General features: G+C 54.5%; 2 protein-coding genes across 2 annotated transcripts; both read right to left on the bottom strand.

The window, feature by feature from the left end:
• Nucleotides 1-4927: 4927 nt before the first annotated feature.
• SLC6A7 (solute carrier family 6 member 7) lies at nt 4928-24691 on the bottom strand. The gene is made up of 14 exons (XM_010991171.3): nt 24447-24691; nt 19633-19816; nt 17980-18111; nt 17584-17818; nt 15765-15903; nt 14263-14397; nt 13269-13372; nt 13042-13166; nt 12239-12351; nt 11793-11924; nt 11211-11310; nt 10918-11018; nt 10173-10340; nt 4928-6807 (listed from the first exon to the last, which is right to left on the bottom strand). Exons 1-14 carry the CDS (start codon nt 24477-24479, stop codon nt 6598-6600), a joined length of 1911 nt encoding a protein of 636 aa, XP_010989473.1. The 5' UTR covers nt 24480-24691; the 3' UTR covers nt 4928-6597.
• A 6041-nt stretch (nt 24692-30732) lies between these two features.
• Nucleotides 30733-46094, bottom strand: CDX1 (caudal type homeobox 1). Its single transcript, XM_031441172.2, has 3 exons — nt 45650-46094; nt 31667-31812; nt 30733-30951 (listed from the first exon to the last, which is right to left on the bottom strand). Exons 1-3 carry the CDS (start codon nt 46092-46094, stop codon nt 30733-30735), a joined length of 810 nt encoding a protein of 269 aa, XP_031297032.2.
• Nucleotides 46095-55365: the final 9271 nt, after the last annotated feature.

Raw genomic sequence — 55365 nt, 5'->3', positions numbered from 1 at the left:
GCACTCAGGGCAGGCTAGGGTGAGGGCTGCACCTGAAGGTGCAAAGGTTGCCCTGGAGCCAGAAGAAGCAGCAGGAAGGGCGTGGCAGCAACTGGGAGTTCTGGGGAGGATTTGTGTGGATGCTCAACAGGTTGAGGTGGGGGGCGGGAGAGTGCACGCCAGAGCTGGGCTGAGAGCCCAGAACTGTGAGTCAGGTGGGGGTGGGGGAGAAGAGGCCAGAAGTGTTGGAAGCCAGAGAGTGCCCCAAATCCACCGTGCTGGAGGCATGCTTTTCCAGGATACATGTGGGTCCCAGCAATGCCAGTGGCTTTCCCCAGACCCAGGCCATAGTAAGTCTTCTAGGGAACATCCCCCAGCAGGTGCAGGGAGTGTTTGAATAGGGCAAGGTGGGGCAGGTCCAGACCTGTGGGAATGGCCCCCTCTCCTCGTCCTTCCTCCTAGGATAAGCCCCACCCTCCCTTCTCCACCTGGGCCTGCCAAGGTCTCAGAGGCCACTTCCCTCTGGGCAGGCATCCCTTCCAGGGCCCTGGGCCACAGCGGGGGTAGATGGAGTTATCTACAAGTGGACTATCCCTTCCCCCCCAAAAAGGGGTGGAAGATTATCATCATTCTCGCCCATTGTTACCTTGGGTGAGTTACTTTCCCTCTCTTGACCTCAGTTTCCTCATATTACAACAGGGGTGAACCTGTGGTCCCCAAATACGGGAACTGGGCCCGCTGCTCAGAATCACCCAGGGAGTTTGCTAAAAATACAGATGTTTCAGGCTGCACCCTCAGGGAATAGGAAACATTAGGGCTGGGCAAGGCTCCAGGCAGCCATAGTTTTAGAAAGGACCCAGTTTGGGAATTTGAGCACCCCCCTTCCCTGGTTCCCACAGTCACGCTGGGAGCTAGAGGATCCAGTTATCAGCAGGCCCCACCCCAGGCTTCCCGCTTCCCCATCCTGCTCCCCTGACTCAGCTAGATCAATATTGACCATCGGCCCCTCCCCTGCCCCTGACTCCCGCCACCCCAAGCCCCAAAACTCTCTGAGACACTGACCCTGGGTCAGCAGAGTCAAGGTCAGAGAAAGGCTTGAGGTCCAGAGGATTTCATTCCTGTCCCCTTCCCCTCTCCCCCACCCCACATCCCCCACCTCCTACTGGTTTGGCAGGGCATCCCAGCTCACTGGAGAAACCACCCTGGCTCCTACTCATGAACTCCATCCAGCAAGAGGAGATAATCCCTGAACATGGCTCCAAAGAGGCGGTGCTCCCGTGATGCTCTCCATGGCATGGTCCCCAGGAAAAGGCTTCATTGGGCAGGTGGGGACACAGGGCTCCCTCTGCTCACAGCTCTTCCCCAAGGCACAAGCTTCCTTCCCGACCCATTCATCTTACTGACGAGGACGCTGGTCTAGCCTCCAAGGCACCTTGCCATGAAGCTGGAAGGTGCCAGCAAGCCAAGGGCCTCTGCCTTGGCCTGTCTCTGGCTCCAAGCACACCACCCTCCTTCTCCCTAGCTTGGTTGGAAGCAGGAGCTGGGCCCCTTTCTTTATCTGTACAAGGGACAGCAGGCTCATGAGAACCATCCCACCTGGAGAATTTCTACCTGCCACCACGTTTTATGCTAAGAACTCTGATCACTTTTTTTTAAATATGCATCAAGCAGCTATATTATTTCATTTAATCCCCTGCCAGGGGAGAGTTATTCTTCCCCTTTTACATCAGAGGACACCTGGGTTTAGAGAGGGGAAGTAGATTCAGCTGCTCACACAGCCAGTGAGCAATGGAGCAGAGATTAGGCTCTGACCAGCGGATTACCTGGGCTCCTACCCGCTACGACACTCCAGGGATGCAGCTCACGGATGCCGTGGACTTTAGTGAGAAAAGGCTTTATTCCCCCCCAATAAAAAGTGGTCCTGGGTGGGGGTACTGGGAGGCGGCCTCCGTGTGGCCAGAGAGAGCGGGCTGCTCCGTCCTGGGGGAGAAGGTCAGGCAGCAGGAAGTGAGGCGGGTGGAGAGAGAGCAGGGGTGCTCCGAGGCAGGAGGCGGCCCTGGACGCCCTTCCAGGGCAGGACCCGCGTCAGCGAGGCCTCGGGCCCCAGAGGGAGTGGTCTGGAGTTCAAGGAGCCAAACTTTCCATGAGCCACCAGCAAAAAATGAGTCGGGAGAGCAGTGTCCACCGCAGACGCAGACAGGGAGGCTCAGCAACGAAGGGTCACGTGGAATTTGGAGGGGCTGGGACTCTTAACCCTTCGCTGGCTGTCCTCAGAACAACCAACAAACTGCTTTCAGATTGATGCTGCATCCTGCAAAGCTGTGAACTGGCACTGTGGGTCTCCAAGGCCACACAGCCAGGAGGGGCAGAGCTGGGAATGAACCCAGGTCGGTGAGGCTGAGCAGTGCCGCCCGGCCCCGCCCCACCCCGCCCCGCCCATGGTGCCTGCTGCTGCCCCAAGCACTCTGGGGTCCAAGGAGTGTGGTATAAGGGTCTTAACTGCATGGGAAGGAAGTGGGTTGTTTGAGAAGACCGTGAGTGCCCTGTGGAGGCTGGGCTGCGCTCACAGCTCAGCAGATGTAGGGCTGAGCCAGCCCCCCGAAGACCCTAGGAGTCCACACCTGTGGGGGCTGGAGAGTGTATGGAGGTGGACCCTAAAAGGATGGGCAGAATTCCAACGAGTGGATGGGGAAGACACTGGGTCAGAGAGCCTGGACCTGCTCAGGGAACCAGGCAGAGATGAACTTGGCTGGGGTGGTGGAGGGAAACAGAAGCGGCAGGGCTTAATGAGGACCAAGCACCAAGGTAACCTGTGTGACCCCCCGTGTTGTCTGTTGACCCTCACTTGACCTTGGGAATATGGCTGGCCCCAATAGTGTAGCCAGGAGTCTCTCCTCTGCTCCACCCCTACCCCCATTTGCTCTCATTGATCGTAGGCTGGAAGTCACTGCAAATGGTCCAGGACACCGTCTCAGTGCCTCACAGCATCGCCCAAGAGAACATCTTTTCTAGTAGGTCTCAGAACAGGAATGGAGGGCCCCAGGGCACCCCTCCACCACACCCCAGCCAGGCACATACCCTGTCTCCCAGAAACCCAACCAGCCTCCCAGGGTCAGGGGTCCATAGACACAGAAATCAGCTGAGACAGGAAGCAGAGCCCTGAGAGGGGGTGGGGAGCCCTGGGCCTGGCTTCAGCTCTAGCACAATCGCATCGTGGAACCCTAGGCAAGCCCTGCCTCTCTGACTGCTAAGCCCCTATGTCTGCTGAGCAGTTGGCCTGCACAGAAAGACAGACAGGAGGCCCTAACTGAGCCATGATGTTTTACGTCTTCTGAATGAGTTGCCCACATTTAAAAATGGGAAATGTCTCATAAAAATCCTCTTAAAAAGCCAGGATATCTGGCAACATGGGCCCACACTTCTGAGGGGTCACACCCCTTAAGAGAGGCTCCCTCCCCCAGCTCACCACAGTCCCCGCCGTTCCCTCTCGGCCCTCCAGCCCTCACAAAGGCTCAGTTGCCACTTACTCTCCCACTCACACCAACAGCTTTGCTCGCCCGGGGTCCCTGCCCGGCCCTGTAGATGCTTGAGTTTGGCACCCACTGGGACATTCTAGGGTTCTACTCCAGACAGGACTGACATCTCTGTCAGGGATTCCTCCAGCTGCAGGTCCCTGGTCCCCAGTCAGCTCCCACTGCAGTTGGGACCAGGCTGGGGTCTGGCATGAGCAGGGAGATCTGGCATCAATACGGGGCCCAGGACGGAAGTAGCCGGGAGATGGCGCAGGCAGCAGGAGGAGTGGTGTGGTGTGGCAGGGAAGGCTGTCGGGAACAGCGGAAATGGGAAATGGGAAAAGCAGGACAGACTGGAAGACTGGGCCAGGGCGGGCAGTCCGGGAACCACAGGGCGGCGAGCAGGAGAAGCGGAGGCAGGAGGAAACAAGGCAGGGGAGCTGAGGCTGGTGGTCCGTAGACGCCTAGAAGCCTCCTATCGGAGTGGAGACTCAGAATCTGGGGGGAGAGAGGCATAGACTCCTAGGATCCTCCATTCCTGATTTTCAGGACACCCAGCTGCAGCCATGAGGCTGGGTGAGGGGTCCTCACAAGGCCAGATCCCTGGCCTGGGCTCTGTCCTAGAGCAGGCCCAAAGAGCACCTCCTCCCAGGCCAGAGGTGGCTCTGAGAAGGCTGAGGGGGCTGGGCACCCAGGGCTCTGTGAGCAAGGCTGGAGCCTGTGCCTGCGGTGTGAGAAGAAGCACCCTGAATTGTGAAGTCCATTCCTGCATCCTCTGCAAATTAGCAAACCCATCTCTCTTCCCCTACCTAGAGCCCCAAACAAAGGTGGGGCAGGAGAGGGCCCTGGTCCTTTGTTAGGGGAAATTTATTAATATCCGAAATATGCAGTGGCCCTTCCTCTCCACCCCCAATCAAAGGCCTTGCAAACACCTGGGCCTCGCATTTGAAAGGCCCCGGGCCCTTTTATATTGGCAAGGTCCCGCCAGGAGGGAGTGGGAAGAACCAGGAAATTCTTCCAGCCTGGGAAACTCTTGGCTCCTCCCAATCCTGCTCTTGGAGCTCCCGCTGCAGCCGCAGGTAAGGCTGGGGAAGGGCTGGAGAGGGAAGGAGGGCAGCCGGCCAGGGGAAGGAGACTGCTGGAGGGCCAGGGTTGCCACCGCTGGGTGACCTTGAGCAAATCTCTTCCCCTCCCTGGGCCTCGGTTTGCCCATATGTGTAAGTGACCAGGCGGTCTTTAAGGGCCTTCTTCATCTTCTTCATCATCCATCCTCAGCCCCACACACCCACCACTGCCACAGAGAAATGGCAGAGCATGCGTCACAAGGCAGGAGAGTCAGGAAAGGAGGCAGCTGAGCCTCAGTTTCCTGATCTGTCCAATGGGAGCCAGAAAGCTCCATTGCCTACCTCGTGGCTCGCAGCAGCGAGGAGACAGGGTAAGGAAGATGACCTCATTGGCGTTTATTAACAATAAACCAACAGAACATGGACGAGTTGGGGAGACACCAGGAGAGACAGATCGCAGAGGCTGTCACAGCTGGACCAGGCCGCCCACACCACCCCCACCTGCCCCCCAGCAGGCCGCTCAGGCATTTTCCCACCCCACCCTCATCTCTCAGGGAAGGAGGGTCCCCAGGGCAGCCCCTCCTTTGCCTGGGGGTTGAGATGCCAAGGTCTCTGGTCATAGGCCTGGGGGGTCAGTTGCCCTCTGCTGTCTGCCTCCACCCTCATGTCCATGCCCAGGGCCCCGCGCTGGAGTAGAGGGGGCAGCACTGGGACCAGACAGCCATGTGTGTGGACCATCTTCGAGTCTCTTAGTTGCCTGATCGTCCACAGCCAAGGTCACTTCCTCCTGCAGCTGGAGGAGACAGCGATGGCCGCCAGGACATGGGAGAAGGGGAGAGAGGGGCCCTGGGTTCCGACTGTGACCGCTCATTCCCACCACCACAGTGCAGGGCAGGCCTCCCTCCCCTCTGAATCACGCCCTGGGCTCCCTCCCCTGGAAAGCATGGGGTCCAGAGAGGGAAGCTGTGGGCTTCTTCTTTCCCCAGCCCCACCCGTTAACGCCCAAGCTTGGGCACTGGCCCCTCTGCAGGCCTCCCACCTCCACCACGTCCCCTCTGTTCCACCCCGTACACTGACCCAGGACGTTCTACCTACAGCACAACCAGATCATGCAAATCCCCTGCCCAGTACCCCCCCACCCCCCACCCCTGTCCCCGGCTCCCCCCAACCCACCATCAATCTTCATTCCCACTTGAATCCTATTGTAACCTGGTAACACCTGTTTCTCCCGCCACTCCCCCTGCTCACATGCCCTTGGTCTCTCCCCAGGGTGCCTCCTGGCCCCAGGGGAAGAGAAGGGGGCTACATTCTGACCTTCACACCTGGGTTGGGTCAGTGCCTTGGCCAGAGGCCCTCTCCATACTGCCCTCCTCTCTCTCTCTCCAAACTTGCCCATCCTCCAGGTCCTTCAGGTCCCACGTCTTTCAGAAAACCTGGCACTTGTGCACATACATATGAACCCACAAGGATCTTTCTCCCACTCGACTTGCTAACCTTCAATGCCTGGGGCCCCAATGGCCTCATGACATCCTGAGCATCCCCGCCTGGCTTAAGATTCTGGCTGCGTTGAATTGTATGGGGCAGGCTCCCCGAGAAAAGGGAGGGGGCTGAGCCCTGAACAGAGATGAGAGGGAGGTGCCAGCTGCCACAGGAGAAAGGGAGCTGGCTGGTCAGGAGGCCTGGGGTCCAGTCCCCTCTGCCATGTGACCTTGGGCAAGTCCCTCCTCCCTGGCTTCAGTTAGTCCGAGAAGGGCTGTGCTGTCTCATTCTCAGGTGTGTGTGTGTGTGTGTGTGTGTGTGTGTGTGTGTGTGTGTGTGTGTGTGTGTGTGTGTGTGTGTGTGTGTGTGTGTGTGTGTGTGTGTGTGTGTGTGTGTCGGGGGTAGACAGAGGTTTCAAGAGAGGCAGAGGCCACAAAGAGGAACTTGCTTCGAGAACTGGCATCACCATGGTAACCTCGCACAGCCTCAGGCCTCTCAGAACCCCAGAGGGCACACAGCTATGCTTGGGGACGGCAGGGCCTCTGGTCTGCCTGCTTTCTGTCTCACATCATGGATTCCTCCTCCTCTGCAATCTCGCGGTCCACCTCGATGGCTGTGTTCTCGAAGCTGGTGATGCCCCCGTACTTGCGCATGTGCACCATCAGTGGCTTGGGCGACTGGCTCCCGGCCAGCGTGGCCACGTACATGCCCGTCCGGTTCTCCTCCAGCGACGGGCCCCAGTCCATGGTTGGCCGGCTGGCCTGCTGGAGCCGCTGCAGCAGAGCAACCACAGCGATGAGACCCAGAGCTCACGGAGTGCTTCCCCGGCCTGGGGCGGGCAGTACCCTTACCGCGTCACCCAGCTCAGTCTTTGCAACAACCCGGGGTAAAGGAAGGGGCACTACTTCCCCAAGGGAGGGAGTCACATCCCTGGAGAGAATCCCGCCCTGCCAGTCACAAGTTGGGTGCCTCTGGGCACGGAATTTAAGCTCTGTTTCTGCATCTATAACTTGGGAATCATGATGCTGTTAAAAGGTGGTTAGTGAGGCCCTAAAATGAAGTGCTTGGCAGGGTGCTGGGAACAAGCTAAGGCCCAGTAAACAGTGGCTCTTGTTATGATTACGTGGCAGTCAGTCCAGGAGTCCACTCTGGGTCCCCTCCCCTAAGTGCTGAGTCCTGAGCTTTGAGGAGGGAGCTGTGCACGGGGAGGACTGAGGCAGAGCGTCCCCGACCTCCAGGTCTCTGACATTCTGCCTCAGTCTGACTCTGATGCTAACCTTTCCCTCTCCGAGCCCCAGTCTCCACCGAAGGAGGGAGCTGCCTAAGATGATGACTAAGCGTGGACATTCGAGGGCCATCTTCAAACCACATTGCCAAAGCCCTCTGCCTGCCCTGCCAGGGAGAAAAGCCCCAGACTCTTCAGTGAAGGGAGACAACCAACATGGAGTAGAGCCTGCTGAGTGTAGATTCCACGGGAGATACTGTGAGCAGTACCCTAGTCCAGGGCGTAGCACAGCCTCATACTCAGAGCACAGTGATACCCACTAAAATGCATTGAGAGTATGTTACCCCACTGCTCAGAAGCCTATCAAAGTCTTCTCATCTCATTTGAAATCCAAAATACTCCTGCCCCTGTCTATCTTCATGATCTTGGCTCTGGTCACTCCTTCTCCACCCTCTCTGATCCAGTCTCACTGACCTCCTTGCTGGCCTTAAAACCTCCTTGCTGGCCAGCCCTTCCTGCCTCAGGGCCTTTGCACTGACTGTCCTTCTGCCTGGAATGCTCTCCCCTTAGACATCTAAACCAATCATCCTGGCGATTTAGTCAGGTCTCTGACACCTCCTCAGAGAGGTCTCCCCACGTCGGCCTGGCGGGAACACCATCTTCCATCAGTCTCTGTTCCTATACTCTGGTTTTGTCATATTTTGTTTGCTTTTAAGTACTGCACTTACTACTGCCTTCATGTGTTTATTTGTTTATTGTCTGTCTCTTGCATGAGAGCAAGGGCTTAAAGATTTGTTTCCTGCTGAACACTGGTGCCTCCTAAGGTTTCTCGATCTGAGAGCACTGCTGACACTTTGACCTGGAGGGCTCCCCGCTGTGGGAGCTGCTCTGTACCATGAAGGGTGTTTAGTGGGATCCCTGAACTCTAGATGCCAGTAACATTCCCCCTCCAACCCTATCCCCTTGTGACAAACAAAACTGTCTTTAGACAGTGCCAAATGTCCTCTGAGGGCAAAATCACCCCCTGATTTTGAAGTGAGAACCCGTGGCCTAAAACCGAGCACTTACCACGTCCCAGCTCTGTGCCAAGTATGGGCTCATTTAATCCTTACAGCATTTTTATGAGAGGGATGTTATTACTTTTATTATTATTACCTCCACCCCTATGGATATTATCTGAAAGTAAGATTCAGAGACATTAAGTTGGCCAAGGTCACACAGGTGGGAAGTGGTGGCGCCAGCATTTGAATCCAGGCTGCCTGACCCCATTCTGAAAATTCAAAAATACTCTGCTTTTCTGCCTCTCACAGTACTATGTTGATGAGTTTTTCTTCTCACAGCAACCCTATGGGCAGGTATCACTGTCCTCGCTTTAAGGACAAGAGAAAGCAAGGTTCAGAGAGGGACATTCACTTGCTTAGGGTCACAGAGCTAGCAAGTGGCAGACCCAGGATTCCGATCCTAGTATGTCCATGCCGGAAACCCTGGTTTCTGAAGGTGGCACTCCTGAGCTGGGCAATGACTCCTCTGACAGGCTCACCAGTCCCCCCAAAACCTGCCCCCTCAGCCTGGCTGTGGGCAGTGGTGACAGGAGGGTAGGAGGGAGGCAAAGCAAGGCTTGGGAACCATGAGCTTCCTGGGGGCTGGAGCCTCCACCCTGAGCAACATCCCTCCCTTCTTCCTTTCTCAGACACCGTGGCTCTCATGCAAGGAGACAAGTTTCCTTTAGTAGCACAGTTGGGGCTCTTAAGGTTCAGAGAAGGCAAGGGGTTTGCCTCAAGTCGCACAGCACTTGGAGGCAGAGCAGTGGCTGGACTCCAGGATTCCCCTGTGGTCTGTGCTGTGTGAACACAGCCCATTTCTGCCAAGGAAGGGCTCTGAGCCCCTCTCCAGAAGCTGAAGGACAGCTGAGGAACTGTGGGGTATATGAGGAGTGGGGGCAGTAGTGTGCTGGTGAGCAGGCTGGGGAGGAGGGTGAAGGGGCACAGGAGGCCTGACGTCAATTTCAAGCCAACAATGGTTTAACAGCTGGCTCAGAACATTCCTGAATGTTTAACAATGAGCTCTGATGAAGCAGTACTAGTGGTTCCATACACCTCTGAAGGAGAGTGTGTGTGTGTGTGTGTGTGTGTGTGTGTGTGTGTGTGTCCGTCCCAAGGCTGTCTTTGGGCCCCTAGCAGGCTTGCTCAGCTCCGCTCACTATGATAGCCTCTTGTCACCAGAGGACTCCACACCCAGGGCCTCAGAAGTGGACGGCTCAGTGTGCAGAGGGCACTTGAGGCTCAGAGAGCGATGGGATCTCCAGTGGCCACGCAGTATCACAGCATATCCACGGGCCCACAGAAGGTCCCTCCTTCCCTCTTCCGAGCCTGCAGATCCCCATGCCAAACAGCTTGCATGCTCGATGCTTTCTGGATCTCTCCACAAAGCCCTGGCCGTGGGGCAGGGCTCCTGCTCACAGGAGGAGAGTGACAGCCCACCCTTTGGGGTCCCTCAATATTGTCTCTGACCCTGAGTTCCACAGGGAAGCCAGGGACCCGAGTTCAAGTCCTGAGCCCTGCCCAACTCATGGGGCATTGGATAAGCCCCTTGGCCTTTCAGGTTCCCCCGAGACATGTGGGCATCGGCCAACATCAGTGGTCTTTGGATTGTGCAACCCGCCCCCCTGCAGGCCCTGAAGGTTGTAAGGGGCCACAGGGCAGGACTCTAGCCCCCAGGGCTGCCACAGTCCAAGCAGATCTGAATTGATTCATAGTTCAGGCTACTTGTTAGAAAAAATGCTTTTTGGGTTAAAAGAACGCTGCAGTTTCTGGAAAAGGTGTTGGTGCAGATGTTTTGTGTTATAGGGGGTGCGCCCAGGGCAGGGCCACAGGCCGGGGAGGCTGAGGGCAGGCAGGGGTCGGGCAGACTCACCTCCCAGAGCGAGCCCTCCTCTCGCAGCACAGCCACCAGCATGCCGGCCGGGATCATGAGGCAGGACAGCAGGCCCATCAGGATGCCCAGCAGCTCTGCCCAGGCTGGGAAGCGGTAGCTGCCATACTCTGAGGGCTGGTACTTGACGATGCTATACACCAGCAGGGCCTGCGGGTGGGGGGCTCCCAGCATCACAGTGGGCCTCGGGCAGGCCCCGGGGCTTGGGCTAGCCCAGGTCTCAGCTAACTCAGGCTGCCTCGAGCTGCCAGAGATAGCTCGGCCCGGGGCCATCCCAAGGCCTGAGAGAGCCCAGTCCAGGGCCACCCCGTCTCAGAGGTAGGCCAGTCCCAAGCTGTAGCAGAACCTGAGCTGGTCCCGAGACAGCCCTGCCCCAGGCTGACCCACTGCCAAGGCCTGAGACAGCCCAGCTCTGGAACACCCTAATTCCTAAGATGGCCTATCCCTGAGCTGCTCCAACCCTAAGGCCGAGAAGCATAGCCTCAAGGCCCCTGCCCTGAGGCCCGAGAAAGGCCCAGTCATTTTGCCAACCAAACGCAGGGGCAGGGCCGGGCCCAGCACAACTGCAGAAGCCAGAGGCCTCAAGGAGGAGGGGAGCAGACCTGGGTCCTGGTGCCCAACCCACCCCTCTGCCCCCACAGAGGTCCTACCAGACTGAATGCCCAGAGAGGCCCTGCTCTCAGCCCCGAGCCCCCAGCCAGCAGCCCTCCCTCCCACCCCCAGTTACCAGGAGCGTGGCTGGGGACAGGAACAGCCAGCAGGCCCTGAAGTAGAGGCCCGGCTTGAAGCCCAGCATCATGTGGATGTCCCGGCAGAACCTCTGGATGCCTGCACAGGGAAGGGAGGAGAATGGCCACACCCACAGGCCCCACAAGCACCAGCAGCACCCCCTCCACCCCAGTTGCCCCCGCCAGAAACCCTGGCCCTTGGGGCCAGGGACCCAGCACAGGGGGAATCCAGGGTAGACGCCCATTCTCCCACTGTGGGGAGCCTGACTCTGCCTCCCACAGCCCCTCTCACCATACACCCGGGTGACGGCGAGGCATGTGGTGATCACCACCACCATTAGTCCGAAGCTGGCACTGTAGTCGTCCAGAAGGACCAGCCAGTACATGCCGCCCTGGAATACAAGTCACAGCTCTGGGGTCCCCTCATCTCAGCCTCACTCCCCAATGCAACCCCTTCTCCAGGTAGAAAGCGAACAGGAAGCAGCCAGGCTGGCGGGGAGGGCAAGATGATGACAGTGTGACCGCTGTCTTCCCGCCAAGCCCCTTATCATCTGACTTGAGTCTCAAAAACAGCCTAGACATAGACCCCATTTTATCAGTGGGAAAACAGGTTTAGAGAGGTGAAGCCACTTGTCCTGAGGTCACTCAGCAAGTGCAGGATCGAGGCTTGAACCTAGGTCTTTTAGAATCCAAAGCCAAGATTCTGGGTCATAGGCCAAGCTGCCCCCTGGGAGAGAGGGCCTGGGGTGGACTAGGTTCCTCCAAAGAGGAAGAAGCAGGTAGTCTGGGGAGCGCACAGCCTGGCCACAGACAGTGCTGCAGGCGCCTGCCCCAGCCGTCCCCGCTGGCTGCCCCATCCTGCAGCACCACTCACGTCGGTGGTGAGGACCAGCCCCATCAGGTACATGGCCACGCAGATGAGCCCCGAAAACACAGCCTTCTTGGGCCGCAGGTAGTACGGGAACTCGTCTGCCACAGCTGTCACAATGGTCTCCAGGAAGGCAAACTGGGGGGAGGAGGGGAGGAGGGTCAGAGTTCTGCCTCCAGCGCACACATACACACACAGAGAACACCACACAGACACAGAGACACATACGCGTCACACATACGTGTCTCACACACACACACACACACACACACACAGATACACATTACCCACATATCATCCACACAGATACATCACACGTAGACACACACAGATAGACGGTCATACATCTCACGCACAGACACATCACACACAGATACACACAGAGAGACACAGACACACATACATCACAGACACACACCACGAGGCGCACCCATTGGCGGAGACAAGCTCACCTGGCTGTCCAAGCCGAGGGTCAGCAACATGAAGAAGAAGAGGAAGGACCAGAAGGGTGAGAGGGGCAGCATGGTCATGGCCTGTGGGTAGACGACAAAGGCCAGGCCGGGGCCTGGGCCCAGGGCACACGGGGTCAGCAGCCTGGGGAACTCGGGGGCCCCACACTCATACGCAAATGCACACAGACAGTTATACCCACTTGGGCACGCTAGTTTGGCCAAATGCAGAAATGTACGCTCACTGCATAGTTCCAACACTCACTCAAGACAGGCCAGCACACTGTCGGTGATCTACAAACACAGGCTGATAAATTAAATGAATTAATAAGCAATGAGTAAACAGAAAATCAAATATAAAGCCTCATTTGACTATGCTTACGTACACAATCACTTGCACAAACAATTCCATGAACACACGTACTCAGGCACTTCCACTGACAAAAGACACTGACTCACAACACCATTCAAACCCTCAATTCACTAGCAAAGGCATCTCCACACAGGATGTGACTCATTCGGACAATTAGGGCAAGCTTCTAAGGCTTGACAAAACAGAAGACCACCTCCTACAGAGAGTCGCTTATCTCCAGACACAGATAGACACATACTCATTCGCACCCCCATCCCGTTGCACTTGGACGCCCAGACAGCAGCTAAGACACATTCATTCGTGTGTGCACACACCCACATGCACACTCAACACACCCACCCACAACCTTGCTGGCCCACACATACACTCACTTGCCCAGCCCATCTGGGCTCGACATACACCCTCACCCGCCAAGGCCGAGCAGCCTGCCCACCTGCTTTGGCTACTTGGTCCACAGGCACACCCAGCTCCTGAGACATGTAGCCCAGCACGGAGAAGATGGCAAAGCCAGCCAGGATGCTGGTGATGGCGTTGCCCAGAGTAACAATGAAGGTGTCTCTGCCGGGGAAGTCCAGACACAGGCCAGGGTGAGCGGGCCCCACCCTCACCCTGCAAGGGCCTCCCCACTACAGGTCTGCAGGTCTGGGAGGCAGCACTGACCTATAGATGTTCTGGTGAAATGTGTTGTAGGAAGCAAAGGTGAGGAGCCCTCCAAAGCCCACACCCAGGGAGTAGAAGATCTGAAGAGCAGCTTCGATCCACACCTGTGGCAGGGAGGGGTGCAGATGGAGGGCAGAGAAAAGGGGCTGGCACACCGTGGTGTCCCGAGGAGGAAGGAGATGGGGCACAAGCCAGTTGACAGGTCCAGGGATGCTGCGGTGAAGAGCCTGGCTCACAAGTGACACGGGCCCTGCTCCACCACTTGGGTAAGTCCCTTCCCCTCTCTGAGCCTCATTTCCCCATCCAGGGTGTAGAAGATGCTTTCTAAGCTTGATCCAGTTCTGAAGGAAGCAGTGCCTTGTGTAAATTTTCAGTAGATGCACACTGACAATAAGCCCACATAACCCCTTTACTTTCCTGGAGTTGGAGGGGCCTGGCTTCGACTCCCAGCTCCACCACTTTCTAGCTGTGTAGCCTAGGGAAGCCACATCGCCTCTCTGGGCCTCTGGACCTTCATCTGTACTGAGGGGATAGGAACAGTACCTCCCTCAGAGGGCAGTGGTAAGGATTACGTGACTTACCGATATGCCAAGTGCTAGAGCAGGCTCAGGCACAGTCATCCGTTAGTAAATAAGAAACGTTAGCTGTCAGTACCACTGTTGTTTCTATTATGCCCTCCTTGGGGTTTGGAGTCAGACAGATCTCAGTGGGAATCCCAACTCTGCCACTCCCTAGCCATGTGACCTTAAGCTTATCACTAACGCTTTAGGGCCTCGGTTTCTTCATCTGTAAAATGGGAGAATAAAGTCTACTTCATAGGATTGTGAATAATAATGAAGGAAAAAGACACAGTGCCAAGCACAGTGCCTGGTACAGGGGGCTCACCATGTGGAGGATTCCTCCCCCCCACCCCTCTTTTCCCCAGGAAGCTCTCTTTCCACCCCCTAGCTCAGGCCTGACCCCTCCCTCCGCATGCCGGCTTCGAGGGCCTCACCTTGGAAGACAACAGGTGGTGGAACTGAGGGGTGAGATAGAACTGGATGCCCTTCCAGGCCCCTGGGAGGGTGACTCCGCGGACCAGTAACATGAGCAGAATGAGGTAGGGGAACGTGGCCGTGAAATACACCACCTGAGAGACAGCAAGTGGGGATGGAAGGGGGTGACCCTCTCTCTTCCCTGCTCCTCTCAGAAATTCCCATCTCACTAACGTGCCTCCTCAACCTTCAGGGAGCCCAAGCTGGGGACAGCCATCATCCGGGATGCTCTCTTTCCATCTTCCTTCCCTCCCTCCACACATCATCCCATCAGCAAGGTCCCAACACTGCTTCCCAAGGCTGTCCCTATCCATCCACTCTCTAGCTCCACTGCACCCTGGTTCACGCCCCCCTTCAAGCCCAGCCCACATGGTCATCAGACAATGGACATGCCCAGACTCCTCCCGGCCCCATCTTCATCTGATCCCAAACCTCCAGCCCCTCCCTCAGCAAACACTACCAAGTGTCAGGCTCCTCACTGCCTTCGCTTGCACCCCGCTTACTCTCCTATCTTTCTAAATGGTTCCTATACTGTCTTTCTAGCCTTTCTTTTAGTGGTTCTCTTCCTCCAGGACAACATCTCTCAGCACTTTGCAGAGGGACACGTTCTAATATATAAATGATTGAGTAAACCACTCAGAGGGTTTCCAAGTCCCTCTGAAACAGCTTTATGGCCCTTCCTAACCCAAAGCGGGCATCCGCGGCTTTGTCTCCCCAGCATCCAGTTGGCCTTCTGCAGGTAACAGTAGCCTGACTTCCCCACCTGGGGCTGACTCCATTCCCAGCTCCAGGGGTGGGCATGTGACCCCGGCCCAGCCACGGAGAGGACCACCCTCCTGCCCACAGTGACTGGTTCAGGGATGGGAATAAGAGCCATCTATCCAGTGAGGCTTAATTCTAGGATTTCTGAAAACTGGGGCAAGAGAGACCCCATCACTAAGCAGGTAAGATGGAAGCCTAGATCTGCTAGGGGCAACCCCACAAAGAATGAAGCCTAAAGAGGAAGCCAATCTAGAGGAAAGCATTGTTGAGAGACCAAGAGAATGACAGTCCTGATAACTCCAACTGAGCCCCTAGATCCAGCCATGCCTGAAGTAGACACTTTGGACTTTCCAACTGAACGTGAAGGAACCTTGACTCATACCCACCCTCCAAGCATTCAACAAACACTTGCTGAGCTTCTTCAAAGTGCCAAGCACTGAACTGGGATATAAACTTGAATAACAGATAAGTTCTGTCCTTGGCAAGTTTCTAGTCTAGTGAGGGAGCCTAGCCACCATCCAGCCTCACCTCCACATCTTTCTTCAGACAATGCCTGCCTCCCCCAGTCTCAACATCCTCTCCTGTCCCCTCTTCCCAGTTAAAGTCCATTCAACCTCTTAGGCTCAGTCCACACCCTGCCTCCTCCAGGAAGCCCTCACCCTTCCCAGTCCCTCAGGCCTCCAAGGCCTCCCAGCTTCACCTTGCCCGAGGACTTCACACCCTTGAGGATACAGAGGAACACGATGAGCCAGGCAAGTAGCAGGCAGAGGCAGAGGTTCCAGCGGATCTGCCCGGGACTTCCGATGCCCCGGCTGCCTTGGATGTGGAGAACGTAGCGGCTGTGGGAGAGAAGGTCTGAGTGTCCTCTGGTCACCCTGCCATGCTCCATAGACGTGGAGTAAAGTTGAGGCCAGCTGGCAAGGCTCTCCTGCCTATTGTCTATTTGACTCCTCTCTGTCCTTCGCTGCCCAGCTCTGCACCCAGGAGGTGGGCCTCTGCAGACCTCATCATCCAGGCTGCCTTCCTCTTCAGTTTCTATTTGGGTCTAGCTAATGGGAAGGAACAGCAGGAGACTGGGTGATGGGTTGAGGTATTTGCACACACATCGACACACACACACACACACTCACACGCGTGCACAGGCGCATGCCACCAAAGGGTCTGACTGCGACTGCTGTCTCCTTTAGCACAGCTCTTGTTGGGCAGCCTTTCCTCCGAGGCTTCAAGTCTCCCCTGGTTCTGGTGACACTAGTCCCTCCACTCACCTCCTTGGCTCAGGGGTGGCTGTCCCTCCTGCTGGTCCCCAGTGCCTGATCTTTCCACGTGGGTTCCCTCACCTCTGAAGTCCCTCCACTAAACTCCCTTCAGCGAAGCCCTGTGAGATTGCCATCTGCTTGCTGCCCGCTCCCCAACTGATGCAGTGGGGCTGGCGTTTCCATGGAGACCCCTGGCAGCTGCCAGTGACCACGTCATGTTCTTTGGCTTTTAGCTGCAGACCCAAGCCTGTCTTTACCCACCAGTCAGCAGGTGCAGACACTTTGGATGGCCTTTAAATGGACAAATGAATGAACTGTGTAATAAATGCAGATTGGAGACCAAAACATTTGAAGACATGGGACTCATTTAGGGGAAAATTTCTAAGAGCAGCCCTTTGCAGGGAAACTGTTGGAAGTGTACGATCTGTGTTCTCTGGTCAGCCAAGGCTCCCTACCTAGGGACCAGGCTACTCTGGAAAGTTCCAGAACAGGATCAGGGATCAGGATTCCTTGGTGCCAGTGCTGCCTCTGCCAGTAAGTCCTGAGCAAGCCCCTGAGCCTTGTTTTCTCAACCATAAACTGGGGCTTTGGGACAGGCCAATGGGCAGCGGTGCCCTCCTGACACCCACCATTCACAGGGGCTCGCAGCATGCCTGGCACCATGGTCAGGGTTTTACCTGCATTACCTGTGCAATTCTCCCAGCAACCCCTTCCTCTACTGTAGTCTCCCGTCCTGTTACACTAACCTGAGATGATCCCTGCTATGTATGATCGTGGCCTCTGCTAAGTGCTTTACCTACTGATCTAGTCGGTGCTCAGTAAAATCTGACTGAAAGAATGAATGAATGAGTCACTGGCTGATAACATCCTATGAAGCAGAGATTATTATTACCCCCTTGTACAGAGGAGGAAACTGAGGCTCCAAAAGATGACTATTACTGTCATCATCAGCATCATTATTACCAGCTAGCCTTTATTGAGCGCCCACTACCTACCAGGCTGGATGGCACACTTTATATGCCTTCTTTCCTTTAATTCTCACAGTAACCTTCAAATACTATTAACATATACCCACTTCGAAGATAAAGCATCAGCAGCCAAATAAATTGTTCAAAGTCACACAGCTGGTCAGGTGAAGAGCTGGGATTAGAACCTAGAGTCCACCTAACACTGGCACTTGAACTAGGCCTTTGAGGTGCACGCTGAGCCCCCTGGGGACTCATTCCTGCCCTCTGTCCCTCCCTGGCCACTGCGGGGCCTGACCTCCAGTACTCCTCGCTGGGGCTGACGGTGCTGGTGAGGTTGAGGGGCAGGGCCCCATTGCCATTCTTGGAGCCTCTGTGCTCAAGGCAGAGGTCTGTGTTCCACCAGTTGCCGCAGTGCTCCCAGGGCAGGTCGCTGGTGAGGGAGGCGAAGAGGTAGAAGAGGACGTAGGCGATGATCATGTTGTAGTAGATGGCCACCAGGCCCACGATGAGCAGCATGGCGGCGCCGGCACCTGGGCGGGGCGGGGGGGGGGGGCAGGGGGCAGCCCTCAGGCCAAGGAAGCTACCCTCTTTCTGGGTTCCCCTTCCCTCTCTGCCCAGAGGTTTCCAGCTGGGGGGCAACCTCTATGCCTCCCACAGGCTCAAAACACCCCGGGGACCACTGAGGCCTCACCTTTGAAGAGGGGGCTGATTTTCCAGACGGCCAGGGGTCCCAGGCTAGAAAACTGGCCCAGAGAGAGCTCGAGGAAGAAGAGGGGGATGCCACAGATGGCCAGCATCAGGAAGTAGGGCACGAGGAAGGCGCCTGCGAGAAGGGGGGAAGGCAAGGAGGGTCTCAGGGGGGTCGGCTCCCCCAGAGCCCAGCTCTACCCCCACCCTGCCCCTGACCGGCACTCACACCACTCCTCCCCTGGACTGGGGCTGTGCACTGCAGGACGGCCATCTTCTACGCCAGGACATCACTGAGTGCTAAGGGGGTGGGTAGGGATTTACTCACCTCTGTAGCCCCAGTGCCCAGACCAGGGCTGGGCTCAGAGCAGACACAGAGTGAACGAATGAACAAATGAGCGAATGGATGAGTGAATTCTCTGCCTAAGAAAGTACAAATCCCTCAGAACAGAATCCAACGCCCCTCAGAACCTGGCTCCAGTTTACCTGCCTCTCCCCTCCCTGCAGTGCCACCTCAGACGCTTGTGGCTGCCACCTGTGGTCTCATGTGCCCACCACGACTTTCCCTTTTCTTCCCAGATCAGCAGCCAGCTCCTTTACAGAACTGCCCACCACCATATGGCTTTGGAAGGGCTGTCAGGCACACTGGCCAACCCCAGCCCACCTCTTCCTGGGCACCTATCCCAAACCAGGCCAATTAGAGACCTTCCCTGCGATTCTATATAGATGCCTTCAGAGAGAGCAGTTCTGAGGAGGAAGTCATTCCAGAGCTGTCTGTGGCCACCCCCAACCCACCTGCAAGGAGGAAGCCTGGCCCAGGGAAAAATGAGGTCAGCATACAGAAAAAGCGTCGGGAACCAGGGAGGGGGGAGGCAGAGAGAACTGTGGACATCACTGAAGCTTCGGAGGCCAGCTCCTGCCCTATACTTCCCAGTCATCCCAATTCAGCTTGTCGCTGCTTCATCTAGTCTTATTTGGATTTCTGTTGCTCTGACAAACTGCGCTTCTGTAAGGAGTCTGGTAGAGGTGGGAGGAGACACAGAGTGCTGGTGGGAGCACACTGGCTCTGGAGAAGATAGCCCTGGGGTGGAGTGCTGGGTTGCCGCCATGTGACCTTGGGCAAGGAACCTGACCTCTCCAAGCCCCGCTGCCTCATCAGGGAAACAGTACCCACCCAGGTGCTTGCAATCAGGGTTAAATGAGACAAGCATGGAAAGCACCAAGACCCGGCCTGGCCGACAGTGCGTGCTCAATCCCATGAGCACTTAGCACAGCTACGTGATGGCGAAGCAGGAACAGAGAATTTAAGATGGAAGAGATGGTGTGTTTGCAGCCTGAATGGAAGGAACCAAGAGAGGAGGCTAGATTGAAGATTCAAGAGCAGGAATAACGGACTGATGGAGCGAGGTTCCAGAGGAGGTAAGGCAGGAGAGGAGGGGATGGGAGAATATTGAGAGCGCAGTCATCACTGACAGGCAGATACAGCCCTTCATCACAAAGCAGAGGCAGCCCCCCTGCCCATCACTCAGGGCCCAGGAAGTGCCAAGGCTTAGGGAGATAACCGTGTGAGTATCCGTGCTGGGAATGAGAGAGGGAGGGACCCTGAATCTTGGCCCACTAGCCTAGACACCCGTCAAGCAGGGCGTCAGGCCCATACCTCCTCCGTTGGTGTAGGCGCGATAGGGGAAACGCCAGACGTTCCCCAGGCCTACACAGTAGCCGATGCAGGACAGCAGGAAGTCCAGCTTGCCTGTCCAGTTGCCCCGATCTGCCGTGAAGTCCGCGTCCAGGTCTACATCCCCCTGGTCACTGGGGGTCATCAGCAGGTCTGGGGTGACAGGCTGCCAGTAAGAGAGACCAAAGGAGTGAGGGAGAAAGGTGAGGCCAGGATGGAACTGTGACCCCCCCTCCCCAAAACAAGAATATGGAATCAATAGGGCCAAATGCAAAGAAATCCACTGGTTCAAACAATCAACTGCTCTCACCTGGGCTGACAGGTTAATAGGCAGGAGCTCCTTGGGGTTTTAGGTGACCACAAACTTATGAGACCAGCAGGGTGGCTCAGGCACTAAGAAAGCCATCTTGGTCTTAGTTTGGCGAACACAGAGGTCAAACCAAGGGACGGTCCTATTTTGATGATGATCTTAGTAACAGTTCCCGCGTATCGAGCACTTACTATGTGCTCACTGCACTAAATATTTTACCTGATTTCATTCCCAAAACAACTCTCTGAGCTAAGTACTCACCTAAGGGAAACTGAGGCTCAAAGAGGTGTCATGATACACCCACAGCTTTTACAAGGCTAGCGAGTGAGAGAGCCAGGTCTCCAGCCCAGAGCTTCCTGGTGCTGAAGCCAAGGTCTTCAACCACCCATGCTGGAGTTCTGCTACTCCATTCCGGCACCAGATTTTAAGAAAGATACAGGCAGTTTGGAGCATGCGCACAGGCCAGGGAGCAGGACTGGAGGGTGTTCAGGAAAAGTGGTTATAGGAGGACAAAAGGAAGCAGCGCGGGCCCTTAACTTAGAAAGAATGGGACATGGAAGGAATGTGGGCTCCCCTGGGGTTAGATTTATGCTGTGTGGCTCCAGGAGGCCTACTGAGGACTGTGGATTTTAGTTCACGAGCAGGAAGCAGCTACTGAAGCCCTGATGTGTCCTAGAAAGCTATCTTCCTATCACTGGAGGAGAGATGCACACACTGAGGGGAACGGGAACCAGCTGCCCCTAAGGTCCCCTCCTGGGATTGGAGGAGGGTGGGGAAGTCCAGTGGGCATTCTCTCTTAGGTTGGGGCTGGAAGATGGAGGCTTTCCTCCAGGGCATAGAATCCTGGCCTGAGAGATGTGAGTTAGCATGTCCGTGAGCTGTCTGAGCTTAGGGCCCAGAAGGAAGCCCAGAGATACCAGGATGACTGTCTAAAATTCAGGCAGCAGTTCCCAGAAGTGACTCCAGAGCAGGGAAGGTGAAAGGGGCAGCTACACTTTTCCTGCTTGTTTCTGAAAGCCATGCCCCATGGCAGAGAAGGACGGGACTGCAAAGAAGGCCGATTATCAAACAGCATCCATGGTTTTCAGAGAGGAGAAAGACCCCCCCACCCCCCGCCACTTCCTGCTGAGGAACGGTTGTGGGCAAACAGTGATTCCACTGGACTGGGCCTCAGGAGACCACGATCCTCGTCCCAGGTCTGTGCCAATTCACTGCGCAACTTTAGGAAACACATCCCTTAAAATGTTCGTGGGTGTCTGATGACACAAAGGATTCTTGAATCAAAAAAGTTTGGGAAAAGCTGGGTTATCACAAGGTAAAACAGGTTTCTTTGCTGCAGGATTTGTCGGATCTTTAATGGACCAATATACACTGTGACTCCAAATAGGGACTAGAAAAGACAGTATTCTCCAATTCTATTTAAGAAAAAGGCTTCAAGGAGTAGCATGTCAGGACATACTTGGCGGAAATGCAGGTCTAGATAATCTTTACCTAACAGTCTTCTGGCTCTGATGCTCTGTGAGGCAAGATGTACCAAGGAGAATTCACTGCGGTGATCGAGGACCAGATCAGATCCGAGTACAGGACTCGGCAAACAGCTACTCCCAGATCTGTTTTATCCCCTAAAATTGCCCTTCCTGGCATCAGCCCAAGTAGGTGTCTATACACAAATCAGGTGGTGACAGAGGAAACTTTGCTGGGGAGTTGTCATATAAGCCTTGCTGGGATGAAGATGGTGAGAGTCCTTGTGTCACAGGACTGGAGGTGTCTGGCTGTGGTGACAGTCAGGGCAATGGGCTCAGGTGGCAGGATGTGGTGACAGCGTTGGGCTGACTCAGTAATCGTGACAACCATGGTGGTGATCCCACCTGAGGCTGGTTATTGGCCAGAGGAGCAGTGATGGGGCATCCTGGCATGATTATGGGTGATGGTGACAATGGAGAGCAGGAAAAAGCTGCTTTTCAAGTAACTCCAAGGGTTGAAACAAATATCTTATTAGTGGTTCTTTAGCTGTGATCTCACACCTGCTGGGGTGAGGGTAGCAGTAGCTCCTAGACCTCTATGAAACCCACCCCTTCCCCCTGATGTCCCTTCTCCCAGGCTTCCACTCCACCTAGTTGAGCATCACCTCTCTGGAGCCACTCCCTCCCAGGTAAACTCCAAGAGGATGGGGTAGCCAGTTGACACTGGCCCCTGGTATGGGGTGGGGAGGCAGGCCTGTCACCCTGTGAACCCCCTAGTCCCATTCAGGCTAGCTGGCAGGAGGGCCTGATAATGAGGTTCCTCTGATCCCCCCAGAGAAGCTACTGCCCTTTCTGTGTTCACAGAGCGGTCCTGGCTCTCTGTTTCCATGGTGACAAAAGAGTTCCAAGAGCAGGATGCTGCCAGCTCTTCTGTCCCCCTCCACCCCAATCAGAGGGAAGCCTGCTCCTGCTCCAGGGACAGGGGATGGGGTCCTCCAAAGTTAAGCCAATCTGAACCCCACTGTGGGGTAAATCCCAGGAGGCTGGCACAGACAGGAAGGAACTAATCGAGAGACAGAGGAAAGCAACCGAATCAACAGGGAAGGGCTGGAAGCTTAATGAGTTGCTTCACACTTCTGCCTGGGTCTGAGGCTCCCACCCTGATCCTCCACTCCCACCCAGACTCACACAGGAACACACATCTGAGTTTGCAACACCTGCACCCCCCCCCCTTTTAGGGACCAGCAGATGTAGGTCACCAGCAGCAGCAGGCCTAGAATAGGTAGGACCTCTCAAGCCAAGGCTCTCATACTTTCTTCAGGATGAGAGAGACAATAGGGATCTGGAGTCTGACTTCATCATTGTGCAGGAAAGTGAGTCTCAGAGAGGGAAGGGGTGAGCCCAAGGTCAAACAGCAAGTTAAGGGCAGAGCAGAGCACAATCAGGGTCCAGAGCCCCAGTTCTCAGTCTGGTGCTCATCTCTGAACAATGCTGCTCCTCTGCCGTACCTGGCACTTCCTCACTCCCTGCCGCCTTGTCCTAGAGACCGAGGGAGGGGACCCTGAGGCCAGGTGGCCCCACCCCTGCCCTGTTGGTCCTGGGTTGCTCAGCCCACCTTCAGGAGAGCAGTAAGCTGCACCCCTTTGTGCCTCCATTTCCTTGTCTATAAAGTGGGGATAATAAGACCTGGGCCCCAGAATTGTTGGAGGAATACATGAGCTAAGGCCTCACAAAACATGGCTATTGACATAAGGAGCAGCCCTGTGCCAGAGAGGGGCAGGGGCCCTTGTGGGAAGGGAGCGCAAAAGGAGAGAGTAGATGGGAAAGAACAGGGATAGGACTCAAGAAGACCCAAGAGACCCACAAACGACCCCAAGAAGTCACACATGTCAGCGAATAAAAAGAACCATCACAGTGGTTCCATGCTCAGCTGCCCAAGGGTAGAGAGCTTGAATGAATTGGGGGGGGGGGGGGTAGGTGGGGCTTATTGGAGAGGGCTGGCCAACAACACCAGCCCCTGTGAGTTCACAACATCTCCCCACCTCTCAGGACTCTGGGCCTACTTTCCTGCCCCACACTGGGGATGGACCGGCCATGGCCCATATTAGAGAATGGACTTGCCCAAAGTCACAGGGTAAGTGGCATCTGCAGAAACAGTACCCAGGAGTTCTGACTCCTTGGCTAAGACTGGTACTTTTAAGCCAAAAGCCAGAAAACTTCCCCCAACACTCTCCCTTCCCATACGGGTGCAGCTTGGCTGGGAGGTCCAGACCCACAGGACAAGGTGGAGAGGGGCTGAGGTCTGGGCCCAGGGCCTCAAGAACACATAGACTTGGCCTCCCCTCTCATGCCAGCTTCTACCTCACCTCCATGTCCCTCAGGTCTCCCATTTCCTCCCTCCTTGCCTTTGCCTCCAGTGTGTGCGGCTGAGGGGCAGCCTGGGGTCGGAGCGTGGAAGCTGAAGCTGCAGAAGGACTGAGGGGGTGGGGAGGAAGCAGGTGGTGGGCGCAGCAGGGCAGGAGCACTGGAAGGAAACCAGCGTGCCCCTGCTGGCTCCGGAGGCTGCTTCCGTGTGGAGCCCACAGATGAGGGCTCGGTTTGCCGAAGCCCCCACTCCCATTTGTCCATCCCCATCAGTCCCGCTCAAGGCTGGCGCTCAGCTATTCTAACATCCCCCACCCCCTAATCAGGCCGTGGGGGAAGTGAAGGGGGGTACTGGGCAGGGGCGGGTGCCTGGCCCCAGCACCCCTACCACGTACCTCCTGTGGCTGCCGACACCTGTTCACAGGACTTGGCCCAATGAACCCCCGCCCCCATCACACTGCATCCCGACCCCCAGACAGGGGAGGCCTCCCCCAACCCCGCGCAGACCGTGACCCCGCCCCTCCCTGCAATCCAGCTCAGCCGGCCTACCCTAGAGCCCCGAGCCCGGAGCAGGTGCCCTCTCCAGCCTTCCCAGGGGTCTCCAGGGGGCGGGCTTCTGCACCCCCTCCCTCAGGTGTGCCCCCGCCCTCGCGTCCTACCTTGCGGAGGTGAGCTCCCTGGAGCTTCTTCATCTTGGAGGGCGGGTTGCTGGGGTTTCCGGGCTTGGCTTTTCCTGATCGCGGAGAGCGAACGAAGGAGCAAGAGACGGTGCCACCGGGCGGCCGCCGCTCCTTGGCCCCGGCGACTCCCGCGCGCTGGCTCGGGGGCCACGGGCGCAGGCGCTGCCGTCTGTCGGCTGCGGGCGTGGGGAGTGGGGCGTGGGGCGCGGGCCGGGCTCTGCGAACGCCCTGCCTCTCCTTGCGCAGCGCCCGAGGCTGGGGAGGGGTGCACGGCTGCGCCCGCGTAGACACCCAGACGGACGGGCTGACTGACGGACAGTGGAGGGGGGGCGGGGGATGTGCGCCCCCGCACGCAGAGCTGCGGATTGGAGGGGCCCGAGCGCGTGGGGAGGGGGTTCCGCGACGGAAACCCTCGGAGGTCTGGAGGCCTCCCCCACAGTCTCCTGCGTGACCTTGGGGAAGTAACCTACCCTCTCTGGGCCTCCGTTTTCCCAGGGAGGCAGTGAGGGAGGCAGGCCATGCACAGGGGCACTAACAGCCCCTGCTTGGGTTCCAGCATCCCTGTGCTTCCTCTTTATCTGGAGAACCCTTCCCGCGTTACTTAAACTCCCTGTGCTGCCGCTTCTTTATCTGGAAAATGGGGACAAGAATCTCACCTCTGCTTAAGGATGTGAGGAATCCAAGGGGACAGAAAACGTTTAGCACAGGAACCTGGCACTTGGCTGGGGCTCAGTTAACATTTGTTGACCCACTGTGGGTTGCCCACTCCTACCATCACATGAACAGCCTATAGTCAGATATTTATTCAGTCATTCAAACCACCAATATTTATTGAGCACCTAAATTGTGCCAGATCCTGGGCTGGATCTTACTTTCTCAACAGTGACCTGGAGATGTTATTATCCTTATTTTACAGAGGAGGAAACTGAAGCACAGGGGGGTTAAATTCTCACTCAAGGTCGCAGAGCTGATGAGTGACACCAGTGACAGAGTCAGGCCTCATGGACCTTCCAGGCCAGTAATGGTCCTGAACACACCTCCTTTGCTTGGGAAGAAAGCAAGACAGGGAAGTTTGGGTGAGGAGAAGGGACAGGGTAAGTGGCACTGTGTTGTTGTGATGGTTTGTGACTTAGATTATGAGCACCTGGATTTCTGTCCACCAGCAGTATGACCTTGGGAATGTTATGATTTCATATCTGTAAAGTGGGCCATCAGCCAGTTTGGGCCTGGCTGACCTCACAGAATGTTGTGAGGGTCCAGTGAGCCCATAGCTAGGATGTGAAATTATTAGCTAGTGACTGTGTGCACTGGTTTGTGGGACTGAACCAGTATATGCTAGTGGACCCAGCATATACATTACAAGTCATGCTCCTTTCACTCTCGAAAGTGTCCCAGTTCAGACACTCATAGGATTGCCTACCATCAGCCAACATGGTGAGGCCTTTGGAGAGAGTGAGGTTGAGTGACTGCTGCCTCTTCCATCCCTGGAGCAGGAGGCAGAAGGGGTTTAAATCAGAGCACAGGCTTGGGTAAAGGGCCTGGCCAGGTCCCAGTCCCACCTCTTCTCCCCAGGTCCCACCAAGCTGCTCCTCCCTTTAAGCCTGGCCTCACAGAACAGGTCAAGGGTTCTCCAGAGTCAGGAGGAAGGATCCCCTTAGCGATGAATGTGGAGGGAAGGGGCATTCATTGAGCCCTACTGTGTGTCTTAGATGAACTCATAGCCAATATCTAAATTTTAGTTCTTTCCAACAGCCTGGAAAGACTAGTTTGTGCATCCCCATTTTGTACCTGAGGAAACTGTCTTGGAGGAGTGAAGTTGTGCGCCCAAGGACACACAGCACTGAGTCTCTGGGCTCTGGAGATAAAGCCAGGAGGGCCATGGGCTGTTCCTGGAGAGAGGCAAAAGCCAGTGGCTCCTGAATCCAAGGAGGCCCAGGCAGGACCCACCCCTGCCCTCTCCCAGGGCCTGTCACTGCACCTCTTACAGGACAGGTGGCAGCTTTGCTGAACTACTCCCTCCCATTGGATGGTAGGCTTCATTAGACTCTATGGAAGGCACAGAGAACCACGGGAACAGAGAGTAGAGGTGAGGCATTGGCTCAGGAGTCCTGGAAGACGAGCTTCTTTATGGCCTCTTCCCAGCAGTAACTGCTCCCCCCCAGGTCCAGCCCTGGAAGGAGCCAGCCCTAGGAAACGGGAAGGGAACAGGGCTGGGACTTCAGCCTTTCTCAAACACATAATGGGGTGACCACTGAACATCAGCAGCAGTCACTGGGGCTGTGAGTGCAAATGGGTCTAGTCCCATGCCTTTCAGTTGGGGAAACTGAGGCCCAGAGGAGGCAGGAATTGCGAAATCACTCTTGAAGTAGAGGCAGGATGAAGCCTGGAATCTAGGAATCTGACCGTACCTAGGCTCTGCTCTCCCTGTCCCACCTTTCTGCCATCCTCTCCCCCATCACCACAGCCCTTGTTGGAAAAAATCTGTGTTTCACACAACAAACAAACCCTGAAGATTTTTTAGAAGACACTGTCCACATAAGGCAGTCTATTCTCTGAAGCCCCAGTTTTATGATCACATTACTGGCCATGAGTTTAGCTACCAAACATACTTGACAATTGCTGACCACTATCCCCTCTCTCCCATCCCAGAGGAGGTTTGGGTACCACTTGGCAAAATAATTACTTGAGAATCCAAACCCAATAAATACTCAATCTATCTCCATTTCCCCCTTCCCTCCCCCTACATTTTCTGTTTCTCCTGGTCTCACATCAAACCAGAAGTGAAATAGAGATGTGTCCTAATTTAAAGAAAATGTTAGATGAAAATGTACTTCCTTTTATTATATAGGGAGCTATTTTTAAATGTATATAAATAAACATTTTTAATTTGCTCAAACGTTCAGACTTTATCGCTGCAGAGCATGTGTTTTGTTACACCAGCAAGTGGTGACTGTGAAAAACGAGGTTCCAGACTGCGAGTCCATCTGGTGTGATTCAGAGAAAGTGGTTCTGGAGCAGCCATGCTGGGACAGGGGTTGCCCTCCAAAGCCGCCCTGTCCTACACCTGCTCTGCTCCCAGGTTCTGCATCCCATGGGCTGGGCATCTCATCCACTCACAGCCAGGCTGCTTTCCTTGCTGGAGACTTCCTCTGTGAGGACGCTCCACTCCCAGCCTTCCCTTGAGCTGTGGCCCTCTCCACTCAGCCCACACCAATCTCTTGGCAATCAGTGGTGGGACTGGCTCCTCAAGTCTGAGGTTCTCAACGTGGTCTTAGGGGTCTATAGAAACATAGGGCGGATGTGCATATTTCTGATTGGCTAGAGACCATGACCAGGCCCGGGCCTTCCACAGCCAGGCCAGGCCAGATCTAACTTTTGCCTGGAGCCCTGGTCACCAGCACCAGTGCAGGACCTGTCACCCAGCAGAGGGGAAGCCTAGTATCACTATGTGCAAAGCTGAAGCAGCATTGGCCATCCCTGGTAGGAAAGCTGGAACACCTCTTGGCATTGGGTGGCTGCAGGGTCTGACAGGACATCAGGGGTCCCTTTCCTGAGCCATTATAGCACCCACCCTCTGGTGGGATTCTCTGCGTGACAGGGAAAGCACTACCTCACAAGGCAGCCAAGGCACTGCTTGGAAGCTGTCTTAGACAAAAGTTTCCTTTTCCATGGAGCTCAAACACCAAGTGACAGGTGATGGCCAACCCAACATGTGGGCCCCACCCAAACCCCTGACCGCCTATGTAGGTGGCAGCTGCAGCTCACCCAGCCTGCCAGGCCTGGCTACTGACCTCCTACTAGGCAGAGGTCTTCCTGTGGCTGGTGACAGTCTTGTTCTGCCTCAGATCTTCCCAGCCACCATCTGTCCTCAGCACTGGGGGTGGGGGTAGTTACAACATCAGTCAGGCCTGCCAGCATCTCACACTAGGATGCAGCAGCCTGTGAGCAGGTGGCTACAACACAGCCCTTACTGTGTGCTGGGCCCTGTGCTAAACACAATTCTGAGCCAGGTTAGAGTATTTCATTTCCACTTGACACATGGGGAAGCTGAGGCTCAGAGAAGTTAAGTAACTTGCCTGAAGTCTCACAGCTTGGAAGAAGTCAAGCTGGAGTCCAGGCCATGTGACAACAAATCTGCTACTGATCACTGAGTCACAGTTGAAGCGTGGCCCTCCGGCCCACAGCATCCCCACGCTCCAGAGTGCACAGTGTTCAGTGGGGGATCTGGTAGGTGTAGGGGAATCCTGGGTAGTAAAGTATGGGGAATGCTGGATTAAAGAAAATTCAAAGGATTTCTTTGCCGTGGGATTTGTCAGAGCCTTTGATGTGCTAATGCAACACTGTGACTCTCCCACTAGGGTTGAATCTGTAGGACTTAGTTGACCAGATCCATTTCTTCTTGGTAAACAAGCTCCCCAGTTTTCCAGAGGGGGAAATGAAGCTCAGAGAGGGGAAGTAATTAACCCAGGGGCACATAGCAAATGTTTTTAAAAATCAGAAAACTATATTCATTCTCTGCCAGCCACCTTGCCCCCAACCCTCATCCTCTGCTCCTGGAACCCTGGTTCTTTTCCTGGATACCACCTGGTTCCCATGCCCACCATCCTCAGTGCAGCCATGATGTCTCCCAGGCCACCTACAGGAGAAAGAAGTGCCTTTGCTCTTCAGGGGCTCGTGTAGGGACTGGATCCACCTTGTGCACTGCTGTCATGTGCTCCAGGAGCAAAGGGCAGGCAGGCAGGCTGCACACACTTTTTATGGCTGGGCCACCTCCCAGAACAGTAAACAGAGGGGCAGGCAGCTGGCACCAGAGCCCTCTAGGGAGTGAAAGCCCCCAGTAGCAGACTTCTGCCCACCTCTGGACAGGAGTTGAAAATAGCAGCTTTTCTCAGGAGATTTTAAAAATTATACTTTAAGTTCATAGTGCTTGTAATCTATTTTATCATTCCTCTTTCTTGACCTGACAGCAACCATTAGTCTTTCAGGCCTCAGTTCCAACATCTCCTCCTCCAGGAAGCCTTCCAGATTCTCCAGGATAAGCTGGGAGCTCACTCTGGACTCCCTGGGTGCTCTGCCCCCCTGATACCTAGAGCTCAGACTGGGAACTTCTGAGGGGCAAGGTCTGTGCATTCCCCGGGCCCAGCCATGCCTGGGACATGGAGTGCCCAGCAGATGTCATCTGTTTAAAGAAAAACCTGAGTTGAAAGTATTTGAAAAAGTCAAAAGACTGATAGATTGAAGCTGATGATTCTGCTTACAAAATGAACTTAAAATTTTACAGTCTCATAAACTCACTCTAACTGTGTCCTGTTTTGATCTTTCAAATGTATTTTAAAGGTGACCTTGTTAAAGGGCCTACAGAGACCGGAAGGGACTATGCAGTTGTTGAGAAGGGTAAGGATGATTTACACTTCTTTAACATTTTCTTTTCATGCTATGTATAATGATTTTTATACATTTTTAAAAAGAGGAAAAAAATTTATTCTTGAAGCTGCATCCAAGAGATTCCACTGTGTAACACTTGCCTAGCTGTGAGGTCTGCTTGGTCCAGAGAAAGTCCTTTGGGGGCTCCCTGGGGCCTGGGCCCTCAGGAACACCCTGGCGGGGTGGTAGAAACTTGGCAGAGTGGACTTTGCCCCCTGCCCCCCTTCCGGGGCCTCTCCCCAATCTGAAGGCCCCACTAAGAATGCTAGTGAGGGGACATGGCTCTGCCACCCAGAAGGGATGGTCATCAGAGCCTATTGCTCAGGTCCAGTCCTGCAGGCTGTGTGCTTTGCATCCCACCTGGGGAGGGTTCAGGGCATGTCATTATGGGGGCAGGTAAAGGTGAGGCTGCAGGAAAAGGCAGATGTGAGCTGACACCCTCCCCCCACTCAGGGCATGGTCTGCAAGCCTTCCATCTTCTTTCTCCAGGAGTCTAGTCCCTACAGCAGCCTCCCACCTTTGAGCCTATGGAGGAGGAGGTAGGGCCTGGTGATTTCTCTTGGCTCCTTCACTCAGCCCCCTGGGAATTGAGACCTCCCACCCCAGGCTCCCTATCCCCCTGAGGCCTAGAGCACCGCAGCTGGAAAAGGTCCTTATCCAACAAGCTCACTGCATGGATGGGCCCAGGGGATGCAGGGGCTGGGTGGGTGATTTGTCCAAGGGTACTCAGAAGGTCAGTGGCAAGGCTGGGACTCAGACCAGGCCTCCTGAGTCCCAACAGGAGCCACGTTCCCAGCACCTGAGTCCCCAAGGCCCCCAGCCTGCAAGGCTAGTTGGGGGGCTATGATAGATACTCCTCCTTGACAGGCATCGGGGAGGAGGTGCCCAGGAGGCCGGCAGAGCTGGGGCACAGGGCCCCCAGGGACGGCCCAGCTGGAGTGGGGGTGACATCATGGGCCGGCGGGGTTGGCTGTGGGGGCTGCTGCTGCTGCTGCTGCTGTTGCTTCTTCTTGTTCACTTTGCGCTCCTTTGCCCGCCGGTTTTGGAACCAGATCTTCACCTGTGGGATCAGAGGACAGAGATGGGGTAGGTGTTGCGGAGACCAAATGACAGAAGAAGAGGAAGAGCCAGGGGACAGTGAAGCTCTTATTTCCCGATGTGGCGTTTGGGGCCTCGCTCCTGCTCCAGCTACCCTGACTGGAATGGACTTTGAACCCATTCTCCCCCTCTAGAACTTGCTCTTCTACTCTTTTTTTCGGGGGGGGGGGTAATTAGTTTTTATTTATTTAATGGAGATACTGGGGATCGAACCCAGGACCTCGTGCATGCTACGCATGCGCTCTACCACTGAGCTGTACCCTCCCCACCTCCCCTACTCTTAAGACAACTTTCTCTATAACCCTCTTCCTCCCGGTCTTCCAAAGCCATGTTCTGTCACCCCTCCTCCAGGAAGCCTTCCCTGTTCTCCCTGACTGTTCCCTCCTCTGGATTTAACCAGCGTTGATCAAAGCCTGCTGTAGCCTATAGCTAATCAGGTCCCCTATCCTCCTATTGGTGGTCAGGGATACTGGGTTTTATTGGCCAGGGCGGGGAGGCACGGGGTTGGGGGCTAGATGGGATTTGGCAGGAGCTCAGCTTCTGTTGTGTTGTGTGACCATGGCCAGGAGACTCAACCTCTCTGTTCTCCTCCCCTAACAGATCTCCACAATCTGCCTGGCAGTCTGGAGGCCAGACTCCCAGTACTGCTCTGTGGATGAGGTGAGGGACCTACACACCTGGCGTTCAGTAAGGCCCAGATTGGCGGCCAGCTCTGACTTCCGCCGGATGGTGATATACCGGCTATAGTGGAATTCCTTCTCAAGCTCCAGGCGCTGGTGGTCGGTGTAGACCACGCGGTATTTGTCCTTGGTCCGGGTCTTACCTGAGAAGCAGAGGAGCCAGGAGGAGCGGTGAGTAGGGAGGGGAGCTTGCAAAAGGCCATAGCAGGGCACCCAGGAGGAAGAGTAGTCCAGGCCCCCCCAAGAAGGACCTTAAGTGAGTAACAAGCATTCCCTCAGGCTCACTTGGGGACTCCCAACCTGGGAGGCGAGCGCTGCTCTCATGCCCATTGGGGTGGGGGTGGGGGGCCTAAGGCTCAGAGAGGGGAAGCAACTTGCCCAGGGTTATACCCAGAAAGCCACTGGTGGAGTTGGGGTGTCAGTCCAGGTCTCCTGACCCAGAGCCTTACTCTGATTTCCAGCCCCGCCAGCTTTCAGGCAACGATCCCCAGGTGCAGCTGTGCAACAGACCCTCAGGGAGCTTGCAAAAAACAGATTCCAGGGCGTCACTGCGCATGTGAAGCAGAACGCTCTGGGGTGAAATCTGCATTTTTCATGAGCTTCCCAGGTGGTTCTGATTCAGTGGCCCTCAGACAACACACATGAGCATCAGAGACTTGGAGGAACACCTGGCAGGCAAGGGTAGACTGAGGCTAACGAGACGTCAGCTGCTCCTCTCTCCTGTGCACGAGGAGAGCAGGAAGGGCCGCCACAGGCAGAGGCGGGCAGGAAGCTTGCAGGAACTATCCTGGGGTGGTGTATGCGCCTCAATTCCTGTCCGATCCTGGAGGTTGCTGGCCCCAAAATCAAACAAAAAAGGACTGGGGCTGCTGGTGGTTCCCCAGGACTTGTCAGTTTCCTCAAAAGGCCTTGGTTCTAGACACCAAGCCATGAGTTGGAGCTGCTCCAGGAGCTGGGGGCTGGTCTGCCTGGGGCCATCCACACGCCAGCCTGTGCCCAGGCATAGAGCAGGAGTACTTTGCTCAGCCCACAAATATTTACTGAGCTCCTGCTGTGGGCCAAGCACAGTGAGAAAAAAAAATCTGCCCTTGGAGGGAGATGGGCAAAAATAAATATAGAAATTATTTGCTACATTAATTGATGATAAATATTTCAGAGAAAGGGAAGGAGGACTGGGAATTTAGGGAGGAGAGAGGTTGTGATTTTAAATAGAGTGATCCATGATGCTCTTACCTTGAAGTGGTATTTAAGCAAAGATTTAAAGGAGGTGAGGGATAGGGCCATGCAGCTGTCTGGAAAAGAGGTCTGCAGGTGGAGGGAATATCAGGTGCAAGGGCCCTGTGGTAGGAATGTATGCCTGCTCTGAGGAGGCTGGTGCCTGGGGCGGGGGAGGGGGCTGGTGGGTACAGTGAGCAAGGGGAGGGGGCAGGTCATGCAGGGCCTCCGGGCCATGGAAAGAGGTCTGAGTTTTACTCTGCCTGGGATAGGAGCCATGAGGTCTGATGTCAGTTTTAGGATTGTTCTAGCTACTGCATGGGGAACAGACTGGCGAGAAGAAGGAAAAGCAGGGAGACCTGCCATAACCCAGGAGAGAGAAGGCGGTGGCTTGGCTTCCACACAGGGCTCAGCCTGGGGCCAGGAACTAGATTTGAGGACCGACTGGGGTTAATATCAGAATCGCTTTCGGGCTGGGATCAGAGGTCTGTCTGGAGAGAATATTAAGAGTCATGCTTGGCTTGCGCTAGTGTGGGGGCCTTACTAAACACCAGTTTCCTTTGGTAAGAAGCCGAGCACGTGGCTATAAACAGGAGGCACGCGCAGGCACTTTTAGACCCACCCATGTGTCCCACCAGGGCGTGGCAGGTCTGAGTAACCATGAACCCCATCCCACTTCACCCCCACAACAGCCTGACCTTCACTCTCCTAGTCCCAGCTCTGGCCCTGCTGGTCCTTCAGCACCCCTGTGCTAACTACCCCCACCCCTAACTATGTTCCAGCCCACGCAGCTTGGCAGGACCGCCACTGGGCTCCCCAGGAGCCAAATGGTTTGTGGAGAACAGGAGACAGCAGATGTTCCTGGGCTGTTTTCCTTGGGTTTCCTGCCAGAGCAGCAGAACCACACTGGACTCTTCCACATCCACTGACCTCAGCCCATTGCCCGACATAGCACAGGACAGCCTCGGCCCTCAGCCAGGCCTAGCCCAGGAGAGAGACAAGGGAGTGGCTGCTAAGGCCTTGGCTCCAGATGGGGCCCCTCCTTGACCTAGAAAATTCAACGCCTGCTCAAAAACAGTTCTGCTTAATGTCACCACCACTGGAACCCAGCAGAGCTCTGAACCCGTAGCCCCACTGGGTTCACTAGGCTAAAGCCAGAAGGGGTCATAGGAGTTTAGTCTCCTCCAACTTTTATAGATGAAGAGACCGAGGGTCAGGATGGTTATACGGCAGCCAGAGATCCAAAGAGTGGCCTTGTGAGTCCTTCTAGTCCAACCTCCCTGTGCAGCCAGGGTCAGTGAAGCCCCAGGCAGGCGTGAACTTGCCCAAGGCCATGTCACTGGGCCTAGAGCGCTTGCTCCTGCTCTAGTGCACAGCTCCTCACGCCACCAGATTTAGGGTCCACAGAGCCTGCTATGAGGTTCTAGGCACTGGCAGCAGATGCTCAAACAGCAGACCACTCATCTACTTGTATTTCTTGGAAGGGAGGGTCCGGACCATGGTGAGGGCAGGTCCCTGAGAGCCCTGGGCTGGGGCTGGATGGCCCAAGGTCAAAAATGCCCAGAAGATCACAGCCTGAAGTAGGGGGATGAGACTCCCTGCCCACCCAAACTTCAGCCTGAGAGATTTTAAACAGAGATAACAAAGACACCCTCAGGCATCCAGCACTCACTCCCACCCTTTCTGGTGAGTAAGTGAGGGTCCATCACACCCATTTCATAGATGGGGAAAATTGAGGCTCAGAAAGGGGCACTTGCTGAGAGCCATCCTGCCTGGTATTGGTATAAACCCAGGCTCACGTGTTTCCTGACCGCCAGCCCAGGGTCCTCCCCTTCAACCTTGGTGGCCAGTGGAGCAGGGGGAACTAGACAGGAGATGAGGCTCTAGCTCCTTTCTGTTCTAGCAAGGTTACCAGTGAAGGCCCAGCCCACAGGCCCTGTCACCCCACCTCTGGGCCCAGGAGAGGGGCTGGTGGGCTCAGGAACCCACTGGACAACTTCTATCTGGTGGAGCTGCTCAAAGCATAGTTTTATTGCTAAGAAAATGGCTCTGACAGAGAACCAAATGTTTGACATCGCACTGTGTGGTCCAGGAACCAGGGAGTCCCATCTGCTGTCTGGGGAGTGATAACTGAAACATGCTCCTTGGAGTCCAGCTTGGTGATCTCAGCCTCACTTAACATGCACATGCCCTTTGACCCATTAATCCCACTTGCGGGGACTGATCCCACAGAGAAATGACCAAAGCGCTAACTCTTCCAAATAGCACAAAATTAAGGACGATGCACATGCCTATGAGTCGAGACTGGTTAATTAGATAAGAGATGGTACATCCAGACAGGAGCATTATGCAGTCATTAAAAAGAAATTATAAAGCTCCAATATGTGCCAATATGGAGCAATTTCTAAAAATCTATTGTTTAAAAATGCAAGACAGAATGTTGTGAATATTAATGTTACTATTTTTGGATAAAAATAAAATACACACACACTCAAACACGTTTGCACACCCAGAGAGTTCTTTCTGAAAGAATATACAATAAGCCAATAATAGAGGCTGCCTGGAGAGGGGACTGGAGGCTGGAGAGCCACAGGTCGGAGGGAGTCTTTGGGATGTTTAAATTTTTACCATGTACAGATTTGAATCTGTATTTTTAATGACAGTCGGGAGCCTGGGCTCCAGTCCCAGCTCTGGGCCAGAACTCCCCACTGCCCCGAGCAACTCCCTTTCCTTCCTGTGAACACCTGTGCCAGCCTGCGAGCCCAGGAGGGAGGAGGCAGGGAGGTGCGTGACAGCGGTGGGGCGGGGAGAGGGCCTGGGATGAATGATTTACAGGCCCCTGGGACACTGGGACTAAGCGGGAAGTCCGGGCTCCTGTAACAGGTGTCTGATGGGGGCCAGGCCGCTCCCAGCCTCCTAATGAATAACGCTCTGGGCCGGATGCCAGTGCAAGTGGGTGGGAGGGAGGGTCAGAGCCCTCCCCCCTCCCCAGATCTTCAGGGGTGAGCATGGCGGGAGAAGAGCCTTGAATAACTCTCCCAATGAGAGGCTTTCTCTCTGTTCTGGTTTTGGGATGTGAGGAAAGGCCCATCCATATGCATCAGGCAGTGATGGAGGTAGCAAACTCCCCATCCCCTAAAGAGGACTTCGGAAGCTCCTGGCTAATGGTTCCAAATGCATGACCAGGAGCCTCAGAGTTGCCTAAGGAGCTTCTAAAAAGCACAGATTCTGGCCCAGAAATTCAGACTCAGTGGGGTTGAAGTGGGGCCCTGAAATTTGATACTCCAGGTGACCCTGACATATGGTTGTTTGGGCAAGCAGACCTCCAGGGCTGTGCTGTGTAGCTTCTCACTGGTTGGGTGACCTAGGACAGTCACCTCACCATTCTGAGTCTCATTTTCTGTGTCTATAAAATGGGGATAATTATTATTCCAATAATGGCCAATATGTCCATGTGTCAGGCACTTTGCATACATCTCTCAGCAGCCTCTGAAGCTATGCAACTGTTATCCCTATTTTACAGATGAGAAAACTGAGGTCCACACATCTGGCAGGTGGGATTTAAACCCAGGTCTCTCTAGCCTCAGAAATAGCACCAGAACTTATCATCCAGTGTAAGGTCTCCCATAATTATCTCCACACCTTGGGTGTACAGGAGGTCACTTGAGATGGATGGATGGATGATGTGTGGCACAGTACCTGCCATATAGGGATGCAGGGAAGGGTAGATCTTATTCATTTCCAATAGTAGTGGGATAACCATATGGCAGGGATGCTGGAAAATGGATCTGAGCAATGGGTTGTGTTTTGAACGAAACTGTTTATTTATAAGGTCCCTTCCAACTTGGAAACATGAAGCTCCCAATGTTTGTTGATTCTCTGATTATGTTTGTTATTATTGCTGAAAGAATTCTAAGACTGATTTCCCTGTCTGAGAGTTTAGAAACCGGGCCCGCCCAGCTGGAGGATAGCGGGCAGGAGCCTGCTGGTCTGCAGTGGGGCCTCCCCATCCAACTGGGCCAGGCAAGGACAGAGTTTAGCCTCTGCCCCCAGGGCGAGGCAAGTGGCTCCAGGAAAATCAAGTGGCCTCTGGGTCAGCACTTCCTTTGTCCTCTTCCTGCTGGGTTTGTGGCCCTGGGGGATGAGACTGCCAGCTCTGGCTCTCAGGGTCTGAGACATAAGTCCATGACCCCTCTTTGTGTGGTCCAGCCTCACTGGCTGTACACAAAATTCCCCTCCCACCCCAACTCACACACACACACACACACACACACACACACACACACACACACACACACACACACACACACACAGATGCATACATGCATGCATGGATGCTTATTAAAAATACAGATTCCCAGACTCCCAGACCTACTGCGTCCTAGTCTCCCTGCCATCTTCAACAAGCCCACCAGAGGGGATTCTGAACCACCAGCTGGAGTCAGTAGGTCCTGGTCCCAGTTCAGTACCATCTGTGTGGCCTTAAATAAGTCTCTTCTCCTCTCTGGGCCCCAGATTCTCCTGTGCATCAGAGCAGGGTTGGGCGGGTGGGCATAGCTCAGTGGTAGTGCACATGCTTAGCAGGCACAATGTTCTGGGTTCAATCCTCAGTACCTCCATTTAAAAAAATTTGTCTTTAAACATAAATAAAGAGGATTGAGTGTCAGCTCCTAGGGCCCCGTAGATTCGGAACTTCTGTGCAGCTCTGAGCCTCCCTTAAGGACCTGGGCCCAGGTCTGCATCCTTCGCTGAAGGATTTGACAAATGACTAAACTTCTTTGGGCTTTCCTCTCACCCTGGGGAGCAAAATGGATGTGAAAGCAGTCTGCAAAGGACAAAGAGCTATGGAGGCAACAAGGAGAACTGAGCTATTTGCAGAAGTGGATGTTGGAGGGATCCCTCAGGAGAGGGAGGAATGCCGCCTGATAGGGAGTTGCAGGGCAAAGAACACACCGGCCTGGGAGTGGGAGGTCTGGCTGGGCCACCAGCTGGACATGTGATGTTTAGCTTGGACCTGTTTCCCCATCTGTACCACCAGTGGGTGGGACTTCTGCTGCAGCAGCCCTGATTTGCCCAATTCGATGATGGACTGACCAATGTCCTCCCTGGGCTGTGAGGCTCTCTATTGGGTCCATGACTGGTCCTTGTTCCAGCTGGTTTGCCTGTTCCAGACTGCTCTAACACATTTCCTCATTCAACCCTGCTCATCCCTGGAGCAGGGGTGAGGCTGGCAGGGAGGGGGTGAGGTGAAGGGAGGATGGCCAGGCCAGCCATACTCAGGAGTCCTGTAGCTTTAGGAAGGCTTCACCCCACTGTCACCCTCCCTCCTAGTCACAGAGCTCAGTCAGCACCACACCCTCTGCCTCCCAGGCCACCTTTGCATCTTCCTCTCCCCTATCTTCTTCAAGGAGGTCCACGATCTGACTTGACTATGGGAGGCAGTGAAGAGGATAGGAACGTCAGAGTCACATAGGCCCAATGGTTCCAACCCAGCCTGGCCACGTGCCAGCAGCGTGAACTCAGGGAAGTCACTGAACCTCTCTGAATCCCAGTTTATTCATCCTTGAAATGGGGACATGAATGCCTCCTTTAGACACGGTGGCTGTGGAGATTAGATGTGATCATCTAGTTAACAAGGTAATTATTAATAAAAGCTAACTGTGACAAAGATGTGATGATGATGAAGAAGATGATGACGATGACTGCAGAGACAAAAGAGGCAGGAAAGAGTCCTTGCTGGAGTGTAAGGAGCCCGTCTGGAATGGATTGCCATTCTAGGAACTCTTGAGAGAGATTTTCCTGCACTGTCCCATATGACAGCTACTAGCCACATGTGGCTATTTAAATTAAAATTAATTACATAGAATTAAAAATTCAGTTCTTTAGTCACACTAGCCATATATTAAGTGCTCAATAGACACATGTCACTAGTGGCCAGCACACTGGACAGCACAGACATAGAGCCATCATCACAGAAAGTTCTATTGGATAACACAGCTAGACCAGACTCCCAGATGCCCACACGTGCAGTGCACACCTAACCAGACTGCTTGGACTACCTGTATAGCAGCCTATTCTTGCATCCATCACCCATGTATATCCTTCCTAGGATTTTCCGCAAGGAGCACCAGAAATAAGGGGCCTAGAACAGCCCTTCTAAGTGTTGGAAGCAGCATCTGCATCCCTTCAAGTCTTCTTCTGGGCTGAACACCTGCGTCCTCTCAGCTGTTTCCTGGTGGTGTTTCTAGGCCTCTGCCCTCCCCTGGCCGTCCTCCTCTGGTCTGGAGCTGAAGTCCTTGCAAACCATCTGCAGGCATGGGTCTTGAAGAGTCACATATGGGGTGGAGGTGTAGGAAGAGGCTCTGGACTCTAGCCTTTTTCTAGCTCGCTGCGGGACCTTGACACATCCCCTCCCCTCAGTGCCTGGCTCTCTGTACGCTCTTTGAGGGTAGGGACCATTCCTTCTTGCTCATCCTGTCCCACAGCAGTGCCTGACACACAGGGTGAGCCCACGATGAGTCCTTGTTGAATGTAACACAGATCTATAGCTTCCTGGTCTTCCTCATCACAGTAAATAGCCCCCATTCTCCAGCCACTCATGCCAAAAGCCTAGGTGGTGCTTCCCCCACCCCCCACATCCAATCCATCAGCTGATTGGCTCAACCTCCAAAGGACAGCCTTCCATCTAGCTCCACTGCTCCCACAGCCTTAGTCAAAACCACTAACCTAATGGAGAAATGTGTTGTTCTGGGGTCAAAAATACCTGCATTTGAAAAAATACTAAGCACTCAATAGATGCCAGTTCATACCACTACTGCGGGAGGTGCTCCGTACTTACATGTTAAAACAGTTCATTCCCCCTTACATGGGTGGGTGGGGGCAGACGAAAAACAAAAAATTACTAACTGTGATTAGTGTGAAGGAAAGCAGTCATGGAGCTGAGAGCTAGACTGAGTGATCAGGGTGGAGTAGGGAGCCTACTTTATTTAGCTTGGGGGAGGTCTCCTGGAGGAGGCTACATTTAAGCCAAGATCTGAAGGTTGAGAAGGAAGTTTCCATGTCACCAATTGGGAAGAATATTCCAGGAAGAGTGAACAACATGTGCAAAGGTCCTAAGGCAGAGAGGAGCAGCAGAGTACTGGCCCCCTGATGGACCCTGCCTGCCTTGTTCTGTCCAGAATCCCCAGCACCTAATAGCATGTTTGGCATAGAAATGAGACTCAGAAACTGTTATCGCCTGTCTGCCTGTATGAATGAATGGATGAGAGAGGCACGTGATGCAGCTGGAGAGGCTAGCAGAGCTTTGAGCCCTGGGGTGAGGCCTTTGGATTGGACTTTTAGAGCAATGGGAAGTGATCGGAGGGGGATGAGCCTGGAGTGTCAGCCTCAGCTTTCACTAAGGTCTGCTCCCTCTCACTGCTGATGCCAGGGGATCTATGTGGGGCACCCCTACAAGCTTGATGGGCGATTATGGCATGGGGTGGGGGGCTTAGCACGTTACCGTGGTGATGGATCTGACTCTAGATGTAAATGTTTCCAGATTCCAGAAGCTCCAGGACAGGAACTTGAGAGGCCATCCCATTAAGATAACTTCCCACTGACAAGCCAGCCTTGCTGCTAACAAAGCTGTTCTGGACCTTCAGAACAACTCCCCAAGCTCTCAACAGCAATATCTGCCAAAGTGGGGGGAAAAACACCCAACCAAAAAAAGCCTTCTGCCACCTTCTAACTGGGTCATTCCCCCCTTCCCAGCTGCATCTGAGAGATGAGGTGTCAGATGGAGCTTCTGCCTTGAGAACCAGCTTTAAACAGCCTGGCCCCTGCTGTGCGCTTCCCCCCCACCCCGCCCCCAGCCTCTTATGGCTCATCTCTGACTGGCCTCCTTTTCCCCACCTGGGCTGGAACGTACATGGGAGGGGGCCGGGCTCCCACTCTGAGTGTGTTGTTTTATTTGATAGACGCTCATTAGCCTATAGGGTCTGGATTTGAACCCTGTGCTGCCACCTCCCAGCTATGTGACCTTGGGCAAAACGTGTTACCCTCTCCGAGTCTCATAAAAAAAAAAAAAAATGAAGCAAATAATAGAACCTCACACTTCTTAGGGTTGTTATGAGACTTAAGTGAGATCACCATGCAAAGTCCTTGGCACAGTGCCTAGCGCGTGGTAAAGACTCAGTTGATGCCAGAGTTATTAGCTGTATCATGAGCTCCTACTATGTGTAAGGCATGGTGAGAAGGATGGGACCGATTAGGACTGGTCCTTCAGGAGATAACAGACAGTAGATGGCAGGGCTAAACAAGACAGTCAGTGATAAGTGTTGTTAATTGTTATTTTAAGGGGGAAGGTAATTAGGTTTATTTATTTACCTTTAGTTTAAAAAAAAAAAATGGTGATAGTGGGGATTGAACCTAGGACCTTGTGGATGCTTAGCACGTACTCTACCACTGCACTATACCCTCCCCCTAGTGATAAGTGTTGTTAAAACAAGGGCCTGATACAGTGCTTGGAGGGGAGGGAACCAAGGAGGGCTTCCTAGAGGAGCTGTCCTTGGAGAAGAAGCAGTATTTGGTAAAGCTGTAGGAGAGGGAAGGGAGGGCAGTTCAGGCTGAGGGAACCAGTCTAGAGAGGCAGGAATTGTGAGGTGTGTGCACCTGCTAAAGACTGGCAGAGATGGACTCAGGAATCAATGCACTGAGTATCTACTATATGCCAGTCTCAGGACTGGGCTTTACAGGCCCCGTTGCTTCGAGGTGTAATCCTGTTACTGTCTTAAAGTTACAGTGGAAGAAGTTGAGGCTCAGAGAAATGATCCCAATTAACTTGCCTGAAGCTAATGCAGCGTCTTACAGAAACATAGTTCCAGGTCTGAGGCTCCCGAGTCAGACTCTTAACTGTCCCAGGTAAGCATCTCCGTATCTAAGCAAACTAATGGGATAGTGGTTTCAAGAGTGGGCTGGGGCCAGTTCTCAAGAGGGCTCTGAAATGGGGCTGGATTTTACGGCAATGAAATGGCATAAAATGAAATTGCAATTCCATGGCAGTGGGGAGCCATGGAATACTCTTGAGCAGGGGATGTGCTTTGAGAGTATAAATTCGGTAATGGTTTAGAGGACAGCTAGGGCATCAAAGAGAGGCTGAAGGCGAGAGGCCAGGTTGGTGGCCTGTGGCAATGGGCCAAGAGAAAGGGTCTGGGATGTAGTGGGGAGAGGAGGGTTCAGGATCTCATCATCTAAGTGAGCATCTCCCCACTTGTACGAGACCTCAGCTATCCCAGTGAGCCATTAACCTGTGAGATACTATTTATTCATAAGGAATTGGAGGCTGCAACTTTGACAGAAGGGTGATTTATAACCTTCCTAAGGTGAACACTAATAATTACAAATGCAAAGGGTGAAGACAAAAAAAAAGAAAAAAATAGAACCTCTTGTAGTCATTTCCTATCCTGGCCTCAATGAAGTGATAGTAATCACTCAGAACTGGTTAATATTTTGTTTATGGACAACATAACAGCCTCTCCTGCACCTTCCTGCATTTTCACTGCCCCCTCCTTAGATAAAGCTTAGCCCCAGATATACCCATTCCCCAGGTGAGCATGGAGCATCGTCCCAGTAGGGAGGAGGGGGCAAGCAGGCTTCCACCACTAGCATGAGCTGTTCAGCCAGACAGTTGTGGGTCCCATCTCCAAGTCGAGATTTCATCTCTCCCCTTTTCTCCCAGAGTTGTCTTACTGTCCATCACACTTGCGCTGTTCATTCATTCAACAAAATGTATTGAGCACCTACTAAATGCCACACACTGAGCCAGGTGCCTGTGCTGTAGTCATGGGTCAAATAGACATGGTTCTGGACTTCATGGGAGTTTACCTTGGTAGGGAACAGGCAACATGCACAGAAATAAGTAAGTGAGTAAACTGAAATTGGGGTTAGTGCTCTGAAGGAAACATGGCAAAGATTATTGATGGGTATAGGGAGAGCCTACTTTGGAAAATCATGGAGGACCTCTCTGAGGAGGTGGCCACTAAGCTAAGACCTGGAGGGTGAGAAGGAACCTGCAAAGAGTCTGGGGAAGGAGTTTTCTGGAAAGAGGGAACAGCATATGCACAAGGCCTGCAGTAGCACATGTAGCTTGCAGATCTCAGAAAGGAGGGTAGATTTTGTCTTAAATATAAGGGGAAATGACTGGAAAATTTTAAACTGACTCATCCAAAATATATCCCCGTCCAGCCTCCATTTGTGTGAAACTAGAACATTCCTTACCATCTCCAGGCTTCAGTTTCCCATCTGTATGTCTGGTCTCTGTCTGTCTAGGTCAGATATTCTAGAATGCTGGAAGCACAGAAAGGGGGAAAAGGGGACTGGCCAGGAAGGGTACATTAAGACAGGGTGACCAGCAACATTTGGGGGGATGGCACACACTGACCTTCCCTCTACTGTCCCAGACAACAGCATCATCCAAGCAACACCCTTGGAGACCTTGTACCTTCATTACCCAGGAGAAACTGAGGCCCAAGAAGGAAGGGGCTTGGCCTCTCTCTCAGGGAGGGTCTATAACCCTACCCCAATTCTGCCCCCACATCAGGAGCACTAGTCAGAGTCAGATGCCCATCGAGCAGATAGGCAGCAGCTTCTAGCTTTGAGAGGGCCAAGGCTCCCATGTCCTTGGCAGAATGGCTCTCAACTGGCTCCTGGGGCAGCCACTTTCTTTAGGGGAGCCCCCAAACCTCCCTCAGCCCTTCCTTCTACTTTCTGGGAATAAGGGTGGCAGAGTCACTCCTAGGTCTTCTATCTGCCCAGGGACAACAGTTTCCAGAGGACTTCCGAGTACAGAGCTGAGCTGGATTCAGCAGCTCCTGTGCTCAAGAGAGAACATGTGATTTGCTTGACGTAGCCTGGAAGCTCCCCAGGGTTCCCGACAGTCCTCCTACCCCCACTGGCCCACTCTCTCCCCCTCGCACAGTGATGGCCTCTCTCCAAGTCCCCACCCCTGGGGAACCTCCCCATCCATCTCTAAAGTCGCCTAATCAGCAGGAAGTAACAACTGGAATAAAGGAGCAGGAAAAGTGAGCTTCCTTCTCCAGGGGACAGATACAGAGCTGCAGGACCCGGAGGGTCAGCAGCCCCAGACACTTGCTCTCATGTAATCTAATGCAAAGTTCTCAACCTGGATAAAGCTTCTGGGGGCCACTAGATCCCCTGAAATTGTCTGCCCAATTAGGCAATGCTTTTTTTCTAGGGAGAAGACTTGTACTTCACAGCATATTTTTCAAAAGGTCCTTTTGTAACTCAAACAAAGGCACAGACCCTTCCTTCCCATGCCACAGATGGTAAAACTGAGACCCAGAAAAGATGACTGAATTAAGAGCTGTTCAGAGGACTAGAGCACAGGCTTGGTGAGTCAGCCTGGGTTCAAATCCTAGCCCTGCCATTTGCTGGTTATGCAAGTATAACTCTCCTTCTGCAAGTATTTAACCTCTCTATGCCATCATTTCTTCATCTTGAAAATGGGAGTGATAATGGTACCTATGATAAAGTTATAAGAATTGAAAGATCTTAAGTCAATGCCTGCTCCGTTACGTTAGTAAGTGTTCCATACACGTTAGCTGCCACAGAATCAAGTGGCAGAGCTGGAGCATAAACCCCAGTCCTCTGAGGCCTGTGGAGGCAGATCTGGGATTCTGTGTCCTTGGGACTCCCAAGAAGATGGTACACTTACAGCCAGACCTGTAGGTACTGACCAACCCCCCGCCCCAAGCATCTGGTGGCATGTGTGGGGACTTTGCGGGGAAGAGAGAGAGGAGGTGGGGGAAGTCCCAGGCTCACTTCCAGCTGGGGGAAGGGGAGGAGGGGCTGGACATCAAAGAGTGGGCAGGCCAACTTCCCGCCCCTAAGGCCAGGTGGCCTTTGTCAGGACAGGCCGGACACCGTCGGGACAATGGAGTATCATGTTCACTTTCCGGCCGACAGGAGTCACTGCCGAGCCAAGGCCCAGCCTGTTACATGACAAAGGGGGGACCTATAAAGGAGGTCAGGCTGCCCCTCATTAAAGCGGAGCCTTTGTCCTGCCCCCTCCCCTGCCTTTGAAGAGGGTGGATCCAAGAGGCCTGCCTGGGGGCAGGAGGTTCACAGGTTCAGGAGCCAAACAGTAGCCACCTTCCCAACTGCTCCTGCTTTCCCCTCCCCCAGGGTCAAGAGTTCAGGGAGGGCCCTGAGATGGTAAGGTAGGGACCCTCCACCACCACCACCAATCTAAGCAATGAGGGTCGTAGGATATGACTCACCAGTGTCTTCAATGTATGGGTGGGGGACTGACACCTGGAAAAGGAAGTGACCTGCGGGTGTTCACACAATCGGTTCATGTCCTGTCTGGGGCGAGTTTGCAGCCCCGGCTTGGGGCTGGGATAGGGGTGCAAAGAAACAGATGATGACCAGTGTGGCTAAAAGTTTACCCTGGGATAGAGGTCTGGGGACCTGCGTCTAGTTCCGGCCTTGCCACGCAACCACAAGGCGTTTTTCTTCACTCTGGGGTCTCAGTTTCCCGATCTTTGCAGCGAGACAGGTTGTGCTCGCTAAGGCTCCTGCAGGCTGGGATAAGGGGAGAACTGAGAGAACAACCGCCTGGGAGAGAGTTGGGGGGGGGGGGGCACACGCAGGAACCCAAGCAGGGCCGGGCAGAGGTCAGACAGGGGGCGGCCAGGGCCTCGCCTTAGCACCTGCCGGCGCCCAGGGGAACCGTTCTGAGGCGCAGGGCGAGGGAGGGATCCTTACCGCTGCCACCGCCACCTCCGGCCGCCACGCTGCGCCGCATCCACTCGAAGGGCGTCCGCCTTTGCGCTCCAGGCGAGGACGGTGCGCCTGGGCCACCGAGGGGCTGCGCCAGGAGACCTGGGCCGGGCCCAGGGGGCGCGGGCACCGCGCTAAAGTCCGGAGGGGGTCCGAATGCCAGCGGGGCCGGGCTGGCGGCGGGGGCCGCGGGGCCTGGGCCATAGGCGGCGGCCCAGTCGTCCTTGGGCGCAGGGAAGGGCGCACTCCAGGCCGCAGGGGGCACGGGGCCCGGCTCCACGTGAGAGTAGCCGGTGAAGTCGGGGTACTGCGGGGGCCCAGGGGGCGGGGGCGGGGGCCCGTAGGCTTGAGGGCCCAGGCCGAGACTGGCGGGTCTGGCGGGGCCGGGGTACACGGGGGAATCCTTGTCCAGCACATAGCCCACGTACATGGTGGCCGCGGGGCCCCCCGCGCATGCTGGGCCCCGGAGCCGCCGCCGCCGCCGGCCGCCCCGACGAGCAACTGCTCACCTGAACTCCCGGCCCTGACACTGCGTGCGCCCCACCCAGGCCTTTTATAGCTCCAGGCGCCCGCGGCCCCAGCCGAGGCGGGTTTGCATTTCAAAGAGGGGGGAGCCTCCAGGCTGCGAATCAAAGGGGGAAACCCGTCGGGGGCGGGGGGTTCAAAAGGAGACAAATTGCCGCCCCAAGCGGGAGGTGGACTGGCCGGGGCCAGAGTGGGTGGGGGCTCAGAGGGCGCGTCCCGGACGAGAGTCGAGGCTTCGCTAGGTGGCTAGGTGTGGGAGTCTCCTGTGGAGCCCCGGGCGCAGAGGCCCGAACCCCTCGTCCTCCCCGTGGCCGCGTGGACCGCCCCGCAACCCTATTGTACAGGTGGAGAAAAGGGATCTGAGGAGTGGGGGCACCCCAGGCCAGCATCACACAGCCGCACCAGACCTGTGGCACAGTCTGCAGTAACGAGTTAGAGGCGAAGGAGGTGGGGGAACGCTGACTTCAAACAGGGTCCCGTCTGTAAGGTAGCGGGTTCTTACTCTTTTGTGGGGAGGAGGGGTCACGACCCCTCTGAGTCTCCGATGAAAGCTGTGGATCTTTTTCTCCCAGGGGAAAATGCACATATGCACATACAGTTGGGGACTTCACCTGAGTTGGCTCTCTAGAGAAAGTTCTTAGAGAGGTGGAATAGGGACATTCTTTTAGAGACATTCTAGGAAACTTTTCACAATTCTCTTGACAACCCCCCAGCCCCCACTCCCCACCCTGCCTTTATTTTAATGAAAAGTTTCAAACATACACAGAAGTAGAATTGTAGAGTGAATCAAGATATTGCCACACTTATTTAACTGACCTCCTCTCCCTTTTTTTGCTAAGATATTTTAAAACAACTTTCAAACATCATGTCATTTTACCCCTACATACCTCAGCGGGCATCTCTAAAACACATGGACATTTCCTTATGTAATATGCCATTATCACATATTAACACAAATTCTTGGGTATTATCTAATGCCCAGTTCATATTCAAAGTGTTTCAGTTGATTCAAAAATGCCCTTTTAATAGTTGGTTTATCCTAAAGCCCTGATCCATTTATTATAGCTGGAGCCCTCTTGGATTTTAAATCCACCCAACCCTGCCCAATGAAAAACTGCCAAACATTTTGCAGCTACCCAAAAGGGGGCGGTGAGGTGGGGGGTAAGCAATTGAGGAGCCATCAGTGAACTGGGAGTGGGGAGCAGAGCTGGGGGATTTGGGGAAGGAGTCACGAAGGACAGGGCTCTGGTCAGGAATCCTGTGGGAGGTGGGTTCCCTCCCCGCAGGAGTTCAGTGCTAAGGAGCTGCACAGAACCCCACTATGGGGTTTGATTCACCAGCATTTCCTAGGGGCCCCTAAATGTGCAGGGACATGTGGTCCCTAGAAGGTGGACAGAATCAGGGTCTTATCTATTCAGCTTGTCCCTCCCTTGGATCACCACCTCAGCCAAGGCAGCTCAGCATCTTCTCAGGGCTAGAAATATGTGTCTGGATCAGGACACAATTTACAGGGCCCATTGCAAAACGAGATTCATTGTTCAAAAATTATTACAGATTTCAAGATGGCAATAGCAGAACATTCAACCAAGCGTGGGGTCCTTCTAAATATGCGCCCTGTGTGATTACACAGGTAACTCATCCATGAAGCTGGTCTAGGTCAGAATCTTGTTCTTCTGAGGTTCTGATGGATACTGTCACAGAGTGGAGGACAGTTAGCACACGGTGCCTCTTCCTGCTAAGTGGAACTCTTGTCATTGTACAAGTGGAAGCTCTGAGACCCAGACAGGAAAGGGGCTGTGCCCAATGCAGCCAAAAGGGATGCTGTCTGGAAGAGGAGAAAGATGGCTGCATGGGTTGTGGCCGATGTGAAGGAGCACATGGGTGCCTCAGTAGGGAAGGTCAGGAAGTGGATGTGTTGGTGAAATTTTACACGGAAGTCATTTGGAGTGCTGGATTCCACCCAGGACCCAAATTTTGTTAAACTGGGAAGTCTACAGAGAAGGGAGGATAGGCCCAAGAGGACTGAGCTCTGTTCTCTGAGCTGATGTAATCAGGACTGCTGAGACTGGACGAAGAAAAGACCTGGGGTGGGGCTTGAAGGTCTGAGTTTGGGGAGGGAGACAAGGCAGACCTAATACCCGAGAAAGAAAGCTGTAGGCACAGACACTGTTTTCAACCCACCCATAATAAAGGGCTCTCTAAAGGGCCATCCATCATGGAAGGGTTGTCATGACAGAGGGAGTGACCTCACGATTGCACAGGTATGCAGTACGGAGGTCCCAGTCAGGGATGCTGTGGAAAGGGTGCCTATCTTGGGAGGTGGAAAAGTTGGTGCCCTCTAGGTGCCCTCTAATTCCAAAGATATGCTAAATCAGACCCCGATGGAAGGCTTGAAGCTTGGGAATAGGTGTACGAATTTACTCGTTCATACTTTTGACAAATGTGTATTAATACTCCTGCTTTGTGCTGCCACGGTGTAAGGTACGGCACGAGGCTCTGCCCTTGGGGTGCTTACAAAATGGGAGGGGGAGAAGTAGGTATGAATCAAATGATCACAGACAGGGATAAAATTACATCTCAGTGAGGACCAGGAATCTGGAAAGTTTTCCCAAAGGGAGGAGACTTGGAAGTTTTGCAAGAGGAAGTGACTTATGAGTCAAGGCCCTGGGGAGCGGGAAAGGGCACTGTAGGCAGAGGGACAAAGTGAACAGAGGGATAGTGTGAACACAGGGGTTGAGGCCCGAGGGGACATGTGGTCCCTTAGAACTGAAAGACCAATTGGGAGCTCAGTGATGGGAGGGGGCACAAGATGGGGACAGGAGATGAGTCTGGAGGGAGGCAGAGCAAGGCCTGATGAGGGGTTTGGGGGTTTTGAATGGTGGACAGGTGGGTAGTGGGCAGATGGCTGTGGCTGGTGTGTGGAGAGTGAGCCAGGGGAGAGGTGGGGAGCCCAAGCACAGAAAGGAAGCTGGGCAGGGGTCCAGGAGTCATGAAGATGGTGTCCAGGACTTGGGTGGTGGCTGAGAGATGGGGGATTTTCCAGGCAACGCAGAGACTATTTCCCTGGCCAGGGAAAGCAGAGCCAGGGAGGCCTGAGGCCTGAGGGAGCCGTCGCAGCTGCTCCGTAGTCCCCTCAGTGCTGCCCTCTGCCAGGGTGGAGGCTGGACGTGCCTGCCACCCTGCAGACACCTCCTGGGTTGGGCCTGCTCTTTCCTGAGCCCTGGGCATTGGGAAAGGTCAGACAAACTGGCCCCACTTCTGGATAAGGAAGGGAAGCACAGAGAGGTCTAGGTGACTGGCCAAGGTCACACAGGAGCAGGGCTGGGAATAGAAGCTGGGTCTCCTGACCCCACTGGCCTTTCTCACTGCCCAGCTAGAGTGGCTGAGGTTGTCCTCAACCCAGCCTGCTTGATCCTCCAAACAGCACCCCTGATCCATGTAGGGAAGGAAAGCAGGGACATCATAGATTTTGTAGAATCCTGACCATGGAAGACCCTTAGAGAGTCAACCTACTCATTTTACAGATAGGGGAACGGAGGCTCAGAAGCCTAAAGAAAGAAGGGATTTTTTTCCCCAAGTTCCCACAGCAGGTCAGTGCTATATGGGAAACAGACAGACCCACGTCTTCTGATGCCCAGCTCAGCGCCCTTTCACTGCCTCTCTCTGAGACTTCAGGGTTTGCCTTTTACCTGTGCTGGAATAATAATAGCAATAACATCATGCTTTATTGAGCATTTGTTAAGTGCTAGGCATCATGCCAAGTCTTTTTCATCTATTAATCTCATGTCATCCTCAGACAGCCCAGTGAGGTAGGGTAATTTGTTCTCCCCATTTCGCAGATGAAGCAGCTACAGCTCAGAGAAGTGAAGTCACCTGCCTGAGGCCACACAGCAGGTCAGCGGCCTCTCTGGAAGTTTTCCTTTCCTCTCCAGCCCGAGCTTCCTGGGAAGAGAGTGAGCCTGTGTGTGCCTCTCTCCCTACCCTGGGGTTTTGCTTAAACAAATACCTGGTTCCTCTTCCTCCTCTGGCTTCCTCATGCAAAAGAACCTCAGCTCCCCCCTCACCTTCACCCCTAGGTGGACCCCTCAATCAGAGACCTGAGCTATCCCTGATGTGACACCTCTGTGGACACTGTCGCCTTGTTTAAAAGTTTCAGGCTGGGCTTCTGAATTCGCAAGTCTTCCCCCACCCTGGCCTCTGACTCACCACGTGACCTTGAACCCTTGCCTCCCTGGGCCTCAGGCTCCCCATGTGCCCAGTGGGGACTGGTAGGCTCAGACTGCCGTCCAGCTGGGGTGCCGTGACCATGCGTGGGTGGAGAAGCCCCCCATCGACCATGTCGCAGCGTCTTCCTCTCTGACAGCCCCTTATCTCTGGGAGCGGTTGTTTACTGGACCCCTCCTTCCCTCTGACTCCCTGGCTGGGCCCCTCTTGCCTCTGGAAGTCCTCCCTCTGGGCTGCTCTCACACACCCGACCAGGGCCTTCTGGGGTGGGGCCCAGAGACGATGGCCTCATAAAGATCTTGGTGATAACTTGGTTTTAAATCAGGTTTATGACCCTTAAAGAGAAGAGGTTCTGGGCTCAGCTTTCTGTTGGAAATGATTTGCTTAAGAGAAGCTGGTGGGCACTGGGGCCAGCATCAGGCTTACCCAGACTTCACCCCTAGTCCCAACCAAGCCTCGAGCTCACTTTGTGACCTTGGGTGAGGAACTCTCCCTCTTTGGGCAGTTCCTGAGGTGGAAGTGGGGATGGTAATCCCTGTCCACCTCTGGGGGCAAATGTGAGACTCATGGATTTATGCTGGGGCTCCTGTGGGCCCCTCTCCCCTCTGTTCTCCCCTCCCATCATCTTCCTCTCTCTTCCCACCCTCTCCAGAGGCTGGGGGCGCCACCTACTGGCCCTATGAGGTACTACCGGAGGCCTCCCTGGCAGCCTAGCCTCAATCGTGACCCAGGATGTGCTGATTCCCCTCCTCCTCCCAGTGGAGAAACAGAAGCACTAGGGAGGGAGACAGTACCCCAGGACACAGCCACTTAGGGAGCAGAGAGGACGCTAAACCAGAGGCCCAAGGGCCAGACTGCCCTTATCTGAAGGAGCACTGTGTCTGACCTGTTGTTCAGAAGAGATACAGAGGCCAGGCAAGAAAGATCTTACACTGTGAGTCAGTGGTCAAGCATGGAGTGGGGCCCAGAGTCCCCAGGTCCCAGTTGGGTGCATTTCTGCAGCCTCTTGGATAGATATAGTGAGGATGGGGGCAGTCAGCCCACAGCTGACTACAGTAGCCTCTCTACTAGCCCCCGGCCTCATTTTGCCTGTTAACCATCCCCCACAGTATATTAGGAGGCCTGATCTCATCAGCCCCCTGTTTTAAATCCTGCAGTGGCCCCTCCTGACCCTCGGGACAAAAGCGAGACTTCTGTTGGGCTCACAAAGCTCCTTACTACCTCTCCAGCATATTCCCCACCATATCCCCTCTCTGTGCTTCAACCATTCTTTTCTTCTTGTTCAAACATACCAAGCTCTCTCTGACATTCAAGCTTTTGCACACACTGTTCCTTCTGCCTAGAACACTGTTCCTGCCCCTGCATTGTGTGTGACCTCTTGATCTCAGATCTCAGTTGAAATATTTCCTCCCCAGAGAAGCCATAATCTAGCTAAATAAGAACCTCCACATACCCAGCCTTTTATTCTGTGTCTCTTTTATCACATTTGTCATTATTAATTTGTTTTCTTTGCGTTTGCTTATGAGCTCTATGAGCGCAGGACACATAGTAGGTGCTCAGTTAATTTCTGTTGCATGGATAAATAGTGGGAGAAACAGAAGGGCCTGGGAGTCAAAGACCCCACTGTGTGCCCTCAAGACCTACTGTGTGCCCTCCAGAGAGTTTTGGCCTTCTCTGGGACCCAGTATATCCAGTAAGGAGTCATATGAGGCTTCTGAGGGCTGTGCTGTTCTGATGATCCTTGAGCCATCTGTGTACCAGAAGGACACACCCTTGTTCCCTGGGGCACTGAGACCAAGGCCAGCTGGAGGGTGAGGAGAGGCTGAGGTGGGCAGGGTACTGAAGCCCTTATCTCCTGGGACTCTATCTGTCCTTGGTGGTAACAGTCTGGCCCAGCAAGAGCAGTCCTAGGAATCTAGGGTGGGAATGTGGCCTGAAGCCCCTACTGGTCCCTCTGCCCAAGCAGAGGGCCATTATGCTTAGTGTCCTGGAGGGGAAGGGGCAGTTTCCGCTGTGTGATCCTTTCGGCTCCCCCCGTGCAAGTGTAAGGACCTAGCTGCTCAGGGTGTGCAGGGTGGAAAAACACTGAGCTAGGGGCCAGGAGTCCTGCATTCCAGGCTTGTTTTGTCTCTGCTAACCTCAGGCAAGTCCGCTCTGCTCTCTGGGCCTCAGTTTTTATCTGTCCAATGGACTCATCTTAGGACTCTTCAGGCCCTGACATCCAAGATGCCTGTGCTGATGCCTGGGCCATGTGTGCTGCGTCCTCAGCCCAGGCCTGGGGAGCCTGGGCCGGGGGGGCAGCGCAGGGAGCGTGGGAGAGCCAGATGTGGTGGCCGCTGGCCCTGTCTGAGCGAGCACTGAGCCGGCCTACTGGGAATTCTCCCACTCAGGCGCCCTTTCCGGCCCCCTCCCCTGCCCCACTGAGAACCCTGGCTTCCGGCTCTAAGGAGCGTGGGTGGGGGGCTGAGGGGGGGGGGTCAGTTCAGCCTGGTTCCCGCCTTTACAGAAGAACATAGGCCTGAGAGTCTAGACCAAAGCCTGAGCTCTGGTCCTCATCTCACACATCACCATCACTTTCCATCACTGGGTCTCAGGCATGCTGGCTGCAAAAGGAGCCATTGGACCAGCTTCTCTCCAGCCCTGGTGGTGGACTTCTGTGATGGCAGCTCCTGGTGACACCTGAGAAGCAGGCAGCTTTCGTGGTGTTTCTCACTCTCCCATAGTCCTTGCACCAAAAGCTGGGCTGCCAGGGCAGATGCTCGGAGGGGAGTTGTGAAGACTGATGGAATCTTTGGGCACAGGAAATTCTTGTGCAGGCAGGCCTGACCTTCTGTGCATCACTTATGCAGGCCTCTCAACAACTCTGTGAGGCTGGCACACTAATTCCCATTTTATAGCTCAAAACACTGAGGCTCTTTGAACTCAGATCATGTAGTTTGTCCAAGTTCACACAGCTAGGAAGTGGCAGAGCTGTGCAGGAACTGCCGATATCAGAGCTCAGGCTCTCAATCCCCGAGCATGCCACCATGCAGTGGGGAGGGGACGTGCTGAACCCCAGGGCCTAAGGCTCCTCTCTCCCTCTGCACCCCATGCCACTCCACCTCAGGCAGGGCTCCCCACTCTCCATGCTCTGCCCACCCACTCTCAGTCTAGCTTCCCCTAAACAGGATTGTCTGAGGCTCCCAGCACCTGGGCAGGTGGGAGACTGCTTGTGGCTTATCCTGTGCACAGTGGGACTGGGGGCCATGCTGACCACCCCAGCATGACGATGCTGCTCTGCCCACTGCCCAGCCCCTTCAGAGTATACAGGGGAAACTGAGGCGCAGAGAAGGGACAGCTCAGCCCAGGGGCACACAGGGATGGGCCACAGCTAGAATGAGGGGAATGCACTATTTCAAGAACACTTCGGACATTGTACTAAGCCCTTAAAGTGCATTACAAATCCCAACAATCTTTTGAGTCATTCCTTGAAATATCTCCATTTTTCAGAGGAGGAACTGAGGCTCAGAATTTAAGTGACTTGTCAAGATCATGTAGCTTGGAATTGCAGAAGCTGGGATTTGAACCAGCTCTGTCTCTGGCTCCAGAACCTGCCCTGTCAATCATGACCCTTCTTCCTCAGCTGTCCAGCCCTTAGCAAGTGTCCTGTGGTGTTCCCTGTGGTTCTGCATCCCCCAACCTCATATCAGCTCTGCAGAGGCATAATAGCCCTGGTGCCCGCCAAGGGTTAATGGTGGTAGGGGCTAAGTGATTCCAGATGGGCCAGCCTAACGGCTGGGCTGGCCGGAAACCGGCGGCCGCCAGCTTCCCCGGGGAGCCACCAGCAGCCACCCCCTCCCCTCTGTGTTGCATCTCTGGCCCCCAGCTGTCCTCTTGCCCTGGGGCCCACCAGCCTCCTCTCCTAGCTAGAGTCCAACTCGAAGAAACTTGCAGACAAAGCATCCCAAAGGCCCTGCAACACAGTGAGTCTACCCTTGTTATGTGTGGATGGGGAAACTGAGGCTCAGGGAGGCCAAGGTACCTATCCAAGGCCACACAACAAGTTCACAGCTGGGTCTCTTGACTCCCAGACTATCTTTTTTGGATATTGGTTGAAATGCCTCCTTGTTCTCCCCCACTGCTCCCACTGACCTGGTCCCAGCAGCTGGGCCAAGGCTTTGGAGGTGAACAGCCAGGGCAGATGCTCGGAGGGGAGTTGTGAACACTGATGGAATCTTTGGGCACAGAAAATGCTTATGCAGGCAGGCCTGATCTTGCGGTTTTTGGAGCCCCTCATGTTCCCCTGTGACCCCACTGCCACTGAGTTGGGCCCGGCCCACTCTCTTGGGAGGCTCTCATGGCCCCCACGCCATGGCCTGGAGCCAGTCTGAGAGCCCTTCTCCCTCTGTGTGGCTCAGCCCAGACACTCTGCTCAGCAATCCCCACTGGGACAAGACCAAGAAATGATCACAAGAGAGGTTTCCATGGTTGCCATGAAATTCCAGCTCAAGCAACCCCCCTTCCCCCATGAACAGGAACCTGAGGTGAGTCCCAGGAGGGAAAGGAGACAGAGGGCAGGATGGAAGTGCTCCGGGCAGAGGCAGGCTCTACCTGTGTGACCTGGGATCCCCTCCCTGGGACTCCTTTTCCCCAGGTATACACTAGTAGGGGGAGGGGTGATGCTCTCCACTCTCTAAGCCACTTAAAAATGATGCCCTTGGCCAGGAGACTGTGACTAGAGACATGTTCTGATCTGAGGACATGAGGATTGAAGAAGTGAGGCGGGTGAGAGGCCCAGGGGCTCCTGGAGGAGCCTTGGCAGGCCTTTGTGCAGAGGCGGGCAGGAGGAGGAAAATGGAACGTAACAGGTGCTCGAAAATGAATGAGGGGCAGGGAATGGGATAACCCAGGAAGGTGGGACAGGAGGGCCAGTCGACACTGCAGTGTGGGTCTTCCTTTGGGGTCAGATCACC

The sequence above is a fragment of the Camelus dromedarius genome, chromosome 3 (assembly GCF_036321535.1).
Source record: "Camelus dromedarius isolate mCamDro1 chromosome 3, mCamDro1.pat, whole genome shotgun sequence".
Lineage (NCBI taxonomy): Eukaryota > Metazoa > Chordata > Mammalia > Artiodactyla > Camelidae > Camelus > Camelus dromedarius.
Note: the sequence above shows the minus strand (reverse complement) of the source record. Positions and strands in the feature narration are given on the sequence as shown.

What these genes read in the sequence shown, in the direction of transcription:
- SLC6A7 (XM_010991171.3), bottom strand. Translation starts at nt 24,479, where the DNA reads ATGAAGAAGCTCCAGGGAGCTCACCTCCGCAAG. An exon ending in CCCAGCGAGGAGTACTGGAG is followed by an intron (nt 15,904 to 17,583) that starts GTCAGGCCCCGC and finishes TCTCTCCCACAG; the next exon opens with CCGCTACGTTCTCCACATCC. An exon ending in GGACCAAGTAGCCAAAGCAG is followed by an intron (nt 12,352 to 13,041) that starts GTGGGCAGGCTG and finishes CCCTGGGCCCAG; the next exon opens with GCCCCGGCCTGGCCTTTGTC.
- CDX1 (XM_031441172.2), bottom strand. Translation starts at nt 46,094, where the DNA reads ATGTACGTGGGCTATGTGCTGGACAAGGATTCCCCCGTGTACCCCGGC. An exon ending in CGGAGGTGGCGGTGGCAGCG is followed by an intron (nt 31,813 to 45,649) that starts GTAAGGATCCCT and finishes TCTGCTTCTCAG; the next exon opens with GTAAGACCCGGACCAAGGAC. An exon ending in TGGGCCTTACTGAACGCCAG is followed by an intron (nt 30,952 to 31,666) that starts GTGTGTAGGTCC and finishes CTGATCCCACAG; the next exon opens with GTGAAGATCTGGTTCCAAAA.